This window comes from Lactuca virosa, chromosome 7, assembly GCF_052849685.1.
Source record: "Lactuca virosa cultivar CGN04683 chromosome 7, Lactuca_virosa_CGN04683_v6, whole genome shotgun sequence".
Taxonomy (NCBI): Eukaryota; Viridiplantae; Streptophyta; class Magnoliopsida; order Asterales; family Asteraceae; genus Lactuca; species Lactuca virosa.
The window spans coordinates 42,638,844-42,710,932 of record NC_136432.1 but is presented as its reverse complement, the minus strand read 5'-3'; the positions used below and the strand labels follow the sequence as shown (position 1 = coordinate 42,710,932).

The following is a 72,089-nucleotide window of genomic DNA, read 5'->3' as shown; positions in this document are numbered from 1 at the left end:
ATGGAAACATTAAAGTTCATTTTGTAAAGACTACTGATCAGCTTGCTGATATCTTTAGAAAAAGCCTTAGATGAAAAATCTTTCGTGAGAATTTTAAATGGTTTAGGAATGTGTCACACCCCCAAACCGGAACGACGGAAACGTTCGGGGCGGAGGACGTCATGCACAGTATCACAACAATTGTACAATAGTAATCAAAGCAACTACAACCATTTCATTGATAACATATAGTTTACATTGTAATTAATTTACATAGGTTTAACTTCCAAAAGTAAACAGCAAAACTAAGACTTGGTGCTATGATGCTTTGTCTTCTCGAAACCTGAATGCATACTTGACTTACTAACTTCCTGAGAATACAAGTAGTTTGAAAGAGTATCAGCACTAAAGCTAGTGAGTGCATAAGCATTTTTGTTGTAAAATGAGTACGTCCCTTTTGTTCTTTGGAAAAATGGAATGTTGCCTTTGAGTCTTAAGACCAAAATATATCGGTGTTTCTCATGTTTGTGAAGAACGTTTCAAAATTCGAAAGACTAGTGAACAAAATATGTTCCTGGTGTGTACATGTTAGTAAAGTTTTTAGATCGAACGGATCCACTACGTATTTACTAAGACACTATTTTCGTAAGTACATCTCCATACTTAAAATAGTATATGTAGTTTTGTATGTGCATAAAACCCCTTTTTGTGTGGTTCTTAAGTATCTAATGTTTCCAGAAAATCCTATATTTTCCGTAAAGTGTGTTATAGCCTTAATTGAACCAAGGCCGAAATATGTAAGTATAAATACCATACTTAGTTTACAGATGTGTAGTTTTGCTATTAAGAAAACTAGTCTGAAGATGTCATCACTTTGCCAATGATGACGTTTAACCTGGTGGATTCTGTGTTTTTAAAAAGATGGCTTGTAGCCTCTAATGTATTAAGACTCCATTTTTGTAAGTAAAGTCCCATACTTAAAATAGTATATGTAGTTTTACATGTGCATAAAACTCCTTTTGTGTAAACCCGGTACTTTGTAATGTACCGCTTTTTGTATATAAACCCGGTACTTTGTATTCGTACCCCGTTAATATAAAAAAACCCAGTACTTTGTATTCGTACCCCGTTTATATGAAAAACCCGGTACTTTGTAATGTACCCCTTTTGTATAAACCCGGTACTTTGTATTCGTACCTTGTCTATATGAAACCCCGATACTTTGTAATGTACCCCTTTTGTATAAACCCGGTACTTTGTATTCGTACCCCGTTTATATGAAAACTAGGTACTTTGTAATGTACCCCTTTTTGTATAAACCCGATACTTTGTATTCGTACCCCGTTTATATGAAAACCCGGTACTTTGTAATGTACCCCCTTTTGTATGAAAAAGTATGTGTTTTCCTTTTTGTGTAGGTGAATGTGACTAACAAACTATACCTATTATAGTTTAACATGAATGTTTTGTAATGATGTAAAACCTTTATAATTTTGATTTTTATTCCTTAGAGAAATAAAATGGCATAAAAATACTAAGTACACTTGACCTTAGTATACGTATTTTGCTCGACATGTTACAAAGTGTGAATAACTCTTAAACTTGTTTTTGACAATTTTACTCTCTAGTGTCCCTATTTTAGAATATTTATAGAAAATCATCGTAAGTCGAAAACTAAATCCGTAAACTCTGAGAGTTTGGAAAAAGAGTCTACTATGTTCATAAATATTCTTATAATTTTTGGTGGTTTCAAACCAGTGTGAAAACGTTCATTTTCACAGAATGGTCCGAATACGTTGCTGCAGTGACAGGCAGTTTTGTAAAAATCACTATAAAATGTAGACAAATCGTATAAATACGTGCGAGTAGTCCTTAGAAAGGTACAAACCTGAATTAATTGCATATTGTACAATTTTGAAACATATTAAGTTTAAGTTGGGTAAAACAGTCCGTGAACAGGTCACAACTTTTCTGTTGTAAGCTGTCAAGTTAAGTTTTAAATATGTTTTGGTGTTTTAACTTGTATTCCCCCCCCCTGTAAACTAAAGAAAACTGGAAAATGTAGGGGTATCAACTCACCTTATGTGATTTATTGAAGGATGGAAGGTTGAAGATGATGAGTTTCAAGTCAAGAACACTTGATGAACACACGAAGTTTTTGGATGATCCTACGAACGATTTCATGTTAATATGTGTGTAGATGATCCAAGAGTGTTATGAAAACATGTAATAACACTTGAGTTATAAGGAAATACTTACCAATAAGTGAATAAATAACTCAAGAACACTTCAAAAGTGTGGCTGGAAGTTGAGAGAAAAAGTGGCTCTCTTGATGGTTAAGAAGTGTGTAAGTGTTTAATGGTGAAGAAAATGATCAAGGAAATCCCCAGGTACTTCTTTATATGAAGGATTGCTGGAGCAAGTGGCTAGGGTGAAGGGATGTTTACATTGGTGTGTGTGATGTGGATAAGGTTGGACCAATGAGAAGGTGACACATAGGAGGCAAGTGGGCACACTTGACACACTTGTGGTGTAAAACATCCTTAGATATTTCCTTTAATGAAAATAATGATTTATAATTAATAAATCCTTGAGATATGAATAAAATATGATTTTAGGGAGTTTAAAATGATAAAAATATGAATTTGGTGAAAAATCCCCGTAAAAAACGTCAAAAACGGGCTTAAGAGGCGAAAGTAGTCGAAAACCGGACCAAAGGAGCGAACCTGCGAGGGTTCGGTTCTTGGTGTTGAGGACCGAGAGTGAGAAGAAGGAACCGAAGGAGGGCTCGGGTCCGAAGGTGATAGGAGCGAAATGAAGTTCGGGTCCGAAGGGAGATGGAAGCGAAATGGACCGAAGGCTCGGTTCATTTTGGCTGTGTATGTGGTTCGGTTCGCTCGTCAGGGTCTCGGTTCCGAAAGGGACCTTCAGTCCTCCGAAGTTCGGCTTCGGTCTAAGGTAGCTTCGATCCACATGACATGTTTTGGTCTTAGCAGGCTTCGGCTCTAAGAGGTTCGCCTCTAAGAGGGTTCGGTCCTGAGAAGGGTTTCGGTCCTAAATGGCTGTTTTTCAAGTTAACTCCCCGATTCAAGTGCTTTTTGACTAAGTTAAGGGTCGGGATGACCCGGATGACTATAAAAAGTTGAGAGAGATTTTGAGAGATATTTGGGAGAGATTTGACTGTAGTCTTTGTTAGTGTTTATCCTCGCCATGCAAGGTTCGTAAACTCATTTAGGCTTTGTTTATGAATGTTTTAAGTCCCCAAAAGGGTCCATAGTCGTGTTTTGGTGCATTTAACTCCCTTCTTAGGGTTTTACATTGTTAAACACATAAAATCTCCGAGACACTTGAATTCTTGGCATACAAATGCACATTTTCATAGAATAACTTTTAACATAGAAGTACTAGTTAAGTTTGACTGGTTTGACTTGTTGACTTTGACTTGAATTTGACGGTTGTCACATTATCCCCCCGTTAGAAGGAATTTCGTCCCGAAATTTGCATTTTGAGGGGGACTTCAAGGGTTGGGGAATAGATGTGGATATTTTTTTCTTCATTTGGTCCTCACGTTCCCAAGTAAATTCAGGTCCTCGCTTGGCGTTCCAGCGGACCTTTACGATGGGAATGCGGCTTTGTTTCGTCCATTTGAGCTCTCGATCCATGATTTCAACAAGTTCCTCTACGAAGTGGAGGTTCTCGTTGATCTCAATTTCGACAGGTGGAATGTGAAGGGTTTCATCGGACAAGAATTTCTTCAAAGTAGACACATGAAAGGTAGGATGAACGTTGTTAAGTTCCTACGGTAATTGAAGCTTGTATGCTACCGGACCAATCCTGGAAAGGATTTCGAACGGCCCGATATACCTTGGATTAAGTTTCCCATGTTTCCCAAAACGTATCACTCCTTTCCAGGGTGAGACTTTCAACAGTACTCGATTCCCAACTTGGAATTCCAAGGGCTTCCTTCTTTTATCCGTACTCCCGGCAGCTGCGTCCTGAAGTCGTGGTAGGTTCCTATACCTGGTTCCTCTATCATCACTTAGTGTATTCAAGTCGTATATAGTTAAGATCGGTTAGATTGTTAGTTGTGTGATTCTGCCCCAAGTCCACAACCAAACAAGGAACAGGAGATAAGGCGGAATCACACATTCGAAATCCGTAGGATCTTAATTATATACCACCCCGATGCATGCCTCAAGTGGTGATAGTTTAACCGTATGGCCCACCTATCGCTACCCTTGAAGTTAACTTGCTATACGTGTGGTATTCTTGAAAGGTTTGTTGAGGAAAACTACGAAAAGTGTGGTAATCTTCACACGAGTACTTCGAAGGTTTGAGGCAGGCGATGATTCTGGGGTTTGCGTCGGGTTCACCGCTATGAGTGACGATGGCTTTGTTAGTCGGCTAGTTAAGGTGAATATTAAATCCGTAGAACACACAATTGGTATGGCGAGGACCAAGCCAATTGAGTTTGAATGATGACGTCGGGATCTCTTAGGTATTAACTTGATCTGGAAAGAGTGTTTGTTAGACGGTAATGCCTCCCGTGTATATGTTCTTGGTGTTTTCAGTTTTTCCTTTTGTTATTAGTACTGTGAACATTTGTGTATTGCTTCTTAGTGAGTATTAATAGTACGTGAGTTTTGAAAATGATGCCCTTTTTAGAATAGAATCCCTATCGGGTGTATTTATTATTACTTGGGGTATACCAGTCACGCATAATTAAGATTTGAAATACCGTTGACTAAAGCGATGCTGCCCTAATTCCACAACCAGACAAGGAACAGGAAGTAGAGCGAAGATCACAAATTCTAAGTCTATAAAATCTCAATTATATATAACTCTGAGAGTATACACTCCGAAATCATAGACCAACCAGTCAGGGTCTTTTTATTTTTCATATAAGTTAGTTATAGCACCTCAAATACTCCCATAGTATTTTAGTTGCATGATAGATTCTTGAGCTTCTTGACATACGAAGCTGATGAGTTTTTAGATTTGTTGTTTATTGCATGGTAACATAAAATACTCCTATAGTATTTTAAATCCTTATGTTTGGTTTTAGTATTCCTTCATGTAGAATTGGTAAGTTTTAGTTCCGTCGACACACCACTATCACTCCTGAACACATATTGGTCGTGTCTTGAATAAATATAGTTGACCAGGCAATATTTATCCCAGATATGATAACATAACTGTCTAGGTTTGACTGTAGCGTCCAACTTCTAAATACTTTTGTTTTGTTCCTTTTGTGATACTTGCTCTATTATGTACATATATAGATAAATATATGCGTGTATGTATACTTTCGTAAAAATATTGTTATATTCTAAAAGTATAATCTTAAGTCAGAGCACTTCGGCCCTATTGTATTTATAGTAGTATATCTTTTATAGGTTGATATACTAAGTTCACTATAAACAATGCTCTGATACCAATCTGTCACACCCCCAAACCGGAACGACGGAAACGTTCGGGGGCAGAGGACGTCATGCACAGTATCACAACAATTGTACAATAGTAATCAAAGCAACTACAACCATTTCATTGATAACATATAGTTTACATTGTAATTGATTTACATAGGTTTAACTTCCAAAAGTAAACAACAAAACTAAGACTTGGTGCTATGATGCTGTGTCTTCTCGAAACCTGAATGCATACTTGACTTACTAACTTCCTGAGAATACAAGTAGTTTGAAAGAGTATCAGCATTAAAGCTAGTGAGTGCATAACCATTTTTGTTGTAAAATGAGTACATCCCTTTTGTTCTTTGGAAAAATGGAATGTTGCCTTTGAGTCTTAAGACCAAAATATATATGTGTTTCTCATGTTTGTAAAGAACGTTTCAAAAATCGAAAGACTGGTGAACAAAATATGTTTCTGGTGCGATTTCTTGGTGTGTACATGTTAGTAAAGTTTTTAGATCGAACGGATCCATTACGTATTTACTAAGACACTATTTTCATAAGTAAATCTCCATACTTAAAATAGTATATGTAGTTTTGTATGTGCATAAAACCCCTTTTTGTGTGGTTCTTAAGTCTCTAATGTTTCCAGAAAATCCTATATTTTCCGTAAAGTGTGTTATAGCCTTAATTGAACCAAGGCCGAAATATGTAAGTATAAATACCATACTTAGTTTACAGATGTGTAGTTTTGCTATTAAGAAAACTAGTCTGAAGATGTCATCACTTTGCCAATGATGACGTTTAATCTGATGGATTATGTGTTTTTAAAAAGATGGCTTGTCGCCTCTAATGTATTAAGACTCCATTTTTGTAAGTAAATTCCCATACATAAAATAGTATATGTAGTTTTACATGTGCATAAAACTCCTTTTGTGTAAACCCGGTACTTTGTAATGTACCCCTTTTTGTATAAACCCGATACTTTGTATTCGTACCCCGTTTATATGAAAAACCCGGTACTTTGTAATGTACCCCTTTTGTATAAACCCGGTACTTTGTATTCGTACCCAGTTTATATGAAACCCCGGTACTGTGTAATGTACCCCTTTTGTATAAACCAGGTACTTTGTATCCGTACCCCGTTTATATGAAAACTCGGTACTTTGTAATGTACCCCTTTTTGTATAAACCCGATACTTTGTATTCGTACCCCGTTTATATGAAAACCCGGTACTTTGTAATGTACCCCCTTTTTGTATGAAAAAGTATGTGTTTGATCGAGGTCGTTGTCTCAATCAAAAATAACCTCAAAAACCACTAGATAGCTAGGGTAAGTAAGGGTCGAATCCACGAGGAGTTTGTGGTCAAACTTTGTGTTAAAATAGTCAACGAGAAACTACTACTAGCAATTGTCACGAAATTATTTGAACTAAAAGTTGATGAAAAAGCTAAAAACTTGGTAATGCAAGAACTACTAAAACAAACTACTATCAATGAGAAAAAAAACAAGATACTTCCGGTTCAATTGTTCAGATGGTTGGACTTACACGTTTTTCTTCCCTTAAATTCCAATTTAATTACCTAGACATAATTAAGGTTGATTAACTTACAACAAATAATTTTGAGAACACAGTATGTTATTTCAACTAGTTGTCTTACTCCCTATGTCTAATTAAATTAGGAACAACTAGTGGTTTGGCGATAATATGTCTTACGATTACCTATTACAATGTTGAATATATAATACTACAAATTCGGAATAATGTATGTGGGTTCAACTGATCATCTTAGCTCCTAAACTACTTGAATTCAGAATGATTAGTGAATTAACAATACACTATCTTAGTTGCAATATCACACAATAAGAAAACACTGTAAGTAAAAATCATAACTTTAAGAATGAAACAATAACTGAAATTGACTAGAATAAAAGTAATAATCAAAACGTGTTCATCCTAACATCCTACAACGTTCCCGGAAGTAACCTAGGTGGTTTAGCCTTCCATATGATTAACAAAACACACAACTTCAATAAAAACAATGGAATTAATGCTAAAGTTCACAAACCAACTTGAAATCATAAAATCAATGAAGTCTAATGATCAATCAACTATGGAACGATGAAACCTTGGGGATGAAATAATCAAATTTGGAGCTTGATTGAATTGATGTAGATCCGTCGGTTGAACGATCTTCAAATGTTGAATGATAATGAATTTGGTGATTTTTCGTCTTGGATTTGGAAATTAATTATCAAAAACGTGTTTGGAGAAGCTTTGAATGTGTTTGGAACCCTCCAAAACTGTGGAAAATCGCAGGGAACAAGTCCAAAGTCGATTAGGGTTAAATCTCCTTTAAATAGGTCCTGAAAAACTGATTTTCGGAGCTCTTTCCGCATCGGCGTCCTAGTAGGCGTCTTAGACGTCATATAGGACGTCTGGGCGTCCTTCGTGGCGTTCTACATGTCTTCTGTCGTCCTTGATTTGCACTTGAAAATGGCCTAAAACGGCTAGGCGTCCTAGGGGGCGTCTTAGACGCGTTATAGGACGTCTCTCATCTTTGTTGCCCCTTTTTGGTGATTAAAACGGTAGAATCAGCAAAAATGCAAAACATAAAAGTTGTAGGAAATTTTGTCTAGTTTCCAGAACTTCTTCATTCATGTCAATCGGAGCTCTAGATCTTGAGATATGATCAAAACATTGAAGGGTGGTCAAATTTCTCAGCACCATTTTTCTTCATTCCTTTACCAATTCGTCTCCCATGCTTGTTAGCTTCCTTTTGCTCGTTTTTCTTGCGGGTTCCGCCTACTTTAGCACTAAGTAGTTGCCTGCACATAATGTGTAACATTTCATCAAAGTAGTGCCATTCTTGGACAATTATATATCAATTCAACAGATTTATGACAATTTAGTACATTCATAAAATAGACTTATCAAACCTCCCCAACTTTATTCCAAACTCGTCCCGAGATTGGCCTGAAATAATAAGAGTAGTCTTACTCTCTTATCCTAAGAAAAACTCAATGGAATCACGAATTCCGTACTTTTTATCACAATATTTTCAATAACACAATATATTGATTTTGGGGATTATTAGTTTCTTATCCAGACTTTTAAACCCAAAACACATGTTATGCTTATTTTACTTTGTTGTTTGAAACCCTTCACTTTTTGAACTCTTTCCAATAATCAACCTCATGAGTAATCAGTTGAACTCATTGCCAAAGTCCCCTTTTCAAGGTTCACTAACATAGTTAGCGCGGTCGGTAACACTTAATGGACCAACCCATACACTCCCGCTATCGAGGGGTCACATATTGTTTCACACAATGTCTTCAACTTGAACTTGTCTTCATATTAATCTTGATTGTGCATTCTTCAAGTTCTTTGATAGCTTCATTGGATTTGATCATCTTTGTATTTGACTTGAGCTTGAATATATATACTTGGAAGTTCTTCAATGTCTTATGATGCTTTTTGGTTGTGTGAAAACAATAATAGTCCCCTCCCAACCCCAAAGGCGCAGGGGTAAGTAAGACCAAGTACTCAGAGCTTGATGACACATATTGTTCGGTTGGGTCCTCAATTAAAAGATCGTAGGCTCAAGCCAAAAACCTTCATTTTTCAAACACTTGGGTATTTCACATAACAATTTTTTAAATAGATATAAATATTCCCAAACCGGCTGAGCAACCCACAAAATCAATATTAAATAGATATTATGACTCGATGTACGAAACTCCTATCATTTTCCATCTTGATGAGTTACATTCAAGATATAGAGAAGCTACTAACTCATCACATATTCCATGGTGGCCAAACTCAAAGGAATTAGATTATCAAGGAATAACTTAAGGTATAATACATTCATTCTAAATTGATTATCCAGATAAAAGTCAAAAAAAATAATACATATTAAAATACAAATGATGAGGACGACACACCTGATGATACTGATAGTAGAGGCGGTTTTGATTTCCAAAAAAACTTCACTAGTTGGAGGTATTTGCATAATGTTTCGTTATGCCCGAATAAACATCGAAGAATTATGATTTTTTTTCACTTTTTCTTCAATCTTTCATTTTCTTCTTGTGTACACCCCTCCCCAACTTTAAGTCTTGCATCGTCCTCGATGCATCAAAAGATAAATTCCTAAAATAATAATTAAAAAAAAACAACTACAAGCACACAAATCAAATCAAATAAAAATAAACTACACTAACTAGCCCTCAATTTCGTCGGGGTCCACGATTGCACTTGGCACGTGCAACAAGCCTTTTAAACCCCTAGGTTACCCCTAGTTGACGAGTGAAGTCTCGTGAGGGTTTGCAGTGAACACACCCACAAAATTCCAAAATTGCCAAGTTTAACGTCATTAGCGGGACATGTTACCTCAATCGATGTCTATGGAGGATCATATATTAGTTGACTTCCTTGAAAGCCAACCATGAGGTCGCTCACCTTACTTTGAGGAACCGGATCATGTGGCAAGCCTTTTTTGGCCTTGTGTAAATCAACTATTTTGCGTTTAATCCTTCCATGATGATGCTTAAACCTTGTTTTGAAGAGCCATGCATCTTTCCATCTAGTAAACTTCTTTAATCGATACTTGATATCATGTAACACTCTCATTTTTTATTTGTGGGCACATATTGCATCATGTTTTTTGTTCCACAACTTTCTTTCCATGTGTTGAATCCCACTATTATCTAATGATTTTGACCTGTTACATGAGAAAATTTTCTCCAAATCGAGGGTGGTGTCGGATAGCATATTTGCGGTATGCTCATAGATATAATCATGAATAGTATTGATTACACACAAGTCACCAGTGATTGGAGAATCATTAGTAGGTCCAAACACACGACATCTCACCTTATGGTTTCCAAATATCCTATCAATCGCACCTTCCTGACAACCAATCTGAGCATAGATGGTTGCCAAGAAGGGACGATCAATGATTAAATTTGTTTGTTTGTATTTGGAATTTATTTTAGAATCCGTTAGAACAAAAAGTTGTGTTTCAGGTTTTTCCAAAATTACGGACCCCTCCCCAACTTTGGTCACTTCTGACACATGAAACTCTTCATTATATTTTTGCTTTTCGATTACAACTTCTTTTATTTCAATTATCCTTTTAGTATTATTCTCATATAAAGGCACATAATCCTCCACCACAACCTCAAGTTCGGGTAGTGTAGGAGTATGCACTTTGTTATCAAAATATTTATCACTACCAAAAATTGTTACCTCATTATCTTGTGTAGTGTCTGAAAGATTGACTGGTGGTTGTTGATTTAGCTTCTCTCTTATTTGTTCAATTTGTCTTTCAAGCGTAGAAATTGATTTGGAGTTTTCTTCCTCCTTGTAGAAGGTTTCATTCAACATGTCCAACATTTGATCCAACTTCTTGCTGAATGAAGATTTTTCTTATTCTTGGTTGTCTAGGAAACAAGGTGATCCATGGTGTTGGATTTGAACCGAATCGTCATTCCACCAACAATCATCATCATATCGATCATCATTATATGAATCAGTGTATGGATCATTATGATATTGATATGGACTCGGATTTTCTCTCTCCCACCACATATCTTGATTCATGTAAGTGTATTCCTCCATTCACGACCGTCCCTACACGAAAATAGTAAAATAGTGAAGATTCTGAACTAAAAATAAAACAAATAAAATAAAATTTAATGACTACTTCAACACAATAGTTTAAGCGCACAATCTCCCCGGCAACGGCACCAAATTTTGATCGAGGTCGTTGTCTCAATCAAAAATAACCTCAAAAACCACTAGATAGCTAGGGTAAGTAAGGGTCGAATCCACGAGGAGTTTGTGGTCAAACTTTGTGTTAAAATAGTCAACGAAAAACTACTACTAGCAATTGTCACGAAATTATTTGAACTAAAAGTTGATGAAAAAGCTAAAAACTTGGTAATGCAAGAACTACTAAAACAAACTACTATCAATGAGAAAAAAAACAAGATACTTCCGGTTCAATTGTTCAGATGGTTGGACTTACACGTTTTTCTTCCCTCAAATTCCAATTTAATTACCTAGACATAATTAAGGTTGATTAACTTGCAACAAATAATTTTGAGAACACAGTATGTTATTTCAACTAGTTGTCTTACTCCCTATGTCTAATTGGATTAGGAACAACTAGTGGTTTGGCGATAATGTGTCTTACGATTACCTATTACAATGTTGAGTATATAATACTACAAATTCGGAATAATGTATGTGGGTTCAACTGATCATCTTAGCTCCTAAACTACTTGAATTCAGAATGATTAGTGAATTAACAATACACTATCTTAGTTGCAATATCACACAATAAGAAAACCCAACTCCAATTACTGTAAGTAAAAATCATAACTTTAAGAATGAAACAATAACTAAAATTGACTAGAATAAAAGTAATAATCAAAACGTGTTCATCCTAACATCCTACAACGTTCCCGGAAGTAACCTAGGTGGTTTAGCCTTCCATATGATTAACAAAACACACAACTTTAATATAAACAATGGAATTAATGCTAAAGTTCACAAACCAACTTGAAATCATAAAATCAATGAAGTCTAATGATCAATTAACTATGGAACGATGAAACCTTGGGGATGAAATAATCAAATTTGGAGCTTGATTGAATTGATGTAGATCCGTCGGTTGAACGATCTTCAAACGTTGAATGATAATGAATTTGGTGATTTTTCGTCTTGGATTTGGAAATTAATTATCAAAAACGTGTTTGGAGAAGCTTTGAATGTGTTTGGAACCCTCCAAAACTGTGGAAAATCGCAGGGAACAAGTCCAAAGTCGATTAGGGTTAAATCTCCTTTAAATAGGTGCTGAAAAACTGATTTTCGGAGCTCTTTCCGCGTCGGCGTCCTAGTAGGCGTCTTAGACGTCATATAGGACGTCTGGGCGTCCTTCGTGGCGTTCTACATGTCTTCTGTCGTCCTTGATTTGCACTTGAAAATGGCCTAAAACGGCTAGGCGTCTTAGACGCGTTATAGGACGTCTCTCATCTTTGTTGCCCCTTTTTGGTGATTAAAACGGTAGAATCAGTAAAAATGCAAAACATGAAAGTTGTAGGAAATTTTGTGTAGTTTCCAGAACTTCTTCATTCATGTCAATCGGAGCTCTAGATCTTGAGATATGATCAAAACATTGAAGGGTGGTCAAATTTCTCAGCACCATTTTTCTTCATTCCTTTACCAATTCGTCTCCCATGCTTGTTAGCTTCCTTTTGCTCGTTTTTCTTGTGGGTTCCGCCTACTTTAGCACTAAGTAGTTGCCTGCACATAATGTGTAACATTTCATCAAAGTAGTGCCATTCTTGGACAATTATATATCAATTCAACAGATTTATGACAATTTAGTACATTCATAAAATAGACTTATCAGTGTTTTCCTTTTTGTGTAGGTGAATGTGACTAACAAACTATACCTATTATTGTTTAACATGAATGTTTTGTAATGATGTAAAACCTTTATAATTATGATTTTTATTCCTTAGAGAAATAAAATGGCATAAGAAGACTAAGTACACTTGACCCTAGTATTACGTACTTTGCTCGACATGTTACAAAGTGTGAATAACTCTTAAACTTGTTTTTGACAATTTTACTCTCTACTGTCCCTGTTTTAGAATATTTATAGAAAAATCATCGTAAGTCGAAAACTAAATCCGTAAACTCTGAGAGTTTGGAAAAAGAGTCTACTATGTTCATAAATATTCTTATAATTTTTGGTTGAAAGTGCCCCTTTCTAAACTTTCATATTTCTAAAAGACCCAAACTTTCATACTTGAAAATTGTTACTCCAAAACATGCTACTTGCATATTCATAAAAACAGTATTTTACATTGATAACTTGTTTACAGAAGACTGGATACAAACCGACTATTACAAATTTTTATATGTTACATAACTTCCCAGGATACTATAAGTTATACATACATGATTACTATATACAATAGTTTCAAACTATTCAAAACCTTCTATCAGTATATAACTATATCGGTTGCTTATTGCCTGCAATTGTTAACCATTGAGAGGGGTAAGCGGTGACGCATAGTGAGTTCAATAATAGATACAATATAACGTTATGCCATATATATACTTGAATATGGCAGAAGCAAAGAGGAACAAGGAACAACAAAGGCATATGTGAATCATGTGACAAACTTTCCATAACAATCAATGATTTGATTCAAAGATATACGATCAATGAGACATGACAACTTCTATACTTGATATACATGAATAAAGCTTCGGCCCAAATGGCACAGAAGACATACACTTCCTGATTTAAACATTTTGGTAGATTTCGGGCTTATAGCCCTGTCTAACCATCTGCCAATGCCATAGAATAGAAGTCATTCTCTTACGGAGACATGCTCTACTTGGCTAGAGGCTACGTACCAGTACCACCGTGAATCTAAGTCCTTTCACTGATCACATGGTCAAAGGTATAGCTTTGCTATCATAAATAGTAGAAATAAAAATAACACGGAAAAATAACCTGGAATAATAACACGGAAAAGCACATAGCACATATAACACATAACATACAATTGTTCCTATATATTGAACTCACCGTGAAATAACCGGGGGTTAAAATAGTAATTTGGGCAACACTTCGTTACTATAATTGACTTTCTTCAATGAAAACCGGGAGTTTTCTTGAAAACTGGGCCCTGCGAGGGTTGGGCTTCAAACCGAAAAGATAAGTTTCTCGGGCTTCTCGGGAACTTCGGGGCGTGTTTCGGGCGTTGGAAATAATCTCGGGGCTTGGGGCGAAGTTGAAATAGTAGAAATATGAGTTTAGGGGTGAAAAAGGGGCATTTTCTAACATTTACCCGGGAGGTCTCGCACCCCTTATATAGGTGCGAGCCTCGGATCCGAAGCAAGAGGGAAGGGGCAGGTGGCTGCGAAGCTCGGACACGCGGCAGAAGGGGCGAGGCTCGGATGCGAGATGGGCAGCTGGCATGCTTCGGACTTGACACGGAGATGGAACGCATCGGAAGGCTATTGGACCTCGCATCGCTTGGTTCTCCAGCTCGGACACGCGTCTGCATGTGAGAAGGGCGGCGTGGCCGAAGCTGTGCCATGCGATTCTTCTCGGTTTTAATGATTTTCTCGAATTTTGTGCCCCGAACTTCTAAAATCCATAACTTTCGCATACAAGCTCCGTTTTTGACGTTCTTTATATGAACGCGTAGGGAAAATTATGCTCTACAACTTTCGTTTAGACTTCGTCGGATAATTTTGACTTTATTTTTAATATTATTATTTTTAACAGACCGGGACAGGAAAATCCGTTAAAAATTCATAACTTCTTCATTCAATGTCCGTTTTCGTCTGTCTTTTTACCGTTGTACTACTATTGATGAGACCTTCAATTCTCGTTTAGGTTGTGTCGGCTAAAAATCACTCGATCTAAAATTCGAGTTTTTAGCTGTCTACTGTTAAGCTGAAACTTAGAAAAATCATAACTTCCTTATACGAAGTCAGATTTTGGCGTTCTTTTTATCAAAACTCTCGGTTTAACAAATACTACGACTTTCATTTAGATCACCAAGGCTAAAAAGTATTTTATCAAAAACTCACTTTTTACGTCATTCGGTGTCGTGCCGGTTTTGTCGCGGATCTTCGATTGGTCATAACTTCTTCGTTATAACTCGGATTTCGATGAGGTTTTCGCCTAAATGCTCCTAATGAAATTATCTAAAACTTTTAATAATAAAATTTTACTTATTTCAAATTTTATATTTTCGTTAAATTTCGATATTTTAACTTTTAATTGGAATCTCATAAGACTTCAAATATTTTCCGAGTGATTCTAAACATAGTTTTACTTCATTTCTAGTAAAAACTACTTGTTAGAACTCAATACTCAATATAACATAATATTTCATATATTATTTACTTAAAACACAATTTCAAAACATGTATGTTACATTGGTGGTCTCAAACCAGTGTGAAAACGTTCATTTTCACAGACTGGTCCGAATACGTTGTTGCAGTGACAAGCAGTTTTGTAAAAATCACTATGAATTGTAGAAAAATCGTATAAACGCGTGCGAGTAGTCCTTAGAAAGGTACAAACCTGAACTACTTTTATATTATACAGTTTTAAAAAATTTTAAGTTTAAGTTGGGTAAAACAGTCCGTGAACAGGTCACAAGTTTTCTGTTGTAAGCTGTCAAGTTAAGTTTTAAATATGTTTTGGTGTTTTAACTTGTATTCCCCCCCCCCCCTGAAAACTAAAGAAAACTAGAAAATTTAGGGGTATGAACTCACCTTATGTGATTTCTTGAAGGATGGAAGGTTGAAGATGATGAGTTTCAAGTCAAGAACACTTGATGAACACACGAAGTTTTTGGATGATCCTATGAACGATTTCGTCGTTAATATGTGTGTAGATGATCCAAGAGTGTTATGAAAACATGTAATAGCACTTGAGTTAGAAGGAAATACTTACCAATAAGTGAATAAATAACTCAAGAACACTTCAAAAGTGTGGCTGGAAGTTGAGAGAAAAAGTGGCTCTCTTGACGGTTAAGAAGTGTGTAAGTGTTTGATGGTGAAGAAAATGATCAAGGAAGTCCCCATGTACTTCTTTATATGAAGTATTGCTGGAGCAAGTGGCTAGGGTGAAGGGATGTTTACATTGGTGTGTGTGATGTGGATAAGGTTCGACCAATGAGAAGGTGACACATAGGAGGCAAGTGGGCACATTTATATATTTCCTTTAATGAAAATAATGATTTATAATTAATAAATCCTTGAGATATGAATAAAATATGAGTTTAGGGAGTTTAAAATGATAAAAATATGAATTTGGTGAAAAATCCCCGTCAAAAACGGGCTTAAGAGGCGAAAGTAGTCGAAAACCGGACCAAAGGAGCGAACCTGCGAGGGTTCGGTTCTTGGTGTTGAGGACCGAGAGTGAGAAGAAGGAACCGAAGGAGAGCTCAGGTCCAAAGGTGATAGAATCTAAATGAAGTTCGGGTCCGAAGGAAGATGGAAGCGAAATAGACCGAAGGCTCGGTTCATTTCGGTTGTGTATGTGGTTCGGTTCGCTCGTCAGGGTCTCGGTTCCGAAAGGGACCTTCGGTCCTCCGAAGTTTGGCTTCGGTCTAAGGTAGCTTCGATCCACATGACATGTTTTGGTCTTAGCAGGGTTCGACTCTAAGAGGTTCGCTTCTAAGAGGGTTCGGTCCTGAGAAGGGTTTCGGTCCTAAATGGCTGTTTTTCAAGTTAACTCCCCGATTCAAGTGGTTTTTGACTAAGTTAAGGGTCCGGATGACCCGGATGACTATAAAAAGTTGAGAGAGATTAGGGAGAGATTTGACTGTAGTCATTGTTAGTGTTTATCCTCGCAATGCAAGGTTCGTAAACTCATTTAGCCTTTGTTTATGAATGTTTTAAGTCCCCAAAAGGGTCCATAGTCGTGTTTTGGTGCATTTAACTCCCTTCTTAGGGTTTTACATTGTTAAACACATAAAATATCCGAGACACTTGAATTCTTGGCATATAAATGCACATTTTCATAGAATAACTTTTAACATAGAAGTACTAGTTAAGTTTGACTGGTTTGACTTGTTGACTTTGACTTGAACTTGACGGTTGTCACAGAATGATCGATGTGAATTCAGTTCCAGGACTAATTTCGAAGGAATGACAATGAGGAGGAAAGATGTCGATTCAGCGGTTACTGTTCATGATTCAGCGGTTACTGTTCACAGTCAACGCTTCGACATGCTTCACTTTCGACATCATGCACATTGGTTTGAAAAATTCTTCGCTACTTTAAATAATTTCATAATTTCGCAACTTAGGTACATTTTTTTTATGTTTGTTATTTTTAAAACAAAACAACAAAAAGATTTTTCATTTTTGTCTTTATTTTTCAAAATTCAAAAATACCAAAAAGATATTCTTATGTTTGTAATTTTTCATTCAAAAATCAAAAATCCAAAAACATTTTTGTTTGTTTAACTTTTTCGTGTATAACTTTTAGCAAAGATTTTTCATGGCACCTGCTTGCTGCTTTAGGGAAAGGTAAACTTTCGAAACTTTGTACTAGTTAAGATGTCCCTAGAAGCATGCTGCTGCATGTTGACCAAAGCCTCCAAAACATAATGTGTTTCGAATCCTTAATGGTTTTCTCATCCTGAGAATTTATTCCCAATCAGGCTGTATTCACATTCATTCCTGAGCTACCTTACTCTTCTCATTGGAGTTAAGAGTTAACTGCTTGGTCCATATATAGCAGAGGTACATTCGATTCTTAAACCAATCTTTTTCATCTCAAAGTTCTTTCACGATCACACAGAAAGATACATACCCAAGACACCTCCGGTATAAACCAACCAGGTTATAAGTATGTAAACACTCTGTGTTAATGATCTGGATTCATGAAACTGTGATGAAAGTGAAACCCAAAATTTCGAAACCTATAAGGAATTGACGGGGAACTTTGTTCCAGAATTTAACGAAACATTTGTTTCTGTACCAATTTTCGATACTCTAAATCATATTCTTTTTCTTTGAGTGGTCTTGATAAAATGTTCGAAACCCACAACATTTTTACCCAACAAGATCCAGGAATAATTTTGTTTTGTGGTATATGATTTCAGTGTGAGTATCTTTTCTAATTCCTTGCTACTTGATAAATTTTTCCAAAGCATACTTGTCCCTGACTACACTGGTCAAACAAGTAATTTCGGGTACAATTTCTTACACTTATGTTTTGTTGTGACATGTAACAAAATTTTCAACCACCCATGAAGCCTTATAAATGATACCATTCGATACTTCTTAACAAGTATTCGATTGTATTTCATGGGAAACCACAGAATCTGTTGATCATCTCTCTTGATGGTTAGCGAAGTGATCTTTGCCTGGGATCTAATTGCCTTTATGTCGAAATTTTATTTTCGACATCACAGAATCAAAATTTTTATTTTATTTTGTTTCTCATCTTTTTCTTTGACACACATTGCACTCATGAAATCCTTGAGGTTCTGAGTAATACCAACTCAGACTGAAGATTTCGCAAGTCTGGCACATGACTTCGCTTTTAAACCCAAAAGTGAAAGATCCCAACCTTCATGCCGAAGGTTTTTGATCCTTATCCACGGCGTACTTTCGACAAGACTTTTGATGTGACGGTTTGGTTACTTTGCGACTTTATGGGAAAAAGTACTCATCACTTTTCCTGACATGGCGTGCTTTACGGCTACTGGTACGATTTTCAAGGAAAACGTGGCAAGCTATTAATGAAAACCGTTAGGAATTCAAATTGTGTCTACATATAGAAAGGGAATTGGGGATTTCATTCCAATTTTACTCTCACAAAACGATTCTCAGACGATTTGTGATCTTTTTCTCTCTGTTCTTCAAGTTCTTTCAAAAACCCTAACCATGGCTGCTCATCAATCGCAAACCACTGATGATGTTTCTTCTCAACCACTTATGAAGATCCAAAGCACATACTATCAAGTTCAAGGAGATGAAAGTGTTTACCCAGAGGAGTTATAAATGCTTATTGTTTCCCTCAAGAGTTCTGTACTATCGACTATCATGTTCAATTTGTTTGATGTTCCTCTTTCTTGGTTATCTCTTGCTGGTTCTACAGCAACATACAGCAAAACGATGAAGATTGTTACGTTTCAACTGGTGAATGATAAGAAATTCCAACTATCGAAGAAACTCTTTTCCCATATTTTGAACATTCCCAATTCTGAACCTTTTTACAAGGTTACGAATGAGCAGGTGATTCACATGTTCAATGAGATGGGCTATCAACCTATTCTCACCAAGATTAGTGAGTTCAAGAAATCAGGGTTGCCTTGTATCTGGAATTTTCTGTTTGGAATCTATCTTCGGTGCTTGACAGGTCGAAGTGTGGGGTTGGATAAAGCACGTTTGGAGGTTTATGAGATGGTGGCTGGAATCTATTACGATTTACAAGTAGATTATGCTACTCAGCTATGGGATGAATTTGTAATAAATATTGGGAATACTAATGCCAAGGATGGGATCTCTTGTGCTAGGTACTGGAGTCACATACTTTAGTTTGTTTATGAAAAAGAAGGTATTCAAGTGCCTAATAACGAAGAAACTGCTGTGTTTTCTTTGTATCAATTTCCCAAAGCAGTTGAAGACAATGTTGATATCTTTCCAACTGTTGCTCGCATTCCAGATTCGATGTTGAAAAAGGTTGATCCTTCGAATCATGTTCTGGTGACATATTTGCAACATATCAATACATCTGTTGAGACTGGGGTTTTATTACCGAAGACAACAGAAGGTCCTTCCAAGAAGCGAAGAGGATCTAAGCAGGAAGCTCAGCCAAGTCCTTCGAAAGTCAGCCCAGTTGCAAAAGTGGCTCAGTCTCCACAGACAGTTGTTGTAAAAGAAAAACCTTTGACGAAAATCTCAAATCCTGTAGTTAAAGAAATTGTCAATCCTTCGAAGGATGTGGTACCTTCGAAATCGGGTGTATTGAAGAGACTCAAGAAAATGGCTTATAGACTTCGCCATTCTCCTGAAATATTCGGAAGTTTTTCGCCATCATTTGTTCGAAAGCCTCAAATTGGTCGAAAAGATGTTGTAATTCATGAAATACCCACACCTGTTTCTCCTCAATCGAAGAAAAGGCGTGCAGAGGATATGGCTAAGAAAATCTCCAAGAAACAGAAGAAGCAGAGGAAGCTAGTTTTGCAAGAAGACTCAATGGATGATGAAGTTGTACCTGAATCTCCATTGAGAAATGATCAGACGGGAAATTCTTCACCTGTGAGGGATTCTCCAGTTAAGTCGAATCTTGAGGAGACTGGAAATCCTGATGGCACTGTGAAAACTTATACAGTGGACACAACCATCAATCAAGGTGAACAACCGAATATTTCTACTCCTAAGCAGACAATTGTCATACCACCCAAAGTTTCGTATACCAACAATTTCATGTGGAGCTTCGAACTTCAGGCATCACTACAAACGTATCTGATACAGATGCAAATGCCAACAAGGGTGATGGAGTATCGACAAATGAAGCCCAAGGTAACTCTTCTATTATTTTCTAATCTACTTTCAAAACTTCTGGTGTTGATCCTACTGTTTCCTTACCTCCATTTCATACTCCTATTCCTACCTCATTACCTACAATCACACATTCACCTACATTTGATAACATAATGAAACAACCTATTACATCTTTATTTCCATCCCAATCTACCGATGAACCCAAAACAGTCAATGATGATGAAACAGATGATGGAGGATTCATAGGTTCGTTTGCTGATATCGAATTTGATCCTGAAGAGGAGAATATTCCTGACAATATGCTGATGTTTGGGAAACAGTTCAAGATCTTAAACCGAAAGCTCAATTCTTACTCCAACTACAAGCTGATGCAGGGGGGTAAACATTCAGTGTCTGGCATCGAAGTGGATGTCATGCTGAAAGCTCAAGAGCTTCGTCCTCTAAACAAACTTGATTAGGCTGACAAGAATAACGAGTTCAGGGTCAAGGCTCAATCTGAGACCTTTAATGGCGAGTTGAAAGCTGTTGCGAAGCAAAGAGATGTTCTTTTCGTTCAAGATGTCAATACTGTTGGAGAAGATGTCAATCGAAAGATTGACGAGTTACGCTCAGATGTTGACAAGGAGATTAAGGATTTGTCAAACAACTACTCTTCTCTTCTCCATAAGGTAGATATTATTGCTGGTGCAGTAACAAAATTTTTTGAGTGTTACAATTCCATGCTTCCAAAGATAGATGCACAAGCCGAGGCTGAGTCAAAGAATTTTGGGAAGATTGATTCGCTTTTGGTTGAATTGAAAGTGATGGTTTCAAAGTCTGGTTCTTCATCATTGTTCACTCCTGAGTTTTTAACTCAGAAGTTTTGATTGCTTGAGTCGACAATTCATTCTGAGTTGGCCCCACTCTCGAAACTCCTAAACTTACTACCAACGGATGCCCCACCTGTTATCACAGGGGTGCAAGGGGGAGAAAAAAAACATGTTGGTATAAGTAAAGGCGAAGGAGCATCTGGAAAGACAAGTGAAGATGCGAGTGCAGATGGGAAAGTTGTGGGAAAAGTTCTGACTACTGAAATTCCAACAACTATGCCAAAAAGACTGATCCAATTATTTCAACAACAACAACAACAAGACCTTTGGCAAAATGGATTGTTATTGGTGGTTCCAGTTCTTCTTCGAAACCTACACCTACTGAAGCAGATAAAGACAAAGGGAAAGGTGTTATTGTTAAAATGACGAAGGAAGAAAGAAAAGCAGCTATTGAAGCTGGAATGGAAAAACAACGACATATTCAAAGCATTCTCAGGCTTCGTCAAAATGATCCTCCAACTTTGAATAAAGGTGATCCAAGGAAACTACATAGCTATGAGAACAATGTAGCTATGGTAGTACATTGTGAAATGCATGATGTCGAGAAGAAACCGAAGAAGAGTCATGCAATTGAGAATTCGGATATGAATCAGTTAGACTTTCCCATCAACAAGATGATGTTTATCACTTCTCAATATCAGATTGTTGACAAGTTCAAAGATACGGAAGAGTTCAAGAAGCTAAAACTTCGATTTCATGATGTACTTGGGAAAGAAGAAGAAGAAGAAGTTTGGTCACTTATCAAGATAGTTCGACTTTTTAGTATCTCCAAAGATGTTCTTTTCGAGGGTGTACTTCAAAATTTTCGATATCATGTGGTCAGAGCAAACAATACCAATTTCAACTTTTATGTGGCTGACTTCCCTCTTATGAATCTGAATGACTTCATCTCTGTCGCGAAGATTCTTAAGGTCAATAATGTAACGAAACTTCAAGGTACAAGAAAAGAAGAATATTAGTTGGGTCTTGCTCTGTAACAACGTAAAGTTTCAACCAAAAGTTTCAATTTCAAAACACATTTATTCCAATAATAAAACCACAAAGTGACACAATGTCAAATCATCAAAACTCATGTCCAAAAACTATATATAAAACTCCAGGATCCTCTCAATCATAACTAAATATCCGATGTGTGTACAATCAAGTCGGCGCCTTCCCGTGATCTTGAGAAGTACCTGAAACACATAACACATAACACTGTAAGCACAAAGCTTAGTGAGTTTCCCTAAAATACCACACACAACTCATTAGCCATTCTAGGCCATAACTCAATAAGACCCTCCGGTCAATGTGTCTCAGTGGGACCCTCCGACCCCAACTCAATAAGCTCATAAAAACAATATTCAGCATAAATCACAAAGACATAATGCAGAATATCACAAGACACAGATAAGCACATAAGACAGCTCAATCACGCAAGGATACCACTCTTGGTAAGTATAGTGAGAAGACTCACCTCGTAAGCTAGCAAGTAAAAGTCTCGTACTCGGGAATCTCGAACTAGCTTCCGCCTAACACATTGGATAAGTATCTCTAATCAATACTCCACTCATACTCAAATACACCAAAGGTAGCTCTCTCATTCTATCTAACTCTTGGAATGGGTAAAAGACCATTTTACCCCTCCATGGTCTCCATTACTTATGTTGACCCAACCCTAAAGTCATCAGAAGTCAATCTCGAGTCAACAGCCCCAGTTTGACCTGACTCGCCGAGTGCACTCTTGTGACTCGTCGAGTCCAGTCGTCCCTAAGAAGTCTTCGTGAAGGTCCAGCTCGTCGAGTTAACCCCTAACTCTCCGAGTTACAGCATAGCCAGCTCATCGGGGCAAACCCTAACCGACTCGTCGAGTCGGCTCCTCGACTCGGCGAGTCCATTCAGACTCTTTTCTCACTCAGACGATTTCAAGGCAGAAAACCTTCCCAAACTCTAGATCTACACTCTTAAGGCTGGTTTATCACGTAAAGTCACAGGCTTTACATCCATGCATGGCACTTAGGGATTGAAATGCCAAAACATACCTTAAAAAGGGTTTTTCACTCAAGATCATTATTATGGCTGAATAAAGCAGGGACTTTTAGACTCTAGGGACCTCACATGCTACAGATCTGAAGTCCAAACCTCTATATGAACTTAAAACACTCTAGGTCTTCATTTTAGATAGAAAAAGCCCTAAACTCCCAAAATCATGAGATCTACTCAACAAAATGAGAAAGGTGCAAGCTTTATACCTTTCCCAGAAGCTCTGAGGTGAAGTAGCCACGGATCTAGCAACTCCTTCTCGTCCCTTGGCTTGGAATCCTTCTCTTCTTTTTAAAAGATGCACCAAACACTCAAGGTTAGCTCAAAACTCTCTCTCTAAGCTCACAGGCCGATTAGGGTTTACTCTTAGGGAAGTATAGCTGCAAATGAGGCTATAAGTGCCCTTAAATAGGCCCCAAACCCGGGGATTTAGGGTTTCTCGTCACAGCGTCTACTCGGTGAGTCGGTTCTTGGACTCGTCGAGTAGGTTATTAATCCCACGTGGCACATCGCGACTCTACTCGACGAGTTGTAGCACCGACTCGTCGAGTAGTTCAATAGTCCTCAAAATAATTAAATAAATAAATAATATACCTGGAAGTCCGGATGTGACAATTCTCCCCCACTAGAATCAGACTTCGCCCTCGAAGTCATTATCTGGAAATAACTCTGGATACTGCTCTAGCATCTCGGACTCCAGCTCCCACGTCAACTCTGACCCTCTCCGATGTTGCCACTGGACCTGAACCAGGGGTACCTCTTTGTTCCTCAGAACCTTCACCTCTCGATCCATGATCGCAATCGGTCTCTTAATGTAATTTAGGCTCGCATCCACCTGAATGTCCTCTAATGGCACCACTACCGTCTCATCGGCTACACACTTCCTCAGCTGAGACACGTGGAAGGTGTTATGAATTTGGTTCAACTCCGTAGGTAACTCCAAACGGTACGCTACCTTACCCACTCTGGCGGTCACCCTGAAAGGACTGATGTATCGGGGCCCCAGCTTGCCCCTCTTCCTGAATCGGATCACCCCTTTCCACGGGGATACCCTTAGGAGGACAAAATCTCCAACCTGAAACTCAATCTCGGATCGTCGCATGTCTGTGTAACTCTTCTGGCGACTCTGGGCCGTCAGTAACCTCTGTCTGAGCTGATGAATCTGGTCAGTCGTCTTGAGCACTATCTTAGTACTACACATCACTCGCTGCCCCACCTCTCCCCAACAGATAGGAGTCCGACACCTCCTCCCATAAAGAAGCTCAAAAGGAGGCATACCAATACTGGAATGGTGGCTGTTGTTGTAAGAAAACTCAGCCAAGGGTAGATATGTCTCCCAACTTCCACCGAAGTCCATAACACATGCTCGATGCATGTCCTCTAGCATCTGAATCGTCCGCCCACTCTGCCCGTCTGTCTGTGGGTGGTAGGTTGTACTGAAGTGCAATTGCGTACCCAACTCCTCATGAAACTTCTTCCAGAACCTGGAAGTAAAGCACACATCCTGATCTAACACTATCGATGTCGGCACTCCATGCCAAGCTACCACCTCTCTTACATATATCTCGGCCAGTCTCTCTGCAGAAGAACTCTCACTAATAGGAAGGAAGTGAGTGCTCTTCGTCAACCGGTCCACAATTACCCAAATCGTGTCGACACCTCGCGCGGTCCTCGGCAATTTGGTGATAAAATCCATGGAAATTTGTTGCCACTTCCACTGGGGAACCTGTAGTGGCTGCAACTTGCCATGAGGACGCTGATGCTCGGCCTTAACCCGACGACAGGTCAAGCACCTCTCGACTACCCACGCCACGTCCCTCTTCCTAAAGGGCCACCAATAATCTCTCTTCAGGTCCAAGTACATCTTATTGGCTCCTGGATGGATCGAGAATCTCGATCTATGCGCCTCCTCCATCAGAATATGGCGAGTTCTGCCAGTATAGGGCACCCAAATCCGCCCTCGGAAAGTCATAATCCCTCGACTATCCATCGTAAACTCGGACACCTGCCCAATCACCCGCTCCCTCTTGTGGTTCTCCGGTCTCACGGCCTCCACCTGGGCCTCTCGAATGGTATCTAAGACTGGATTCATCACTATCATCCTCATACACACATCTCGGATCGGAGCACTCTCTGCTCTACGGCTCACGGCGTCAGCTACCACATTAGCCTTGCCCGGATGGTACAAGATCTCGCAGTCATAATCTTTCACCACATCCAACCACCTCCTCTATCTCATATTTAGGTTGGACTGATCCATGAGATACTTCAGGCTCTTGTGGTCCGTGTATATGTTACACCGAACACCATAAAGATAGTGGCGCCAAATCTTGAGGGCGAACACTACCGCCTCCAACTCCAAATGATGGGTGGGATACCTCGTCTCGTGAGGCCTCAGCGGCCTCGACGCATATGCTATCATGTGACCCCTCTGCATCAACACTGCACCCATCCCTGAGACAGACGCATCGCAATAGACCACAAAGTCCTCTACTCCCTCCGGAAGGGCTAACACTGGAGCTTCGCACAATCTCTGGCGAAGAGTCTCGAATGATGCATGCTGCTCAGGTCCCCAAACAAAAGTAACGCCCTTCCGGGTCAACTTGGTGAGAGGAACCACAATCTTGGAGAAATCCCTGATAAATCTCCGATAGTAGTCGGCCAATCCCAGAAAACTCCTGATCTGGGATGGGGATCTCGGCACCTCCCATCGCATAATCGCTTCAATCTTGGCCGGATCGACCAATATCCCGTTTTGATTAACGAGATGTCCTAGGAGCTGGACCTCTCGTAACCAGAAATCACACTTGGAGAATTTGGCATACAGCCTCTCCGACCTCTAAACTCCAAGAACCTCTCGCAGATGCTCCTCATGCTGCTCTATGGATCTCGAATATACTAAGATATCGTCGATGAAAACGATCACCGACCGGTCAAACATAGGCATGCACACCCGGTTCATGAGATCCATGAATGTCGCCGGTGCGTTGGTGAGCCCGAAAGGCATCACCACGAACTCGTAATGCCCATAACGATTTCTAAAGGTCGTCTTCTGAATATCCTCCTCGCATACTCTCATCTGGTGATATCCGGATCTCAAATCAATCTTGGAAAACCAAGATGCCCCCTGCAGGTGATCGAATAAATCATCAATCCTTGGAAGTGGATAATGATTTTTGACCGTCAACTTGTTCAACTCCCGGTAATCCATGCACATCCGGTGTGAACCATCCTTTTTCTTGACAAAAAGGATCAGCGCTCCCCACGGCGAGCTACTCAGTTGAATGAATCCCTTCGCCAGTAGCTCCTGAAGCTGTGAGGATAACTCCTGCATCTCTGGTGGCGCTAAGCGATAGGCGCCGCTCCCAGAACCAAATCAATCTGAAACTCCACTTGCCTCTCGGGAGGCACACCTGGCAGCTCCTCGGGAAAAACATCAGGAAACTCGCACACTATCGGAACCTCGGAGATAGAACTCGGCCTCTCTGACATTGTCCGCGAATCCATCACGTACGCCAAGAATCCCATACAACCCTACTGTAAACTCTGCCTTGCGCTAGCAGCAGAGCAGAAAGCTGACCCAGATCTGGCACCCTCGCCATACACTGTAAGCACTCCTCCACTAGGGTCTCGTATAGTCACCAACTGACGCTCGCAGTCGATCACTGCTCCAAAGCGGCTCAACCAATCCATACCCACGATGACACAGACATCACCCATCGCGATCGCTACCAGGTCAATCGGAAACTCGACACCAAAAATCTCCAGCACATATCCTCGGAATACATCGGTAGCAAAAACTGCATGCTCATCTGCTATAGAAACCCTCAGAGGTCGACTCAACGCCTCACGCTGGATACCGATGTGATGACTAAAGGCTAAAGACACGAAGGATCGACTCGCACCCGAGTCAAATAACACTAAAGCAGGTACAGAACTCACAAGAAATGTACCTAGATATAGCACAAAATAAGCACAATAAATCTCAGAATAAATAAATAAGGAAATACGTATCAGCGACGACATCAGGTGCTGCGCGGACCTCCTCCGCTGTCAACTGAAAAGCTCTTCCACAAGCCTTTGGAACCTCGGCCTTCACCGGCCGAACGTCAATAGCACCCAAAGCAGCAGGAGCGGAACCCTGGGCTGATCCCTGAACAAGATCAGGGCACTCGGCCTTCCGATGGTCGGTCTGATTGCAGTGGAAACAGACTGCAAATCCATTGGGGCAATCCTTCGCCATGTGCCCCTCCTTGCCACATTTGTAGCAAATCCCCACCCGGCAAGATCCCTCATGACTCTTGCCGCACTTGCCACAAGTGCGGCCCTTCTGGCCTCCTGATCTCGAATCAGTGGGCTTAGCTCGCTTGGTTGTCGGCTGCGACTGTGCCGGCCACCGGTCTCTCCCCTGAGACTCCGCATCCTCCCTCGCCCGAGTCTCCAGCTCGATCTCCCTCCTCCTGGAATTTGCCTGAATTTCAGCAAATGTCAAATAAGACGAGTTCGCCACGAACTCTCGAATATCCCTCCTCATAATGCTCAAGTACCGGATCATGCGTGCCTGCTCAGTCGACACATGCTCAAGGCAAAACAACGCCCTCTCGTGAAACATCCGCGTAATCACAATCACCGACTCTGTACCATTCCCTCTCCACTGGGGAAACATACTCATCTCGAAGCATCACAGCAAACCTCTCCCAATTTATTGCAGCATGCTCTGTAGGAGTAAAACTAGCCGTTACAAACTTTCACCAGTCCTTCGCTCCCAAGCGAAGCTGGTTCAGCGCGAACCGTACCCTCAAATGCTCTGGGCATGAACAAGTGTAGAAACATCCCTCGATAGTAGAGATCCATCTCATCGCAGCAATCAGATCCTAAGTCCCATCAAACTCTGGTGGCATCGTGTTGCTGAACTCCAGGTACAGCAACGAGTCACCTCCCTGTGGTCTGGCAGAAGCGACAGTTGCGGTGGCTGCAGCAGCAGCCGCCTCAGAATCTGCAGCATATCGCTCGTCAAACGTCTCAATCAAAGTGGTCTTAATATACCCAAACATCTCCGGAATAGCCTCCCATATGGTTGCGGCCACCTCGTCGTGAATCATCCTGTGAATCTCATCATCGCTGACTCCACTGCTCTCTGGGGTGTGGCGTGTACCTACCATGATGTCTCTGAAACACAACACAAAAACATCAGATACTCGCTCGAGCATACTCACACTCGACTACTCATCCCTACGTGCTCCTTAGCATCCTAAGGATTCTTACTTGGATTTGACACAGACCAGGTGCTTTCGGTAGTACGGGCCAAATACTACCTTCCACACCCCCACCTGTAGTCACCCTAAGTCTTCCTCCTAGGATTCTAATTCACAAATACTCTATATCTCACGAATCACAAGCTACTCTCTCAGTAGACCCCTCTCTTAAGCTCATCTAAGTATCTTTTCCTAGCTCATCTCCCGACTCAGAACTCAGCACATACTCAAGCAAATAACAGATAATACGGATCAAAATATCTCCTAGGCTAAGGCATCACAAATCGGGCAACTTTAGCCCTAGATTATGAAATACCTAGCCTATCCTCTAGAATGCAATCTTAACAAAATATCTCATAAATATCTTATAACACAAAAGTAAGGGTATTTTGGGAAATCACCGTTCGGGCTTTGGCTGATTGTACACACCGCTTCAACTTGTTTTCTCTTGAAACTCGTTCTCGTTTTGGAAAAATTCTTTTCTTTTGAAAATTCTTCTCAAATCCTCAGTTTGAGTCCAAACACACCCGGAGGTGCATCCGAATCCCTCAAACCAAGGCTCTGATACCAACTTGTAACAACGTAAATTTTCAACCAAAATTTTCAATTTCAAAACACATTTATTCCAATCATTAAACCACAAAGTGTCACAATGTCAAATCATCAAAACTCATGTCCAAAAACTGTATATAAAACTCCAGGATCCTCTCAATCATAACTAAATATTTGATGTGTGTATAATCAAGCCGGCGCCTTCCCGTGATCTTGAGAAGTACCTGAAACACATAACACATAACACATAACACGGTAAGCACAAAGATTACTGAGTTTCCGCAAAATACCACACACAACTCATTAGCCACTTTAGGCCATAACTCAATAAGACCCTCCGGTCAATGTGTCTCAGTGGGACCCTCCGACCCCAACTCAATAAGCTCATAAAAACAATATTCAGCATAAATCACAAAGACATAATGCAGAATATCACAAAACACAGATAAGTACATAAGACAGCTCAATCACACAAGGATACCACTCTTGGTAAGTATAGTGAGAAGACTCACCTCGTAAGCTAGCAAGTAAAAGTCTCGTACTCGGGAATCTAGAACTAGCTTCCGCCTAACACATTGGATAAGTATCTCTAATCAATACTCCACTCATACTCAAATACACCAAAGTTTGCTCTCTCATTATCTCTAACTCTTGGAATGGGTAAAAGACCATTTTACCCCTCCATTGTCTCCATTACTTATGTTGACCAAACCCTAAAGTCAACAGAAGTCAATCTCGAGTCAACAGTCCTAGTTTGACCTGACTCGCCGAGTGCACTCTTGTGACTCGTCGAGTCCAGTCGTCCCTAAGAAGTCTTCGTGAAGGTCCAGCTCGTCGAGTTAACCCCTAACTCTCCGAGTTACAGCATAACCAGCTCATCGGGGCAAACCCTAACCGACTCGTCGAGTCGGCTCCTCGACTTGGCGAGTCCATTCAGACTCTTTTCTCATTCAGACGATTTCAAGGCAGAAAACCTTCCCAAACTCTAGATCTACACTCTTAAGGCTAGTTTATCACGTAAAGGCACAGGCTTTACGTCCATGCATGGCACTTAGGGATTGAAATGCCAAAACATACCTTAAAAAGAGTTTTTCACTCAAGATCATTATTATGGCTGAATAAAGCAGGGACTTTTGGACTCTAGGGACCTCACATGCTACAGATCTGAAGTCCAAACCTCTATATGAACTTAAAACACTCTAGGTCCTTATTTTAGATAGAAAAAGCCCTAAACTCCCAAAATCATGAGATCTACTCAACAAAATGAGAAAGGTGCAAGCTTTATACGTTTCCCAGAAGCTCTAAGGTGAAATAGCCACGGATCTAGAAACTCCTTCTTGTCCCTTGGCTTGGAATCCTTCTCTTCTCTTCAAAAGATGCACCAAACACTTAAGGTTAGCTCAAAACTCTCTCTCTAAGCTCACGGACTAATTAGGGTGTACTCTCAGGGAAATATAGCCGCAAATGAGGCTATAAGTGCCCTTAAATAGGCCCCAAACCCGGGGATTTAGGGTTTCTCATCACAGAGTCTACTCGGCGAGTCGGCTCTTGGTCTCGTCGAGTAGGTCATTAATCCCACGTGGCACATCGCGACTCTACTCTACGATTTGTAGCACCGACTCGTCGAGTAGCTCAATAGTCCTCAAAATAATTAAATAAATAAACAATATACCTGGAAGTCCAGCTGTTACATGCTCACATCAAGCTATTCATCGACAATTATTACGATTGTCTAGCCTTGACATATGTCGAATTAGCTTTGACATTGGGTAAAGAGATTATTGTACCTAAATCATTATTGAAGAGTAAATTCGATTTGCAACCTTAAGATGATGGAGAAATTTGTCTGAAGCCACTTGGGATAATCTTTGTTGGTAAAAGCAAGTAGGGAAGGAAGACAAAGTTTTTGTTCCAAGCATGTGATGTCGAAAGATATACTACAACACAGTATATGAACTTAATTATTTGTATGAATAACTGTAAGAAGAACAATGAAGCAGATAAGGTTGAATTGAAGAAGGTGATGAATTGGTATGCGAAGATTCGGAGTACAATGCATCAAGCTATCCAGATGTTAATGACCTAGGTTCGACACTTCTCACAAAGGGGGAGAATGTTGATGTCGAAGTTAGTTGTGAGGTGTCGAAGGTCAAGGGATAGTTTCGTTAGTTTGTAACTTTATTATAAGGGTACTTTAGTGGCGAAGCTTTTCATGTCTACGCCCTTATATTTTTTGTATGCTTTCTATTCACTATAAATAGGTGTTCGGTACTAGAGTTAGATAAGAAATTTCCTGTACTTGTCTATTCACTCTGTACTCATTGAAAGCATAATCGAGCCATATAGATTATATTTAGATCTTTTGTTCATCATTTTCATATCACTCTGATTCTATATATCATACTCGATTACACAACTACTACAATTGAAGATAAAGCATCTGGAACCAAAAACACGGAAAAACTTGACATTAGGTTTTCGATTATTTATAATCTCATATGGCGTGACAGAAAATCGCTTATTGATAATAGATCGGTTTTGGGTAAAGCATGCAGTTCCTATCGCATCCGCCCAGAAGTAAAGCGGCAGATTCGCGAATGATAGCATAGTTCTCGCAGCCTCGCGCAACGAGCGGTTTCGTCTTTCGACAACCCCGTTTTGTTGAGGAGTGTAAGGAGCTACAAAATTATGAGTTACTACTTTCGCAGTCAGAAATTCCTCAAACGCTTGGTTTTTGAATTCCAGACCATTGTCACTGCGAATTTTACGAACCAGCTTTCGCAGTTGTATCTCAATCTGCTTTATAAAATCCTTGAGCTTTGGAGTGGCTTTTGATTTCTGCTTAAGAAAATGCACCCAAGTGAATCTGGAAAAATCATCTACAATTACGAGAATATATATGTTACCGCCAATGCTTTCAATTGCAGAAAGACCAGAAAGGTCTATATGCAAAAGTTCAAGTGGCTCTATGACTTTCGTATTCACAATCGTTGGATGACTCTTCCTGCTCTGTTTCCCCATTTCACAGGCTGCATAAATATGTTCTTTATAATACTTTAGGACAAGAAGCCTTCGCACATGATCACCAAGAACAAGCTTGTTGATGTCTTTGAAATTGAGATGCGAGAGTCTTTGGTGCCATAGCCAGCTATCATCAGTGGAGCTTTTGTAAGTTAGCAAATTGCATGCTTCCCTTTGATGGGGTTCAGATTGAGGGGATACATTTCTCCTTTTCTCTTTGACTTTAATAGAAAATTTTTGGTTGCCTTTTCAATAATTTTTTATCCTTCGTCGTCGAATGAAACTTTTAATCCTGTACCCACCATCAACTGCGAAACACTAATGAGATTATGTTGCAGTCCTTCCACATACGCAACCTTGCGAATTGAAAACTCTTCATTTATTATCATCCCATAACCCTTGATTTCGCCAAGTGAATTGTTGCCGAATTTCACTCTTCCTCCATCCTTTAGTTCTCTAAACTCTCGTTTTCCTTTCTTCCTGAAATGTGATGCGAGCAGCCACTGTTGATATACCATTCAGAGTTAAACTTCTCGTCACGTATTACCTGCGAAAATCAACAAGATTTAGGAACCCAAAGTTGTTTGGGCCCTCGTGAGGTTTTCACGGGAAAAGTAATAGCAACATCAACTAAGTAAGATCTTTTGACCAACGTGGTGCTATCTTTTCTTTTAATTTGAAAAACTATGATCCTATTATCTTTTAGGTTCTTATCCTTAGAGGATATTTTCCTTTGCTTATTATGGATCTGTTGTTTGACAATTTTCTTCTCAACTATCTTGGGATTAGTTTCGGATCTTTTGAGAGGAATTTTAGGCTCCAAAACTATCTTTCCTTTGCCTTTAACATCCTGCGATGTCTTGGCTGAATGTGAAGCATTCGTGTTAGGAGAGAAGTGAGATTTGGTTTTCTGCACAGGTTTTGCATGATTTAAAAAGGATGGTTTTTGTAAAACTTTTTGATTCGAAACCTATTGAGACTGATTTCGTTAAAAATTCTGACTTCGTGAAAAACTCCTAGGGTTCGCATGTAAAGAGACTTTCGCATTTGGATTGAATTTTTCTTTATGAACAAAGTTGGGATTCTTAGATTGCCAGAACTGCTTTCTTTCCTTGAGATTTTTGTTATATCTAGAATTCCTTTGGTGTTTTTGAGCTGCGAACTGCTCAGAGGATTTGTGAATACTAGCCCTAGGTTTTGGCTTTCTGGGAGGGGTTTCGGTCCGAATAAACGATGTGTCTTTTGGAACGTTCTTAGTTCCACTTGGAATCCCTTTTTCGTAGCTTGAATTAACCTTGTTCAACGGCTCTGCTACGCACCTGCTCTATGTTTTCCAAGAGGTCATTTCAGATAGACCTTTGGTTTCGTTTACATTATCGATTGGAGCTGACCAGAAAAACTCATCGCAACCATCTTTATTGTCGTCTTCAACTATGGACGTTAATTATACTGTTTTATTTTTATTCAGTCCCTTAGTTGCGAAAACTTTATTGGGAACAATTTGAACCTTTGGAAAATTAGTTGCTTTTTCTCCTAAAATTTTAGATTTAACATGAGAAAAACGTGCAAATTCAACTGAATTTTCAGAAATTAAGACTTTCGCAGGTTCAGGTTCGTTTTTGACAAATTCAGAACAATCAACCTCATCCTCCACAGAGATTTCACTCATATCACTGTCATCGTCAAATTCAGAAAAGTTTTCAACATCAAGTTTATTTTCTGAACTCAACTTGGTGCTTAATGAGTCAAACTTCTGTACAGTTTCGGATTTAATTTGCTCTTTGTCTTTTTCATCCAAAAGTTGTTTAAGCATGTTTTTGTGGTCTTTGGACTGTATATAAGATTCGATTTTGTCCAGTCCTATTTTGTATGCATCTAAAACTTCGTCAGATGAAACGATAGATTCTCACCTGTAACACTCTGCGTCGATTTCGTCCTCTTTTAACTCGAGAAAGGGAAAAATCATCTTGTGAATTTTCTTTCTAATCTCACAATCAAGATGTAACTGGGTGATATTAAAATAGAGTCTTTTGGCAATCAAACAAAAAATATTATGTTGTTTTTAAAAGACCTAAATTATCTCTCTGCAAATAAATTAACTCATCCCTAGATCTAGACAAATCTAACTCCAATTTTTGAATCCACATGCGCCTCTCTTCACTCTTTGAAGAAACCCTGCCGAGTTGATCGGTTAAGTTAGAATTTGTTAAACAAGTTTGTTTTAGACTATCACTGAAACTTAAAAATATGTATTTTAAGTAGTTCAATTCAGTTTCATATCTAGACATAGGTATATTCAGAGAGTCAAGAATAGAGTTTACCTTGTTGATCACCTGCTCGCACTCGCTTATCTGCTCAAGAACTGGTTTCGCAGCGAAACAGCTATGAGCGCTACGTCCACCATCAATTGCATAACCCCTCATCTCTGACACTTCATTGGTAACCATCAAACACCTTCCATTAAACTGCAAAACTTCATCCTTCGCCACGAAGCTCTTTCCATGAGTAGGTCTGTGAACCTCTTCATCTTCAGAGTCAGTCGACCAGACCTCGACTCTGCCAAACTCATCTTCAGCTTCGTTTTCCTGCACAATCAAAGAAGTCATGGTGTTATCAGCGTTCTTATTCTTTTTAATCTCCTCCAGCTTTCGGAGACAGTATGTCTTGTCATCCTCTCCTTCCTTCTTCTCATTCCTTCTTCTCAGCATGCATTCCTTGGCTAGATGGTTTTTGCCATGTAAGTAATTAAAATCATAGCCGGAGTCTCCCACAAGCTTTTTATCCTTCTTCGCTTCTTCTTTCTGAGAGTTATTCGCACTCTCCTCCTTTACGTTTTCAGAGCTATAACTGCCCTGCCAGTTTCGGTTTTTATTGCGACTAAAGTTCTTCTTTGCAAATTTCTTTAGATTAGACACCATCAAAGCAAATTCTTCCTTAGAAAGTTCACAATCGGAGAGATCAGATTCCGAACCATCATCATTTACAACCTTTTTACCCTTTGCAACAAGGGCCAGTGATCCCATCCCAGAAACTAAATTCCCCTCTTTCGTCACTTCATCTTTATGTGACCTCAATATTCCAACAAGCTTTGCCAACGTGTAATTCTTGAACTGCTCATGTTCTTTTACGGTAGAAACTACGGCCTTCCATTTAGATCTTAGCCCGTTCATTAATGTGACTTTTTTATCAATTAGTTCATGTCCAATCTTGTGCTTCATCATCCTACTGAGAAGATGATTATAGCGATTGAAAGTTTGATCTAGACTCTCTTCAGGCTTTTGTACAAAGGCTCCAAACTCTGAAAGCAGTAGAGTTTGAGTAGAATGCTCAAGATCAACATCACTTGAGTATAGTTCCTTGAGACTATCCCAGGTGGCTTTTGCTGTGTCGCATGAACTCACCAAACAATAAGTGTCTGGTAGCAAATCAAACCTGATGATCCTCATCTCTTTAACGTTGCTTATCAGCTTATCCTTCTCATCTTGTGGTATGTCTTTTACATCAAGAAGAAGCTTGTTGTAGTCGGCTTGAGTTTTGATTTCTCTTCTTGTTCCTGTATGAGCAAACTTCTAGACAGTAATGGCTTCCCATATCAGATAGCCATTGTCTTCAAGCCCTAGGACGTAATCTTCAAAGTGTAACGCCCACACTTCATAATCACTGGGGAAAAGAATAGGGATTCTAGTTGTAGATCCAGTGATGCTTGAAATATTTATGGAGTTAATGCGAGAATCGTATGACATGTTTAAAGATCGATTAAAACATGTATGAATCAGATGTGTAAACTAAAATTGCTTTTGGGTAATATTAAGATCAAATATCAGCGTCAATAACAATGATAACGGCTGAACCAGATTCAATAATAGCGGAAACCCTAAAAACTCTTTAACAGAAGAGATGCGTATAGATTACACAGTCTCCTACTTTGATACCAATAGTTGAGATTAAAACTCTATAGATCGAATAGATTCAAACAGGAAAAAGCAATCAAACACAGAATATAAAGCAAGAATGTGTCGAATGATTAAAAGTCACAGCCTCAGAAGAGATCGATAAAGAACTGCTACTGTAGAGGCTATGTAGGGTTTATAATGACACGATTAACTAATACACGATGCATGCATGCAGCTTAAATAGTACAACTCTAAAAGTAAATGACGGGTGGACAGGCCCAACCCGGATACAAATAGACTATACAAAAAGCCCATAAACACGTAACACTAAATACCCAACAAATCATCAGGGAGACAGTTCAACGAGTTTCCCTTTTTGATCCACTTATCATTACGAGTCATGATGTTGTCAGTGCGAACGAAGTTCTTTTCAAAAGTGCACCCGCTGACTTTGTGAGAAACATCGCCACATCGATAACAAACTTTGATTCTAGGATTCTTTCCTTTAATAATAGTTTTTTATTTCTTTTCAACTGTTGAATCCAAAGAACTTTGACAATTTGATTTAAGAGTTCTTGTTTTAGTTCTGGAACAAGGAATGTCATCGATGGTATTCTCAGATGATACCTTGTCATGGGTCTCATAAATCATTAAGGAGTCATTAGAAGTAGAGGACTTTGATTGATCTTCAGGTTTAGAATTGCTAACGGAGCACTGAGGAAAACTGCTAAGAATTTCGTTTACTGAATAAACTTCACCATTGCATATAGGAAGATTTAACAAAATCTTAGCAGAGGGAAGAACATAATCACGGTGAGAAGTTTGATGAGAAAGATCAAGAGAAAATAATCAAGAAACACATTTGGTGATACCGTTAGAATCAATGGAGCAGTGGGTATCAATTAAAGTTTGATTGATAAAATAAGAGCTCACAAATCTATTCTTAAAATCTTCTTTTAAACAGTCAGCTTTATAGAAGCTTTGTTTAGTCTCAACAACTTTGGTTAAGGAAACAACACCTTCTATATCGCCTCTAAGAATTTTCTCACACTGATCTGGAATATGAACATTAATAATTCTTGTGACATTAAAGTGAGAAGAGCCCCAATTTTTCAAAATAAGTTGAATGCATCTAGCGTGATCAAAAACTTTCTATTTTTCAGTGTGAAGAAAGTTATTGGTCAGCGAGATAGATGTGTTTTCCTTTTTTAATATAGAAAGAGATTTTTCAAAAAAAAAGAGAGTTTTTATTTTATTTTCTTTAACTCAAAAATGAGAGAAGATCTTTCTTTATTTAATACCAATAAGTCGAAACGTAATTGATCAATCATGTCATTTTTTTTATGTTTTCGACATAAGAGTAGTTAACGGGATTTTTTACCTGATACGCTGATGTAGCGTCCCATTCTATCTTAAGGTATGCAACAGCTTGAGAAAGATCAGCGTCAAGAGTCCCATCGCTGTCAATTGAAGTGCCAGCGAGAGATTTAATGATCTGGGCCATGAGACACATACCTTCATCATCTGAGGAGTTTTCCTTTTCAAAAGAAGATGATATTGTAATCATCATCGCTTGAGCGGTTGAACAGTTTTGAACCAAACGATAGACAAAATAAGGGAGTGAGTTTCCAATAGCAATTCTCGCCTTTACATCGACATTCAGCACCCTTTTCTCTTCCTTGTTATATCCAGGCACATATTTCCCTTTCATCTTACTACCAGATGCACCATCATTGGATGATTGATGCATAGCGGCGACATGAGCTTTGTTGATGATGTCGAGCATATCAAAGTCCACGAACTCGAGAGCTTCCATGGCCTTTGATTTCCAAGCAGAGAAGTTGTGTTCATCAAACGAAGGGATCTTGTTGCAGACAGTTGATTTTGGATTGAAAGAGGTCGACATGATTACTTGAGTGTATCAAAAACCTGCTCTGATACCAATTGAAGGTTTGTATAGATCGGATACACTTCAAGTATAAAGAAAAAAAGTAAATTGATCTAAGAAAACAAAGAACATAAAGTAAATAACATATGGAGTTCTCCAAATTGTCTTTCACCAAGAAAGGGTTTGTCTTCAATAAGAAGATGGTTTGTTACAAAGACAGTCACCAAGACGAACTCAACATTACGGTTTACCCTAATGTTGATTATATACTAATATATACAAGTATATCCCTTGATTGAAGGGATTGCATCTAATCTATACTAAGAATCGATCCTCATCACAAGAATATTGGATCTGCTATCTATTCTATACGTATCTATATCATTGCCTAATATACAAAATATTACATAGAATAACAATACTAAGTGCTGACTACACGTTGAAACTGATGGACTTGATATGTTTGTGTTGATGGATGTATATGTTGACGCTGACAAATAGCTTGTATAGTTTTTGACTCATCAGATCATAATGTGTGACCTTACAGATTCATCGGTGGCTCCCATCTCATTACGGCTTCAATTTTTTTGGATCAACTTTAATGCCTTCTTTTCCAATGACATGCCCAAGGAATTAGACTTCTTTCAACCAAATTTCACACTTTGAAAATTTTGCATATAATTTCTCTTCCCGACTCTTCGAATAGATTAGAATATCATCAATAAAAGTGATAAAAAACTTATCTAAAAATGGTCGACATACCCGGTTCATCAAATTCATAAAGGCAGTAGGGGCGATTGTCAATTCAAACAAAATTACAAGGAATTCATAGTGACCATATCGGGTCCGAAATGTTATTTTTAGAACATTGGATTCTTTCACCTTCAATTGATGACATCCTGATCTCAAATATACCTTCGAGAAGTATAAAACTTCTTTTAATTAATCAAAAAGATCATCTATCCGCGACAACGGGTATCGATTTTTAATTGTAACATTATTCGGTTCATGATAATCTATACACATTCGCATCGTACCGTCCTTCCTTTGGACAAAAAGAATAGGAGCATCCCATGAAGATGTGCTAGGTCGAATGAAACCACTATTTAATAGTTCTTATAGTTGTACCATCAATTCTTTCATCTATGAAGGTGCGAAACGATACTGTGAATGAGCAATAGGTTCATCGCCAGGTATCAAGTCTATAGTAACTCAATCTGACGATCTGGGAGGTAATCCCGACAGTTCATCCGAAATTACATCTTGAGAATCTTTTACTATTTCTACTTCACCAATAATCTTTTTAGAATCAATTTTACTTACATGCGCTATATATAATATACCACCCTTGTTGAAACTTTTTTGAGCCTTTGCCATTGAAATCACATGAACTTCTTCACCTCTTCTTGCATCTCAAATCATAATTAAAGACTTTTTGGGGGAATCAACAATAAAACTTGTTGATTACACGTAGTTTGGGAATTATTGGGGGACAACCAATCCATACCCACGATAATATCAAATTTCTCTGGTAGTGATCGGTTTAAGATTTATAAGGAATTCGGTCCCGTAAATCCCAAGTCGACACTCATGATATTCCTCATTTACCAATACATATCTCCCGTCTAAAACTTCTACTAAAATATGCTCATTTTTCGGGGTTAATTGTGTTGTTAAATGAGAAGCAAATTTAACAAATACAAAGGAACATGTTACACCATACTCAAATATCACATAAACCGGGAGTGAATTTAAAGTGAAGGTACCTATCACAACATCTGTCTTTCTTTCCTCCCGAGGATTTCCTCTATCACCCCGACCAACCCATTTTGGTATTTCTTTTGACGCCTTCGGGCATTCAGAATAAATATGTCCACTCTCACTATAACCATAACATATACGATTACAAGTCCGAACTGATTCCCGAAAATCACGTGTCATATTCCTCTTCTTTCCACATTTATACCCGAACTGGGAGGCTTTTTGAACTTGTTCCTTGCTTTCCATCCCACCTACTTTCCTATTTGTGTTTTGATGAATCACCTTCTTTTACTACATCTTGTCGTTTAAGTTTAATTTCTCATTTATGAGCAAAATCCACTAACTGAAGAAAGGTACTATAAGAGTTTATTTGAAAAAACTCATAAATTCTTGTCACGAGTCTCAAGGTGTAACGATCCATCCTTTTAGCTTCAGTATCTACCTGGTAACGAGCAAATCAAGCCTTTTTATTAAATTCAACAGTATATTGTTGCACTATCTTTGATCCTTATTGCGAGTGCATAAACTCTTCTTCTATCTGTCTCATAACAATAGGAGAGCAATAATCTTCTTCAAATTTAGCTCGAAACTGTGCATAAGTCAACGTACGAGTCAAACTCTTCCCAGGGTACTAGAAACCATATCCCACCAATAATGAGCATCCCTTACGAGCATATTTGTAACAAATTCCACTTTATTTTCTTCTTTACACTTGCTGGTACGAAATATATTTTCGGTGTGGGTCAACTATGTCATAACAACCACAGGATCCATAGTTCCTACAAACTCCTTCGGTTTACAATAAATAGAAGTTTTATACACATAATCTCCCTTGTTTTCCACAGAAGTAGTTCCAGTTGTCTTTACAAATCCACCATTATCCACATTCTCCCTTTGTCCTTCTATGATAATAGGAGGTTGATCAGTTGTTGCTTTTGTAACCACCTCAATTTGAGGTGTGGTCATAGTTGGTAGTAATTCTTTAAGAGCTTTTGCTACCTCCTCAACAATTATTTGTCGAAGACCTGGTTGCTGCTTTGGAGGTCCTTCCGGGTTGGTTGGCGAACCGAACCTTGAGACCCTATACGACCACCTCTTTGACCACCTCCTCGTGTATCCCGAGTGTTAACCATCTTCAAAACAAAAATCAATAATTTAGCTCATATTCACATGAATTTTCCTTCTCATTCCACATCACATATCATGTACTTGTTTAAAACTAGTACATGTTCAATATTCACAAAATCATATTCCACACATCATCTCATTGGAGGTCAATCTTAAATTCCTTCCCACAGCTCAAGTCTAGAATCCCACACTCCACGGCCTAGTTCACTTGAACAAATGCTCTGATACCAACTTGTAACACCTATAAAGTTAACACAAATTTACACCCAAACTTTTCCAATTATATAAAATATTATACAATAAAAGCTTCATACATATTAAACATTAAGTTTCAACTTTAATAAGTGTACAAAAAATAGCCCAGTAATCAACAGTTTTAAGAATTCATTGGATTGGAACCAAAGAAATCACCACATGGACCAAATTTGCAATTTTATTATCAGTTTATTATGTGTTTTGTTGTATGTTATTGTATTCATTAGGGGTAAGCTCGGTACCAAACCGATACCGAACCGAAAGTACTGAAAAACCAAAATATGTAAATTGAAGGTACCGAATCACAAACCAAATAGGATATACTAGTACTGATACTTCAGTACTATCATCCATTTGTGCCAAATTTCAAAGAGCATCAACATGCCATGTTTGAAACTTTGTAACTCGGTCAATACTAATCTAATTAAGTTGATTCCATATCCTAATTTGTAGACAAGAGATACAAGAATATGTAGGGAAAAAACAACTTATTCTGAGCTCGTATGAGAGAGCTATAGCTTTTCTAAGAGTACGGAAAACGTTGCACAAACTAAAATTACAATAACAACCCTTGTTTAATGCGATGTAACACAGCCACTGGTTATCAAATTAATTTGATTTTATAGCCTAACTAGTAGCCAAGACATAGTCGAATGTGCATAAAAAATCAGTTTTTCTTGAGCTTGTATGAAGCTATGCATATTTGGAGCTTGTACGAAAAAGTGAAGAGAATCTTAAGAGGTATCATGTATCCTAATGTGATGGTAATGAAACTGAAAATGCTTAATTTTGACAATTTAGAGGAATTGAGTACCGAACCGATTTAACATATGTATGGTACATGTTCGGTTTGATACCAATGATACTTTTGCTCATTGTCTATGATCTACATATAATAAATTACGTTTATGGAAATATAATCTTTAAAAATGATATATAAAAATTATAAAAATGATTGCAATATTTTACCAAATTTGCTTTTAAAAAGGTATTTCTTAATCTATTAGCATTGATCCAACGAGAAACAAGTAACAAAGTAAAGGTCTTTCATGGCTCATGACCAGTCAGTCATTCACATGCCTTTTTTAGATAATTAATAATTTATTTATTATAAAATTATTTATATATTTTAATCAATATTTCATTGCTCATCTCATACACTTTAAAGATTACGAGCTATCTGCTAGGTGGAAGGCACCTCAAGAGATTTGTGGGGCCATATATAAAGGGTAATACTTTAGCAATTTATATATTTTTCCTAAAAAAATTATTTACATTTTTTGAAAAGGGTAATACTTTAGCAATTTATATATAGGTAACTCAAGAACATTTATAAAATGTTATATGGTTGATTATATTTGCAAATACATAAATTTTATATTACTAAATGCTTAGGTTTTTAAGTATACATCTTCACAATATATCATAAACTCAAATATGTATAGGAATGTAGACGAGTTCAACGCATTCCGCAACATATCAAGATTAGTTTGAGTTACAACAATATTTTTTAATGCATATACAAAAGTATTAAGTAAATTGAAGTCAATTCAATGATATATTTTGTTTCTTAATTTTTTTTTTTAATAATTAATGGTTGAAATATAATAAAAACGGTAATGTTCGCAGTAAAACTAATATATAAGGTTTATTGGGAGAATAAAGTAGGGATTATTTTCAATCCGTTTAATACATTTCAGTTTTAACTAAAAAAAATTGGTTTATGATTTCATTTATTAAAGATCCCATTTGGAAAAACTTGTTTAATAGATTTTGCCAAGATTGCTAATCTCTATAAATCTAGAGACATATTCTATGTTTAAAAAAAAATACAGATTTTTAGTTAATTTTTATTTGACAAAACATGTGTTCAAAATCAATTATGTTATAAGTTATAACATAGTTATTAATAAATATTAATTCAAGATTACATTTTTAATTTTTTATTACTAAATATATATGATTTATTCCTTTTAAACCAAAAGAGGACTAATGTAATAGGCATTATTAAATGAATAGATAAATGATTAAAAAATGAATAGATAAATGAAAAGAAGAAAATTGAAAAGGTAAGACCAACACATATTCATAATTGTCATCTTATGGTTCAACCCCACACTCATCGTTGATACTTTTTTGTTGTTGCGGGGGATTCTATCTTTCACACACTAGAAAAAGAATCATTATTGTTAGTAGACATGGGATTCTACTTTTTAGTTTTCTATTTTCCATCGAATGAAAATATTTATATTCTTAATTTATGAGAAAATTACTAACATAGCTATTTTCATAATCTCTTTGCGGAAGAAAAAAAAAACACTAAAAAAAACACTAAAATTACAAAAAATAGTCACTAAAATCGTAGAGGGGTTAGTGTCATCTACGATTTTGTCATCTCATCTATGAATGTACAAGTGCTTAAAGTGTGGACGTGCATTTGGCAGTTGTACGTTTGCAGGTGGTTTTTGTTGTAGTTTTTTTTTTCATTTTTTCTGATATAAATACCCCATCACACCACCGACCATCGCAGATGAACTTATCTGAACATGTTTAAACCAAAAAACCGTAAGCACAAAGCTTTGTGAATTCCCTAAAATACCACATACCATACAACGGGCTCAGCCCAACATACAAACGGGCCTAGACCAGCATACAAGGTCCCAGTCTAGCATACCAACGGGCCCAGCCTAACATATCAATGGGCCAAGCCTAAGATATCAACGGGCCCAACCCATCATATCAAAGGCCCAACCCAACATACCAACGGGCCTAAACCATCATATCAACAGACCCAACCCAACATATAACGAGCCCAACCCATAACTCATGCAAGAGTCATAAAGACAACTAGCATCATACATAGTATAATGAGAAGACTCACCTTGCCGATGAAGTCCACAGCTAATAGCTCTCACAGCCAATGAACGGATGGTAAACACCTCCTACTAAAACCACACAAGGTAAACCCTAAGTCTATTTTCTAAAACTAGAAACTGACCAAAAGTCAACCCATGCCAAAACTCAATAGTCAAAGTTAAAGTCAACACTTAACATCACTAACAGCTACTTCCCACGTCGTAACCAGCCTTTGGTCACGTCGTGGCCAATGAACTCAGCCTCGAACCAAAACTCTTGATTCAAACAACTCAGCTACGATCAAAAACCATCGTCATGTCATGATGGCCATGCCTTCACGTCGTGACCAAGCTAGTCCAAAACAGCCGGGAAAACACTTCGTCACGTCGTGACCACCATATGGCCACGTCGTGACTACGGGAGAATCGGACAACTTAATGCATTCAACCCTTAATCCTTTGAGCCCTCCATTCCAACTTCCCAAAAGGCTTTACTTCAAAATCATTCTAAAAATCGATGCTTTGTAGACATGCATGTCTTGATCTCATATTAGGTCAAAATGATAAAGAAATGGAACCACAATCACATGAATGACTTCCAAACCTAGCCAAACTCCAGATCCAACTACCACAACCCTTAAGGGACCTAAAGGACCTATAAAGTTGCCAACTCCTTCCTTCCAAACATCCATAACATGAATAAAAAGGGATAAAAAGCCTAGATCTAGAAGCTATCATCATAAAGTTTGGATCTTTGATACTTACAATGATCAAGAAATGGCTTAAACATCAACTCCAAGCTTGCGAAGAGATTCTCTACACCATAAGGCCTTCTTTTTTCCCTTCCAAGGGCCCCAAAACACTAAGGATAAGCTCACAAATGAAGAGGAGAGTATTATGGTTTTCTTCAAGGCTCAAAAGGGTGATGGAGGCTGGAAATGAAACCCTAAATTCGAGTTTAATTGCTTAAATACGGGGGAAACCCTAAAAGATCATGGGCTTGGGCTGCAGCCATACTCACGACGTGACCATACTCATATCATGTCATGACATGCTTCCCGGATGTGTGTTTCCCATTTGACTCGTCACGTCGTCACCTCCCTATGGTTACGTCGTGACACTCGATTTTCCCTAAAAACCATGCTGACTCCTTAATGCCCTATACCGATCCATTCTGGAAAACGGGTATTACATGATGGATCGGTGTTGTACATGGTAGACCATATTAAATCACCTATTGTTGGTTGTGGTTGTGTGTTTTTATGCTTTAGTTTTGGAAAAAAGTCTTCTTCTTAAGAATGTTATGCATGTTCCTAAGGTTACGAAGAACTTGGTTTCTGGTGGTTTAGTTAATAAATGTGGTTATAAAGAAGTTTATGAATTTGAAAATATATCTTATCAAAATGTGGAACATTTGTTGGGTTTGGATATTATTGTAGTAGTATGTTTAGATTGAATATAAATGACAAGGTTGTAGATTATATATATGTGGCTTGTTCTAGTATTGATGATTCTTCTTTATGGCATACTCATTTAGGACATGTTCATTATAAAAGAATGCTTAAAATTTCTATAAATGGATTAATACCATCTTTTGATATTAACATAGAAAAGTCTAAAACTTGCATGTTAACTAAGATTACTAGACAACCATTTCCTAATGTTAAAAGGAATTTCGTTGTGCTTGAATTAATTAATGGTGATCTATGTGCTTTGCATTCAACTTCATCCTTAGGAAATAAGAAATACATATTTACTTTTATAAATGATTATTCTCGTTTTTGCTATGTGTACTTATTGCATTATAAGGATGAAGCCCTTGATAAATTTAAAATTTATAAAATATGAAGTTGAATTGAAACAAAATGATTTAATCAAAAGACGTCGCAATGATCGAGGTGGTGAGTAATATGATCCATTTTATTTCCAATCTGTTGGAATCATACAAGAATTAATAGCTCCATATGCTCCACAACAAAACGATATTTCTGAAAGGAAAAATAGAGTTCTAAAGGAAATGGTGAATTTTGTCATATTTAGGATGGAGTGATGGATTCTGGGGAGAAGCTATGCTAACAGCTTGTTATCTTCTAAATTGAGTTCCAAACTAAAGGTACAGGATAACTCCCTATGAACTTTGGTATAAAAAGAAATCAAACTTAGGATATCTTAAAGTTTGGGGTTTTTAGGCAGTTGTAAAACTGACTAAACCAAAGATAAAGACTTTGGTGAAATAGGTATTGATTGTATCTTTATTGGATATGTTGAGCATTCCAAGGCTTATAGGTTTTATGTTATATAACCTAATGCTTTTGTTTTAGTTAACACTATTATAGAATCAATAGATGCAAGATTTGATGAAAATCGTTTTTCATCTGTACCTACACAAATGGATATGGTTCCTACTTTCAGTGAAACTACCAAGGAAGTTGTAATTGATTCAAATGAATCATCTGAGCTTAGAATAAGCAAAAGAAAAAGGAAATCTAAATCATTTGGTAATTATTTCTAGCTTTATCTAGTTGAGGGTTCTAGAGATGAGGTTTCATGTCAATATTCATATTGTTTTAGCATTGAAGAAGATCCTAAAACATATGATGATGTAATGAAATCTCAATATGTTGCTTTCTTGAAAGAAGCAACAAATGATAGGATGGATTCTATTATGGGAAATAATACATGGGTATTGGCATATCATCCCAATAGATGCAAACCTTTGGGTTACACGTGTATATTCAAAAGGAATATGAAAGTTGATGGATCAATTGACAAGTTTAAAGCTCGATTGGTTATTCAAGGTTTTAGAAAAAAATATGACATTGAGTACTTTGATACTTATGCTCATATTTCTCGTATATCTACCACTAGATTGTTGATTTTTATAGTAGCAATTCATAATCTGGTCATTCGCATATGGATGTTAAAACAACATTCTTGAATGTTGATTTAGAGGAAGAGGTATATATAAAACAACTTGAGGGTTTTGATATGACTGGAAATGAGCATTAAGGTGTGCAAGTTGGTTAAATTATTGTATGGGCTTAAACAAGTACCAAAATAGTGGCATCAAAAGTTTGATGATGTTGTCTTGTCACATGGTTCAAGTTGAATCAATCAGACAAGTGTGTATATAGTAAATTTTATGCGTCTGGTAAAGGAGTGATCATATATTTATATGTAGACGATATGTTGATCTTTGGTACTGAGCAAAGGCGAGTTGACATGACCAAAGTGTTTTTATCATCTCAGTTCTCCATGAAGGACAATGGGGAGGCAGAAGTGAGTTTTAGAATAAAAATCAAACATGAACATCAAGGAATCTCAATTTCACAGTCTCATTACATTAAGAAAGTACTTAAGAAGTTCAATTGTTCATATTGCTCTCCTATGTGTACTCCTTTTGATCCAAGTATGAAACTTATGTCGAATAATTGGGAAGCAATTTCACAACTTGAGTATTCAAAGTTCATTGGGTGTTTGATGTATGTTATGACCACCACAAGGCCTGATATATCATTTGTTGTAGGAAAGCTAAGTAGGTTTACTAGTAATCCTAGTACTGATTACTGACAAGCAGTAAGGAGGGTGCTAGAGTATCTTAAGAAAACCATGGATTATGGTTTGACTTATGTAAGGTGTCCTTCTTTTATAGAAAGATATTCAAATTATAGTTGGATAACAAATATATAAGACCACTCTTCTACTAGTGGTTGGGTGTTTCTTCTTGGTGGAGTTGCCATTTCATGGGCTTCTAAGAAACAAACATGCATCACAAATTTAACTATGAAATTTGATTGATGAAATTATTTGTGGCCAAAGAAGCGGAATGGTTAAGAAATTTGATTGATGAAATTCCTTTGTGGCCAAATCCTATATCGCCTTTCTATACATTGTGATAGTGCTTCCACCTTGGCAAAAGCATACAGTCAAGTGTATAATGGAAATTCGTGACATTTGGGTGTTAGGCACCGTATGGTATCATTACTCATGGTATCATTTCTGTGGAATTTGTTTGAGCTCAACATAATTTAGTTGACCACTTGACGAAGGGGTTAGCAAGAGACTTGTTAAGAAAATCTATCATAAGGATGAGTTTAAGGCCCACTTGATATCTCTATGGGTCAGATACCCAATTCCCTTCTAATATAATGTTAGAAATTGAATTCAATGTGGAAAGCTTGCTTATGGATTACATCCCAAGGTATGTACTTATAACATGTAGAGTTAATGTAGGTTGATTGAGTTATTAATAGTTCTTTTGAAAAAGTGCATTAACAGGTGCATGATATAGAAAAATTACCTATGTGAGTGTGAAGTGTTTCCGCTTCAGAAAGATTGGGCTAGGATTTTATGCACTCATGAATGGATATGACACATGGTTGTAATAGTGCCAAGTATGAAACATTAGATTTTGTGTTTAACTTATGTGTATAGTATCTTCAGTTGCTCAAATGAGTTGAAGGGTTCAATCCTTAGGACACCCTAATTCTCAAGTATTTGTAATGTGTATTATACTAATGTGAAAATTCAATCTTCAAGATATTTTCATTTATGCATGAGTTTGGTTTTGTGTTTGATTTTAGGTAATTAAGGATTACACTAAAATAGGGGAGGAATGTTGGTGATTTTAGTGTATTTATTATAAATATTGAGATAGTTTGAGTTCTATTTACTCACTGAGACTGGAGGCGCAAGATGCACACTCGGAGTGATAAATATGAACTCAGGAATACGGGGGTCCAAGGGGTAGATCCCCTGGCAGTGGTTCCGTTGACTGGTCAGCGGACAGGGTCAAGGAGCAGCACCCCGAAACCTAAACGGATTTCTATATAAGGAAAGAGTCCATATATGTATTTTCCCGCCAACAACCAACTAATGACATCATGATGATGTAAGCATTAGTTATGTACATTCACTACCCCTTTTGGGGCCAATTTTGGGTTCCAACCGATTTTAACCACTTTCCTTTCCTTGTATAAATGCAAGGTAATTGTTCCATGAAAAGGGTTGATCATTTACATATACGAAATTGATCATTATCCACTCTCTGTCTCTAAAGAACACTAAACATCACAAGGTATTATTTGTTTATGTTTTGGATTAGGCCTGCGAATCCAAATCAGATTTCTTGGTATGATACTACTTCTGAATTTGTGTAACCCTAGGTTATAAGGGATGAATTACAGATTTCAGAAAGTGATATAATCACGATCCAAGTAATATCCAAGTATTATTTTTATTTTGAAATCCTTATATCTAATCAACATGGATCATTAGCCCAAACTATAAGTATTACTGATTTACCTAATCAATCCCCGTTTATTTAATCAGTCTCTTTTGATCACTAAATTAATTCCAAATTAATTATTGATCAATACAAATTAAATAATATGATTTCTCAATTAATATATTATTCCTATAATATATTAATAAATCACAAATAATCTCTTTCTCAAATATCCATCCTATCAAATTGCTCCGGTGAAGGCAACGCAAAAGGACCATGCTACTATCGGGTCAACTACATACCAATTATAGTTATGGGCTTAGACACCTAATCCAACATAAGTAAGTTCATGAGAACTCACATGGATATCTGATAAGATGTATCCATACCATTAACTAGGTGGCACATAAACTTCTTCGAGCCACTACACAAACATATACATATACATAACCTTAATTAGCAATTAAGGTATAACGCTTAACTTTCCTTCTTATCAGAGTCTTGGTCAAATACTCACACACTTGGGTAAAAGACCATTTTATGTTTCGAGCTCACATTTTTCACCTTATTACATATTTTCACCCTTTTAACTTAGTTACTTAACTATGTGTTTACTCCGTTTAATTTTAAGTGTTCTCTTACATGCTTTTACACATAATATATCTATTCACCAACCTTTAGCATCCTGGTGATCATTTACATGTTTTTTCATAGTGTTTGAAAACTTTTACATATTACTAATACATAATTAGGTTGATATTATATTAATTAACATCTTTATTAAATTTACAACCCTTAAGCTCCTTTTTAGCATCTTTACCATTCTATACACATATCTATTAATAATGATCATTAGTTTAACATACTTCACACCCATGCACTTATAGTTGTACATACATATATCATTAATTGACACGCACACTTTCATTCATCTTTTCATAAACAGATTCTTAGGTTTAGACACACCAAACACATACCTAACCTTCATCTTGCATTTCTTTTGCATTTAGCCTTTTTAATCTAAATCGACATGATTATTAAGCTAAAAAGGATATATGGTTTGGTTCTAACATTATGAATTTAGTTAGTAACATTTAGGCACGATTTAGGATTAAAGAAACACATTTATATGGTTTACAAACCCTAGAAATCAACTCATAATGCTCACAGTGGTGCATGGTCCTTTCCAGTGATTTAGAGCTCATTTCGGCTCGATCCAAGCTTGCTACAAGGTGTAATGTCCCAAAAATACTGATAAAATTTTTCATTTTTATAATCATCAACTCCATATATCATGTGTCTCAAAACCAATCATAATACAAATATATCAAAATCATCAGAGTAAAATAATCATCGATGCGAAAATCATAAGGGGATGATATGCAGTCAAGTCGGGCCCTTCCATTTGTAACTGGAAGTACCTAAAAATGTTTAAACCACAAATCGTAAGCACACAACTTAGTGAGTTCCCAAAAATACCACATACCATACAAATAGGCACAACCCAATATGTTAATGGGCCTAGCACAACATACATAGAAATGGGCCTAACTCAATCATGCCAATGAGCCTAGCCCAACATTCATGTAAATGGGCCCAACCCAGCGTATAATAAATGGACCCATTCCAATATACAAATGGGCCCAACCCAACATACAAATAAATGGGCCCAACCCAACATATAATAAATGGGCCCAACCTAACATACAAATAAATGGGCCCAACCCAACATACAAATGCAAGAGTCACAAAGACATCTAGCATCCTACATAGTATAGTGAGAAGACTCACTTCTCTCACGAGATCAACTAAAGCATAACTCACTGCCACGCGAACAACACTATAACACACCTATCGAATCAAATAAGGTCCCACCTTAGTCTAACTTCCAAAACTAACCATTTTGACCAAAAGTCAAACCAGCTCAACGGTCATGGTCAAAGTCAACGGTTAGCCCTTCCATCAATTGACCTTGACGTCATGACCAACTCATGGTCATGTCGTGGAAAATAGATTCCACCTGGTCCCAACTCAGTCACGATTCAACTCAAACTCAGCTTCACTCATAATCGATCCAGGCCACCGTTACGTCATGATGGTCGTACCCTCACATCGTGAGACAGCCAGTCCAAAACAATCGGGGAAAGTCCATTTGTCACGTCGTGACTCACGTAAAATGGGCATCTTAATGTATTCATCCCTAATCCTTGAACCCATGCATTCCAACTCTCCAGAGGGTCTTATAACTCCAAAATGAACCTAAAAATGATGCTTTATGGACATGCATGTTTAGATCTCATTTTGGGTCAAAATGAAGAAAAATCACCAAAAATCACATGCAAGGGTCCAAAACACATTCAATTTCCATATATGAACCATATGATAAACATAGGACCTCAATGATCCATAAAGTTGCCAACTTTATGGGATCTCACCATTCTAACTAACTCATACATGAAGAAAATGGGACAAAACTATAGATCTAGCAACCTAGCATAAGAAAGTTTAGATCTTGGACACTTACAAAGGTCCAAACTTGCTAAAAATGAAGCTCCAAGCTAGCCAATGTGTTCATAACTCTATCAATGGCTCCTTCCTTCAAAAGCAAGTACAAGCACCAAAATGATCCCAAAAATAGAGGATGGGGATTAGGGTTTCCTTTTTCTGGTTTGGAGGTGATGGAGGTTGAGGGTGAAAGAAACCCTAGCCCCGCACTTCCTTTAAATAGGGTCCAAAGTCCGAAAATTAGGGTTTTCCATTTGATCAATTGTAACGTCGTAACCCCTATAGTGTCACGCCATGACACTTCAATTACCCAACCCACATATCATGGCCATGTCACGACGTGAGGGTGATTCCTTCACGTCATGACCCCCTTCAAATCCATATTTTACTTAATTTATTCGTACCTATAGTACTCGGATGTTACACAAAGATTAAACACACCAGGGACATACCAAAGAAGATCAACAAAGAAAGCTATGGGTCCGAAACTTAACCCCCACATCTGAAACACTCAAGACATGAGAATCCCACTACAATGGTGTATAAGAAACTTTGAGAGCATTTTAAGATGATTTCGAGGTTATAGCAGACCATATTTGTTCTTAAAGTGTTAAGGGGGCTACATAACAAATTTAGCAAGAGATATCAAGGTCTAAAACTCGCTCAACATGACTGAAGACGAACCAAAACAAAAAAAAATCTTGTTAAAACTCATTTTCCGATGGTTACAGGGTAGCTGAAGGCTGTTCCGACCTCCACAACTTCCTGGAAGGGTTTAGAAATATGTTAGGGAGAGAATGAGACCAATATATGCCTTAGAGATGTTTTGAGTGGATGCAACACAAGATTGAACTCTTTCTTTTTCGCAGAAACCCTAATCCGAACCACCACTTGTTTCTTACTGTTTTCTCTAGGTTTGAAGCTCAAGAACAGAAAAGAAAGCTTTTACTCGGTCAAGGGGGAAGGTATTTGGGGCAAGGATCAGTTTACGGTACAGGATTCTCGAATTCCAAGTCCAAAAGAGATAAAGAAAAGATCATTCGTACATTTGTTGTTTGTTGATGTGCGCTTAAACAAATGACAAAAACAAAAGATTTTATGAAAATGTTGATTTTCACTACAAGGAAAACGATCATTAGCGGCGACAAAAGTCGCCGGTAATAAGTCAAGTTGTCGCCGGTAATTGTAATAGCGGCGACGCGTCGCCGGTAATAAGTCGCCGCTTCTACTTCGTCGCTATTGATCAACTTGTCGCCGCTAATGATAGAGTAATTATGTCGCCGCTAAAGACATTGTTTCTTGTAGTGTTTGGTCCTTGAGGTTCGGTCTGTTGGTAGCAACTACCCCAGATTGATTTCCTTAACAAAAATGACTTCCAGAAATTACAAATTAGACCCTAGATTAATATATTCCATTTATATTAATAATTTTGTTTTACTTTTATTTTATTATCTATTTTATTATTATTTTATTTCTTATTAATAAATGTAAAAGTTGATTTAAATCATTCTTTTTATCGTTTACCTTTTATTTTACTCATTTTAAATTGTTAATTCACATAAAATAATAAATTTAACATTTATTTACTCTTTTATTTATTCATTTATCTCACTTATCTTTTTCTATTTGAATAATTATTGATTTCATTTGTTAAACATTTTTCAAAATAATAATATGAAAAACAGGCTGATACGTCTAGTTGAAACCAAGGTATTTTCCGGCTTTGTGAGGGCTCAGACGATCTTGAAAAATCACTTTCCGCTGTTGTATCATGGGAAACAAACACTCAAGACAAATTTGTTTTAAAGACAAATGTATTAAACACATACCTCATCAACAATTGACTACTGTGTTCTTCCGTGCAATTTTTCCTATTATATTTTCTTAACACAAATTAGTATTACCATGCATGTATATGGATTTGATCATGTAGGCTCTGGTTGTATGGATTAGATCATGTACGCTCTCGTTGTTTACAGTTTTAGTGTTTTATACCCCATGATAGTATATATATATATATATATATATATATATATATATATATATATATATATATATATATATATATATATATATATATATAACCACCGTCGCCATCAATGGACCTCCACCGGAACCACCGTAATGACGTCGGACCCACCCCAATGTCGCCAGAATCAAGGTAATGATGCCGGAACCACCCTAATTTTGTCGGAATCATCGAGCTGCTTCTTCACTCTCTCTGGATTTGTTTGGTTATCATTTCTCGATCTCCATCTCTGCTTCTTGCCATTTCCTTCCTTAAGAAACCTTCTCCTCTACCTCTTCCATTACCGTCATCTCCGTCGCCTCCCACAGTCGTCGGAAATCAGCTCGGCGACGCTTAACTCTCTTCAGATCTATTTGTTCGTCATATGTTGTTAGTCGGAGCGTTAGGTTTGAAATCGGGGTTGGAAGAATCAAGATATTCGTTAGATTTGAAATGTGAAGATAATGCGTATGCGTTCAAATCAGGAAGAAGTGAAGGAGGTTGTCTGAACGGAAGGAGATTTGGGGTAGAATTTTGATGTCGATGGAGAAAACGCTATGGTTGTGCTAAAGTTTTCCGGTAGAATTTGTTTACAAATATCAGATCTACTCCGTGGGAGGATCAATTTTAGTGGGAGGTAGTTCCTTTTTAATTATTTCGAAGAAATCTGTTCATGATATCCGCGTCTCCTATTAAATTTTAATTGTTTTTGTTTATTATCCTTATACATATATTAGTGTTTACTTTATTATATGCGTATGTTTATATTAAATTAAAGAAAAATATATGTTTTTTGAAATGAATAAGACCCATGGATTAAAAGAGAAAAGAACGATACCTTTTAAAATTAAATTCTACTGTGCAATTTTTATTTGATTTCTTTTATCTTAAATTATTAAATTATCTATTACTTATTTTGATTGTTTGTTTTGTGATGTAATGCGGAAGTGAACAAATATATTTAGCAAAATCACTTCCGATAAAATGCATATATATGCATAAATACATATCCATATCATATGTGATTAAATACATTTAATCAATAGTTGTTTTCTAGCTATTTTTATTGTATGTGATTAAATACATTTAATTATATGTGATTATATATATTTAAAAATATATGATTTATATGGACAAAATTGAATCTTTTCTATATAAATCATATGTGATTAGATATATAATCACATGTGATTATATATACGAGAACAACTATTAAATCAAGAACACGAAAACAAATATTTTCCACATAAATCATATACGATTAAATACATATAACCATATTTGGTTAAATACACGAGACCAATTATTGAATTGAAAACGAGAAAAATGAATATTGTCCACATCAGTCATATATGATTAAATAATGTAATCACATGTGATTATATGTATCTAATCACATATTATTTATTTGCACATGATTGATTTTCGCTTTCTCTATTCAATAGTTTTTCTCTTGTATTTATTCACATGTAATTATATGTATCTAATCATATATGATTTATATGGACAAGATCGATTCGTTTTTTCCATATAAATCATATGTTATTAGATATATATAATCACATATGATTAAATAAATGAAAAAAATTATTGAATCGAAAACTCGAAAATTAAATTGTGTCCATAAAAATCATATGTGATTAGATACATTTAATCATATACGATTATATACACGAAAACAACTATATAACCAAGAACACACAAAAAAAATTCTTTTCTACACAAATCATATGTGATTAAATACATATAATCATATGTGATTAAATACATTGGACCAACTATTGAGTCAAAAACGCAAAAATGAATATTTTCTATACAAATTATATGTGATTAAATACATATAATCACATTTGATTATATGTATCTAATCACATATGATTTATGAGGACAATATTCATTTTCGCTTCCTCGATTCAATAGTTCTCATTATTTAATCACATGTGATTATATGTGATTAAATACATATAAGCAGATGTGATTATATGTATCTAATCACATATTATTTATATAGACAATATTCGTTTTCAAATTTTCTATTCGATAATGTTTCTCATGTATTTAATCATATGTAGTTATATGCATTTAATCACATATGATTAATATGGACAAATAACTTATAAATCAGGAATGCAAAAACAAATCTTGCGCACATAGATCATATGTGGTCTGATACATATAATCAAATGTGATTAATTACATTTAATCACATGTGATTATATGTATCTTATAACATATGATTTATATGAACAAAAAAGAATCTTGTCTATATAAATCATATGTGATTAGATAGTATAATCACATGTGATTATATACAAGAGAACAACCATTAAATAAAAAACGAAAAACAAATCTGTGTTCACAATAATCATATGATACTAAATACATATAATCATATATGATTAAATACACGAGAGAAAACATGAAAACGAATCTTGTTTATATAAATCATATGTGATTAGATACATATAATCACATGTGATTAGATGGAATTAATCAAATGTGATTTATATCCTTAAATACATATATTCACACATGATTTATGTCATTATATTCATTAAATCACTTATAGTGTTGGTGGTTGTAGGTAGTGGTGGTACGTACGGTGGAGATGTGTGGTGGTGTGTGGTGGGTAGTGGGGGAGGGTGATGAGGGTGGTGGGTAGCGGTCGTAGTGGGTGGTGAGTGATGATGTCGTAGGTGATAGTCGGTTTGTGGTGGTTTGTGGGTGTTGATAGGTGATGAGTGGTGGTGATGGTGAAAGGTGGTAGGGGTGACAAGTAGGGTGGTAGTGGGGGTGGTCGTTATGGTGGGTGGTGTTGATGGGTGAGAGACGGCGGGTAATGGTGGCGGTGGTGGTTGGTGGTCATGTTTGTAGGTGGTGATGATGTTGGTGAGTGGTGGTAGGGATCGTGGTCGCAGGTTGTTAATACATACAATATAATCATATGCGATTTGATACATATAATCACATGTGATTAAATACATACAATCACATATGATTAAATACATACAAAAAAATATTGAATCATGAATATTATCAATATAAATCATATGCGATTTGATACATATAATCACATCTGATTAAGTACATGAGTACAACTATTGAATTGAGAAAGAAATAATGAATCTTGTCCACATAAATCACATGTGATTAAATACATATAATCACATGTGATTAAATATATTAGAACAATTATTGAATCGACGCAAGAATAAATATTTTTCATACGAATCATATGTGATTAAATAAATATAATCACATGTGATTAAATACACAAGAACAACTATTGAATCAACACGTGAAAACAAATAATGTCCATATAAATTAAATGTGATTAAATACATATAATCACATGTGATTTAATACACGATACCAATTATTAAATCGAAAACACGAAAATAAATACGGCCTACGTAAATAATATTTTATTAAATACATATAATCACGTGTAATTATATGTATCTACTCACATATGATTTACGTGAATAATATTCATTTTTGCATTCTCGATTCACTAGTTTTTCACGTGTATTTAATCACATGTGATTATATGTATCTAATAACATATAAATCATATATGATTCGATACATATAATCACATGTGACTCGATACATATAATCACATGTGATTATACACACGAGAAAAACTAATGAATCAAAAACATAATAACAAATCTTTGTAGGTGGGGGTGGGGGTAGGGGTGGTGGAGGCGAGGTGGTGGTGATAGGTGGTGGTGATGGGTGGTAATGGATGGTGGTGGTGGGTGGGTGGTTGCAAGTGGTGGTGATAGTGATGGGTGGTGGTTTTGGTGGATGGTGGGTGGGTGTGGGTGGTGGAGGTGGGTGGTGGTGGCGGGTGGTGATGGTTAGGTGGTGATGATGGTGGGTGGTGATGGTGGTGGTGGGTGGTGGTTGATAGTGCGTGATGGTGGTGGCGGGTGGTGGTGGGTGGTGGGTTGTGATGGGTGGTGGGTGGTGGTGGGTAGTGATGGGTGGCGGTGGTTAATGGTGGTGGTGGGTGGTGGTTGTGGTAGGTGGGTGGTATGTGGTGGCGGGTGGTGGTGGGTGGTGGGTAGTGATAGGTGGTGGGTAGTGGTCGGTGGTGGTGGGTAGTGGCGGGTGGTGGTGATGGGTGGTAAGTATTGGTTGTTGGTGATGGTGGCGGGCGGTGGTGATGGATGGTGGAGGTGGGTGGTGGTGGCGGGTAGTGGTGGTTGGGTGGTGGGTGGTGGTGGTGGTGGTGGTTGGTGGTAGTGGTAGTGGTGGTGGGTGGTGGGTAGTGATGGGTGGTAGGTAATGGTTGGTGGTGGTGGTTAGTGATGGGTGGTGGTGGCGGGTGGTGGTGTTGGGTGGTGGTGTTGGGTAGTGGTTGGTGGTGGTGGGTAGTGATGGGTGGTGGTGGTGGGTGGTGGAGGAGGGTGGTAGGTAGTGGTTGTGGGTGGTGGTGGCAGGCGGTGGTGATGAGTGGTGGAAGTGGGTGGTGGTGGCAGGTGGTGGTGGTTGGGTGGTGATGGTGGTGGGTGGTGATGGTGGTGGTTGGTGGTGGTGGGTTGTGGTGGGTAGTGATGGGTGGTGGTTAGTGATGGGTGGTGGTGGTTGGGTGGTGAGTGATGTTAGTTAGTGAGTTTTTTAATTGTTTGTAACTGTTTTTTATTTATATGAATATTATTTTATAATTTTAATTAAAAAAATCGTGTGGTCCAAATTAATTCTCAAATGTTCTCGCGATAAGAAATGTTCTCGATTGAACGCTCCTCTCTCTCTCTCTCTCTCTCTCTCTCTCTATATATATATATATATATATATATATATATATATATATATATATATATATATATATATATATATATATATATATATAGACACACACACACACACTACAAGAATATGGACCTATGACGACGACACCTATGCTGACGACGATTGTCGTCGCTAAAAGAACCCCTATGCCGACGACTTGTCGTCGGCACATCGTTTGCAAACTTTGACTAAATTGATTTGACCAAGACATCTGTGCCGACGACATGTTGTCGCTACAGGTCTAGCGGGAACGACAAAATTTTTCGCGGTATTTTGAAACTCTGTACCGACGACTTTTCGTCGGGATAGGTAACGAAAAATAGCTTTTCTATTTATTTCAAATACATGTTCCAGAAATAGAAAACGCCGTCGTTTTATATAACCTATACCGAAGACATGCCGTCGGTAAGCCACGTGGTGATCCGCGTGAAACCCTATCCCGACGACATGTCGTATGCATAGGTTTTTAATTTTTAATTTTTTTTTTGTTTCAGTATAAACGAAACGACAATCGTCTGCAGCCTTCCACAACCGACGATTTGCTCCAGGTAACGTCGTTTCTACTCATAATTTGTTGTTTATTGTTGTGTTGTAAAGATTTTTATCCTCAATTTGGGGTTTTTTTGGTGTTATAGCTTTCAATCGGTGGTGAAGAGGTTTTGCTTCACCACCGTCTTCCACAACCGTCTTCCACCACCCTCAGCCTCCCACCGACGAATCCATCCTCTTTCTAGCTTCTCCTTCACTGCCACAGTAGGTAAGTAAGTAATATGGTTGATTTTTTGTATGTTTTGTTTTTTTGTTTTTCTGATTTTGTGTTCTTCGGGTGACCACCAGCCACCATTGGAGAATCATTATCAATTTTGACAATAAGATTCCCGCTATCACAGCAAGAAAAACGAAAAAGGTTAGTATTTTTTTCTAATTTTTATTGAAGTTGAAATTATATATATGTATAAGTTTATATGAAATTGAAATTGATTAATCCTCCTATGATTATAGAATTGTGTTGTTTGTTTGGTATGTGTATGATTGTGTTGTTTGTTTGGTATATGTATGTTGTTTGTTTGTTTAGCTTTATATGAAATTGAAGTTGTGTGTATAAAATGTTAATTTACTTGGTTAATGTTATATGAAATTGAAATTGTGGTTAAAATATTATATGAAATTCAAATTTGTTTAGGTACATATGCAATTGAAATTGTATGTATACAATGTTAATTTACTTGTTTAGGTTTATATGAAATCAAAATTTTGTATGATTTTGAAATATGTATGATTGTGCTCTTTGTTTTGGTTGAAATCGAAATTTTATGTATAAAATGTAAAAGTATAAAAGTATGTTTATTGAGAATAAAAGTATGTTTATTGAGAATAAAGTTACTAATAGCAACATACTTATTGAGAATAAAGTTTATGTATAAAATGTAAAAGTATTAAAATGTTTGTCATTAAGAACAAACGTTACTAATAGCAACATAAAACAAAATATAAATATATTTAAACAAATAAAAGTATGTTTATTGAGAATAAAGTTTACTAAGTAAAAAATATTTAAACTACAAATGTTATCAATTCCGTCCGATTTCTAGTTGTAGGGTATATATTTCTTTATATACTTGTGAATACTCTATCCATTCCGTCCATTTTTTTCTTAAACAAAAAGTCATGCAATACACATTCACATATAGCCAAAATACAATTTAACTATGTATACAATGTAATTTTTAATAATGAAACAGTCTTGACGATCGATAAGAGTTGGATTCGTGAAAACCGAACGTCCCCAAAATTCTTGGAAGATCTTAAAAACTTTATGGAGATTGCTAGGAAACATGTTGACTCTAAAGACAAAGTGCGTTGTCCGTGCGTAAAGTGTGTGAATATGTATCGACAGTTGTTGAGTACGGTTTATACCCACATACATGACCGTGGGTTTCTAAAATCGTATACTATATGGATTTATCACGGTGAGAAGCGTCCTGTTTCGGACTTGGGCTACAATTCCACTCCAATAAACATTCCAAAAACTAATGAGATGTTTGATGTAATTGATGATGTTATTGCGGAACAAAATACAAATGAAGAAAATACAGATGATGAAGGACGAGGCATGGACCCAGAATTTGATGCTTTGTTTGAGGAGCTCAATACCGAGTTATACCCTGATTGTGAGATGTCTTCTTTAAACTTTTTGGCGAAGTTGTTGCATATTAAAGTGATCCATAAATGGACAAATAGTTCATTTGACCAACTTGTAGAGTTGCTAAGAGTTGCTTTCCCGAAGAGCAAGATTCCAACTTCACACTATGAAGCTAAGAAAAATTTGAGAAAGATAGGGTTAGGATATGAGTCCATCCATGCTTGCAAATATGATTGTGCTTTGTTTTGAAAGGAGAATGATTCCATGCAGAATTGCCCGATTTGTAACGAGAGTAGATGGGTGGACCAACCACAAAGGGGAAATGAGTACCACAAAAAGTGTTGTGATACTTTCCTTTGACTCCAAGACTTCGACGGATGTATAGTTCCAGATTCACAGCTAAATATATGATTTGGCATAATACTGGAAGATCAACGGATGGTATGATGTATCATCCGGTAGATGGGAAGTCATGGCAAGAATGTGATAAGAGATATCCAGAGTTTGCCAAAGAACCTAGAAATGTTCGTCTAGGTTTAGCTGCTGATGGCTTTAATCCATTCGGCAACTTTAATAACAATTATAGTATTTGGCCGGTTATATTGACTACCTACAATACACCACCATGGATATGTATGAAAGAGTCTTCTTTCATGCTAACTTTGCTGATTCCTGGCCCTAGATCACCCGCAAAGGACATTGATGTTTACTTGAGGCCTTTGGTGGATGAGTTGAAAATGTTGTGGGCCGAAGGAGTCCAAACGAGAGATGCATCAACCAACATTGTATTCAATATGCGTGCGATGTTGTTATGGACTATCAATGACTTCCCAGCACGTAGCAGTCTGTCTGGATGGAGTGGTCAAGGTTATTTAGCATGCCCTACTTGTAACGAAGACACATCTTCCATTTATGTGACCAACAAGATGTCTCCAAAAAGATATGCATTCGGACTGAACTGACGAATTAAAGGCATTGGCATATGGTCCGTTGCGTGCCTATTCTTACACTGCGTGCATAGTAAATGGTGTCCGATTTGTCGTGAATAGTCGTGATCTCCGACGCACTACTCAAAATAGTGGTGTTGTTACATTCGGAGAAGACGGTACACCATTCTATGGTCAATTAGAGGAGATCATAGAGTTGCATTATTTATATGATAAATCAGTTGTACTCTTTCGTGGTAAATGGTTCAATGCGTCATTACGTAATGGACGTTTAAAGACTATAAATAATATGATTCTTATCGATACCAGTCATGAATGGTATGTCGGTAAAACGTGGTATGATGATCAACAATACATCTTAGCCACACAAGCTAAACAAGTATTTTATCTCCAAGATCCCACTCAAAACAATAACTGGAGAGTTATGGAAGAGGTTCATCATCGAAAACTTTGGAATCATCCAAGTATCGGTGTTGTGAATGAGATAGATGTCGTGAACAACACTCAATCAACTGATTTTACCTTGGTTGTCGACTTAGGCACCTTACCTATGCAGACGACTTTAGGTGAAGTTGGTGAATCAAGTGTGGTTGCTAGGAGGAATGTTGCTCCTACTATAAACGATGACGATTTCATTAACGATGACAATGACGATGATGATACGTACTCTTCAGATGAAGAAATAAATAATGAAAACTATGACAGTGATGATGATGTTGTACATGTATATTGTTCTAGTGATGAATCTGATTGTCGGTATGTTATTGTTATTATATATCCTGATTGCTTATAATATTTGTTAAATTTTGAAATGTTGCTTATTTATAGCTTTATTATATATTCTGAATGTTTATAATATTTGTTAAACAGATGGCAGAAGTCGAGAGGGGACACGGAGGAGACGGTGGGGATAGACCTCCACACGGGGTTGCACGCGGTGTACCATCGGGTTGCCAATCCTGTAAGTTATATGAAATTTTTAAGTATTAGATATATTAAAGTTTTAAATTTCTAAATTTCCAATTGTATATGTAAATATAGCACAAGCGAAGAATGTGAATGTGAATGTGCGTGGCAAAGGGAGAAACTTAAATTTGTACGATGATTATGAAAAAAACAAGTGTAGGCCTTTGGATTTGACAATTGATATCTCCGGGAGGACGTATCGATTTATAGGGGACAACAGGCAAATGTTTGTCAGACTGATCTCAAATCTGGTGGGATCACAGGTACCGTTGCATTATCATACTTGGCGTCGTGTTCCAACCAAGTACAAAGATGATTTATATCCTGAGCTAGAGGTAAGTATACAATATATTTTATATGTATTTAATTTTACACTTATTAAATATTTTTATACTAATCAAATATGTTTTTCCTTTTGCAGACTTATTTTGATATTAATAGGTATCGGGGCACAAACTTGTGGGAACCCCTTCGAGCTGGTATCCAAGCAGATATGCAAAGAGCTTATCGAGAGCGCAAGTATCAGACAAAAAAACATTGTAACGACGTAAATTTCCAAAACAATTTTTCATTTTAAAAACATACTCTCATTCATAAAATATCATAGTAATCCAATGTAACACATGTTATCTCAATAAACAAATCCCAAGATCCTCAAATACATAAATCCTCTCAGTGTGTACGGATCATGCCGGCGCCTTCCCGCGATCGTCGCTAGTACCTGAAACACATAACACAACAACTGTAAGCATAAATGCTTAGTGAGTTCCCCAAAATACCACATGCAACACATACGCCACTCGAGGCTACAATACGACCCTCCGGTCGATGTGTCTCAGCGGGACCCTCCAGTCCCGTAGCTCGTTGGACCCTCTGGTCCGGTCATAGCTCGTCGGACCCTTCGGTCCAGTCTGTGTCGTTGGACCCTTCGGTCCGGTCTATATCGTTGGGCCCTCCGGCCCGGTCTGTTCAACACATAGCATACATACAACACAATGCACATAACTCATATATATACACATAGCATACAAGACCCTCTGGTCTACACATAAATACCACTCTAGGTAATGTATAGTGAGAAGACTCACCTCAATGAAATCGGATAAACTCTCGTGCTCAACGTCCCGACTTAGCCTCCTCCTATTATTCAGATAACATCCCCGATCAATATTCACTCATGATCTCATCTCTACAGATTGGGTAGAAGGCCATTCTACCCTTCCCTGAACTCTCCTGAATCAGTCTTGACCAGAACCCTAAAGTCAACGAAAGTCAACGGTCAACTTTGACCCGACTCGTCGAGTGCACAAGGGCGACACGGCGAGTCCATGCGGGTCCTCTGAATCCTTTCAGCCTCTCTTGGCTCGTCGAGTCATCCTTCCACTCAACGGGTTACACCTGTCACGAATCGCGGGGCAACCCCGACTCAACTCGTCGAGTCCACTTATGGACTCGGCGAGTTGCCTCCATGTTCATCCTCAAATGACCTCCTAAGGTCAGATCTGCTTCCCTAACTATCAGATCTACCCTTCAAATGTTCAAATGTCACGTAAAGGTGCAACCTTTACGTGCATGCAACCCACAACAAGTCATAAATGGAGAAATAACTCTAAAAATGGCAATCTAGTCCCCAATCTTTCATTTGCTTGCATAAAGCTGAGGGATAGTGACTCTATGGACCTCTCATGGTCCAGATCTGATGCTCTTAACACAAAGGGGGCCTCATACTCACTAGATCTTACATAAAATGGAGGTAAAAACCCTAAAATCATGAAATCTATGATATCAACACGAAATAGAAGGGATTATACCTCCAGAGATGAACTCTCAAGATGATTAGCCCAGATCCAAGCTCCCTTCACGCTCTAGATGGGTGTTTCTTTCTTCCTTCTAGCAAAACTACACCAAAAGTGATGTATTAGCCTCTTCTTGCTCTCAACTCTCTCACTGCTCTCTCTAGGGTTTCTCTGGGGTGCATTGGCCGCAAATGGAGGCCATAAAGGCCTTTAAATAGGGCACAGGCCTGGGGATTTAGGGTTTCACTTTACAGCGCATACTCGCCGAGTCCACGTATCTACTCGTCGAGTCCGGTCATTAATCCAGTCAAGAACTCGCGATCGTACTCGGCGAGTCTGAGCGTCTACTCGCCGAGTCCCTCTATAAAACCCAAAATAAATAACTAAAATAAGATACCTGGGAATCCGGATGTTACAATTCTCCCCCACTAGAATCAGACTTCGCCCTCGAAGTCTTGCCCCGCAAACAACTCTGGATGCTGCTCCCGCATCTCCAACTCCGGCTCCCAAGTCAGCTCGGACCCTCTCCAATGTTGCCACTGGACCTGAACCAGGGGCACCTCCTTGTTCCTCAGAACCTTGATCTTCCGATCCAAAATCGCGATTGGTTCCTCAACATAATTCAACCTCGCATCTACCTGAATGTCCTCCAGCGGCACTACCGCTGACTCATCGGTTATACACTTCCTCAACTGAGACACATGGAAGGTATCATGAATCTGGCTCAACTCCGCAGGTAGCTCCAAACGATACGCTACCCTGCCCACTCTCGCGGTCACTCTGAACGGACCGATGTACCGGGGCCCCAGCTTGCCCCTCTTCCTGAACCGAATCACTCCTTTCCAAGGAGACACCTTCAGGAGTACGAAGTCTCCCACCTGGAACTCAAGCTCGGATCGTCGCCTATCCGCATAACTCTTCTGACGACTCTGAGCCGTCAATAATCTCTGTCTAACCTGCTGTATCTGCTCTGTCGTCTGAAGCACTATCTCGGTGCTACCCATCACACGCTGCCCTACCTCTCCCGAGCAAATGGGAGTCCGACACCTCCTCCCATACAACAACTCGAAGGGAGGCATACCATACTCGAATGGTGGCTGTTGTTGTAGGAAAACTCAGCCAACGGCAAGTACGTGTCCCAACTTCCCCCGAAGTCCAACACACATGCTCGAAGCATGTCCTCGAGTGTCTGAATCGTCCGCTCACTCTGTCTGTCCGTCTGGGGGTGGTAGGCGGTACTGAAATGCAACCTCGTACCCAACTCCTCATGGAACTTCTTCCAAAACCTGGAAGTGAAACGTACATCTCGATCTGACACAATCGAGATCGGCACCCCATGCCGCGATACCACCTCCCTCACATACAACTCTGCCAGCCTCTCAGCAGAAGAGCTCTCACTGATAGCAAGAAAATGCGCGCTCTTCGTCAGCCGGTTGACGATCACCCAAATTGCGTCGACACCCCGTGCGGTCCTCGGCAATTTGGTGATGAAATCCATAGAAATCTGTTCCCACTTCCATTGGGGAACCTCAAGTGGCTGCAACTTGCCATGCGGACGCTGGTGCTCGGCCTTAACCCTGCGACAGGTCAAGCACCTCTCAACAAACCATGCTACATCCCTCTTCATACAGGGCCACCAATAGTCCCTCTTCAGGTCCAAATACATCTTAGTGGCCCCGGGATGGATCGAGAACCTCGATTGGTGCGCCTCCTCCATCAAAGTGGTGTGCGTCCCGCCAGCATACGGCACCCAAATCCGACCCTGAAAGGTCATCAGCCCACGACTATCGGGCGCTGCGCGGACCTCCTCTGCTGTCAACTGGAAGGCTCTCCCGCGAGCCTTCGGTGCCTCGGCCTTCGCTGGACGGACCTCGATAGCTCTAGCAGCAGGTGTAGACCCCTGTGCTGATCCCTGTAGTAGCTGAGGGCACTCGGCCTTCCGATGGCCGGTCTGGTTGCAATGAAAGCAAACCGAGAATCTCTTGGGGCAATCCCTCGCGAAATGCCCCTCCTTCCCACACTTGTAACACACCCCAGCTCTGCACACCCCCTCGTGACTCTTGCCGCACTTCCCACAAGTGCGGCCCTTCGGACCCCCAGATCTCGAATCAGCGGGCTTTGCCCGCTTGGCTGCCGGCTGCGCCTGTGTCGGTCGTCTGTCCCTCCTCTGAGACTCGGCCTCCTCCCTGACCTGAGTCTCCAGCTCAATCTCTCTCTTCCGGGCATTTGCCTGAAGCTCGGCAAATGTCCGGTATGACGAGTTCGCCACGAACTCACGAATATCCTTCCTCAGTATGCTCAAGTACCGGCTCATACCTGCCTGCTCAGTCGACACGTGCTCAGGGCAAAACAACGCCCTCTCGTGAAACATCCTCGTAATCATCGTCATAGACTCAGTTCCCTGCTTGAGGGATAAGAACTCCTGGGCTAGACGTTCCCTGTCCACAGGGGGAACATACTCATCTCGAAACATCATGGTGAACCTCTCCCAGGTCACCGCAGTAAGCTCTACCGTAGTGAAGTCTGCCGTCACAAACTTCCACCAATCCTTCGCTCCCAAGCGAAGCTGGTTAAGCACAAACCTAACCCTCAGATGCTCCGGACACGAGCAGGTGTAGAAGCATCCCTCGATGTCAGAAATCCACCTCATCGCAGAAATCGGGTCCTGCGTCCCATCAAACTCTGGTGGCTTCGTGTTGCTGAACTCTCGGTATAGCAACGAGTCACCTCCCCGGGGCCTGGCAGCAGCGACAGCTGCGGTGGCCGCAACAACAACAGCCTCAGTAAGAGCAGCGTACCGCTCATCAAAAGTATCGATCAGCGTGGTCTTGATAGACCCGAACATCTCTGGTATCTCAGCTCGAATGGCCGCAGCCACCTCCTCGTGAATCAACCTACGAATCTCCTCATCGCTAGTACCACTGGTACCACTGCCTCCTGGGTGGTGGCGCGTCCCAACCATGATGTCTCTGAAATACAACACAAAAGAATCAGAGACTCGTTCGAGTATACTCGCACTCGATACTCAACCCTACTTGTTCTTTAGTACCTTGAGGATTCTTACTTGGACTGCTCACCGATCCGGTGTTTCCAGTAGTACGGGCCCTTATACTACCTTCCACAACGCATCGGTATTCACCCCAAGTGCTCCTCCTAGGATCCTAGATCACAAGTACTCTATATCTCACTAAACTCAGACTACCCTCTGGTAGACCACTCATAAGTTCCTCGCTGCTACCTACTTACTCTCGAAGTATCTCATAGTAGCAGTAACTCCTAGGCTAAGGCAATACCTAGCCTACTCTAGCATGCATAACATATCACATAATATCTCATAACACATAATGTAAGGGTATTTTGGGAAATCACCGTTCGGGCGCTGGCTGATCGTACACACTGCTCAGTTCCGCTTTTCTCAAAAGTCCTTTACTCTTTTGGAAAAATTGTTTCTTTTATGAAAAATTCTCTCAAATCCTCAGTTTGAGTTCAGATACGCCCGGAGGTGTATCCGAGTCTCTCAAACCAAGGCTCTGATACCAACTTGTAACGACGTAAATTTCCAAAACAATTTTTCATTTTAAAAACATACTCTCATTCATAAAATATCATAGTAATCCAATGTAACACATGTTATCTCAATAAACAAATCCCAAGATCCTCAAATACATAAATCCTCTCAGTGTGTACGGATCATGCCGGCGCCTTCCCGCGATCCTCGCTAGTACCTGAAACACATAACACAACAACTGTAAGCATAAATGCTTAGTGAGTTCCCCAAAATACCACATGCAACACATACGCCACTCGAGGCTACAATACGACCCTCCGGTCGATGTGTCTCAGCGGGACCCTCCAGTCCTGTAGCTCGTTGGACCCTCTGGTCCGGTCATAGCTCGTCGGACCCTTCGGTCCAGTCTATGTCGTTGGACCCTTCGGTCCGGTCTATATCGTTGGGCCCTCCCGCCCGGTCTGTTCAACACATAGCATACATACAACACAATGCACATAACTCATATATATACACATAACATACAAGACCCTCTGGTCTACACATAAATACCACTCTAGGTAATGTATAGTGAGAAGACTCACCTCAATGAAATCAGATAAACTCTCATGCTCAACGTCCCGACTTAGCCTCCTCCTATTATTCAGATAACATCTCCGATCAATATTCACTCATGATCTCATCTCTACAGATTGGGTAGAAGGCCATTCTACCCTTCCCTGAACTCTCCTGAATCAGTCTTGACCAGAACCCTAAAGTCAACGAAAGTCAACGATCAACTTTGACCCGACTCGTCGAGTGCACAAGGGCGACTCGGCGAGTCCATGCAGGTCCTCTGAATCCTTTCAGCCTCTCTTGGCTCGTCAAGTCATCCTTCCACTCGACAGGTTACACCTGTCACGAATCGCGGGGCAACCCCGACTCAACTCGTCGAGTCCACTTATGGACTCGGCGAGTTGCCTCCATGTTCATCCTCAAATGACCTCCTAAGGTCAGATCTGCTTCCCTAACTATCAGATCTACCCTTCAAATGTTCAAATGTCACGTAAAGGTGCAACCTTTACGTGCATGCAACCCACAACAAGTCATAAATGGAGAAATAACTCTAAAAATGGCAATCTAGTCCCCAATCTTTCATTTGCTTGCATAAAGCTGAGGGATAGTGACTCTATGGACCTCTCATGGTCCAGATCTGATGCTATTAACACAAAGGGGGCCTCATACTCACTAGATCTTACATAAAATGGAGGTAAAAACCCTAAAATCATGAAATCTATCATATCAACACGAAATAGAAGGGATTATACCTCCAGAGATGAACTCTCAAGATGATTAGCCCAGATCCAAGCTCCCTTCACGCTCTAGATGGGTGTTTCCTTCTTCCTTCTAGCAAAACTACACCAAAAGTGATGTATTAGCCTCTTCTTGCTCTCAACTCTCTCACTGCTCTCTCTAGGGTTTCTCTGGGGTGCATTGGCCGCAAATGGAGGCCATAAAGGCCTTTAAATAGGGCACAGGCCTGGGGATTTAGGGTTTCACTTTACAGCGCAGACTCGCCGAGTCCACGTATCTACTCGTCGAGTCCGATCATTAATCCAGTCAAGAACTCGCGATCCTACTCGGCGAGTCTGAGCGTCTACTCGCCGAGTCCCTCCATAAAACCCAAAATAAATAACTAAAATAAGATACCTGGGAATTCGGATGTTACAATTCTCCCCCACTAGAATCAGACTTCGCCCTCGAAGTCTTGCCCCGCAAACAACTCTGGATGCTGCTCCCGCATCTCCAACTCCGGCTCCCAAGTCAGCTCGGACCCTCTCCAATGTTGCCACTGGACCTGAACCAGGGGCACCTCCTTGTTCCTCAGAACCTTGATCTTCCGATCCAAAATCGCGATCGGTTCCTCAACATAATTCAACCTCGCATCTACCTGAATGTCCTCCAGCGGCACTACCGCTGACTCATCGGCTATACACTTCCTCAACTGAGACACATGGAAGGTATCATGAATCTGGCTCAACTCCGCAGGTAGCTCCAAACGATACGCTACCCTGCCCACTCTTGCGGTCACTCTGAACGGACCGATGTACCGGGGCCCCAGCTTGCCCCTCTTCCTGAACCGAATCATTCCTTTCCAAGGAGACACCTTCAGGAGTACGAAGTCTCCCACCTGGAACTCAAGCTCGGATCGTCGCCTATCCGCATAACTCTTCTGACGACTCTGAGCCGTCAATAACCTCTGTCTAACCTGCTGTATCTGCTCTGTCATCTGAAGCACTATCAAAGTGCTACCCATCACACGCTGCCCTACCTCTCCCCAGCAAATGGGAGTCCGACACCTCCTCCCATACAACAACTCGAAGGGAGGCATACCAATACTCGAATGGTGGCTGTTGTTGTAGGAAAACTCAGCCAACGGAAAGTACGTGTCCCAACTTCCCCCGAAGTCCAACACACATGCTCGAAGCATGTCCTCGAGTGTCTGAATCGTCCGCTCACTATGTCCGTCCGTCTGGGGGTGGTAGGTGGTACTGAAATGCAACCTCGTACCCAACTCCTCGTCGAACTTCTTCCAAAACCTGAAAGTGAAACGTACATCTCGATCTGACACAATCGAGATCGGCACCCCATGCCGCGATACCACCTCCCTCACATACAACTCTGCCAGCCTCTCAGCAGAAGAGCTCTCACTGATAGCAAGAAAATGCGCGCTCTTCGTCAGCCGGTCGACGATCACCCAAATTGCATCGACACCCCGTGCGGTCCTCGGCAATTTGGTGATGAAATCCATAGAAATCTGTTCCCACTTTCATTGGGGAACCTCAAGTGGCTGCAACTTGCCATGCAGACGCTGGTGCTCGGCCTTAACCCTGCGACAGGTCAAGCACCTCTCAACAAACCATGCTACATCCCTCTTCATACAGGGCCACCAATAGTCCCTCTTCAGGTCCAAATACATCTTAGTGGCCCCGGGATGGATCGAGAACCTCGATTGGTGCGCCTCCTCCATCAAAGTGGTGCGCGTCCCGCCTACATACGGCACCCAAATCCGACCCTGAAAGGTCATCAGCCCACGACTATCGGGCGCTGCGCGGACCTCCTCCGCTGTCAACTGGAAGGCTCTCTCGCTAGCCTTCGGTGCCTCGGACTTCGCTGGACGGACCTCGATAGCTCTAGCTGCAGGTGTAGACCCCTGTGCTGATCCCTGTAGTAGCTGAGGGCACTCGGCCTTCCGATGGCCGGTCTGGTTGCAATGAAAGCAAACCGAGAATCTCTTGGGGCAATCCCTCGCGAAATGCCCCTCCTTCCCACACTTGTAACACACCCCAGCTCTGCACACCCCCTCGTGACTCTTGCCGCACTTCCCACAAGTGCGGCCCTTCGGACCCCCAGATCTCGAATCAGCGGGCTTTGCCCGCTTGGCTGCCGGCTGCGCCTGTGTCGGTCGTCTGTCCCTCCTCTGAGACTCGGCCTCCTCCCTGACCTGAGTCTCCAGCTCAATCTCTCTCTTCCGGGCATTTGCCTGAAGCTCGGCAAATGTCCGGTATGACGAGTTCGCCACGAACTCACGGATATCCCTCCTCAGTATGCTCAAGTACCGGCTCATACGTGCCTGCTCAGTCGACACGTGCTCAGGGCAAAACAACGCCCTCTCGTGAAACATCCTCGTAATCACCGTTATAGACTCAGTTCCCTGCTTGAGGGATAAGAACTCCTGGGCTAGACGTTCCCTCTCCACAGGGGGAACATACTCATCTCGAAACATCGTGGTGAACCTCTCCCAGGTCACCGCAGTAAGCTCTGCCGTAGTGAAGTCTGCCGTCACAAACTTCCACCAATCCTTCGCTCCCAAGCGAAGCTGGTTAAGCGCAAACCTAACCCTCAGATGCTCCGGACACGAGCAGGTGTAGAAGCATCCCTCGATGTCAGAAATCCACCTCATCGCAGAAATCGGGTCCTGCGTCCCATCAAACTCTGGTGGCTTCGTGTTGCAGAACTCTCGGTATAGCAACGAGTCACCTCCCTGGGGCCTGGCAGCAGCGACAGCTGCGGTGGCCGCAACAACAACAGCCTCAGTAAGAGCAGCGTACCGCTCATCAAAAGTCTCGATTAGCGTGGTCTTGATAGACCCGAACATCTCTGGTATCTCAGCTCGAATGGCCGCAGCCACCTCCTCGTGAATCAACCTACGAATCTCCTCATCGCTGGTACCACTGGTACCACTGCCT

At 39.0% G+C, this 72,089-nt stretch overlaps 1 protein-coding gene across 1 annotated transcript; it reads right to left on the bottom strand.

Annotated features, from left to right (window-relative positions):
- Positions 1-31,550: 31,550 nt before the first annotated feature.
- Positions 31,551-37,979, bottom strand: LOC145126581 (uncharacterized). Its single transcript, XM_079061919.1, has 5 exons — positions 37,455-37,979; positions 34,502-35,749; positions 32,788-33,090; positions 32,479-32,683; positions 31,551-32,401 (listed from the first exon to the last, which is right to left on the bottom strand). The coding sequence occupies exons 1-5, from the start codon at positions 37,977-37,979 to the stop codon at positions 31,551-31,553; spliced, it is 3,132 nt and encodes a 1,043-aa protein (XP_078918045.1).
- Positions 37,980-72,089: the final 34,110 nt, after the last annotated feature.

Coding starts and splice junctions, on each gene's coding strand:
- LOC145126581 (XM_079061919.1), bottom strand. CDS start 37,979: ATGTCGACCTCTTTCAATCCAAAATCAACTGTCTGCAACAAGATCCCT. Junction 35,750..37,454: donor ACGCTACATCAGCGTATCAG/GTAAAAAATCCC, acceptor ATTACTGTCTAG/AAGTTTGCTCATACAGGAAC. Junction 33,091..34,501: donor GCGAGCAGGTGATCAACAAG/GTAAACTCTATT, acceptor AAACCTGTGCAG/AAAACCAAATCTCACTTCTC.